Genomic DNA, 68440 nt, shown 5'->3' with positions numbered 1-68440 from the left:
TCAGGTGGCTGGCCCCCATGCCATGCTGAGTCCCCTGAACACATAGGTCCCCCAGCGGGGTGTCCCTCACTCCTGGGCTCCCCGACAGCGTCAACCCTGAAGCTGTCGGGTTTTAAGCAGCCGCTTGTACCTGGCTGCTGTTGGCCCCCAGGAGAGCCCTGAGTGGTTCATCTCAGCTGTCTTGTCTGCGGACGGTGGCTGTGTCCCCGCATGGGAGCTGACCCGGACACAGGCCAGATGGCCTTCTGGTAGCCGTGGACCAGAGTCCTGCAGCTCTGGCAGGTGTCGGCCACCCTGCCGTCTGCTGCCCGCTGGCTATGTGGGTCAGCTCTCAGTGGGCCTCTGGCTTGTATCAGCACAGGCAGGCAGCATGTTGACCTTGGGCCCTCACAGTCCTCGTTGGACCAACCTTGGGTCTCCTCCCGTCAGCCAGGGTGTGGCCAGGCCTTGGCATGTACACTGAGGGCCATGGAAAAGCTATGTCCGCCTGGTTCTGCCCACGTGAGCGCTTTGACCTGCCTGGGCCTTGGGCCTATGTACTGGTTGGGACAGGAATGGCAATTCTGGCCCAGCATGAGGCGAGACAGAGCCATACGTGTCAGAACTGCACGCGGCACCCTTGCTGTCAGGAGGGGCTGTGGAGGACCGGGATTGAGGCCCCTCTGCCTGCAGAGCCTGGAGGTTCTGCTCCGTGGAGTTGACGTGGTGACACAGTCTGGCCTGGCTGGCTCCCCAAGCAGAGTGAGAGGTCTCTCCTGTGGGGGTCAGCTCTGGGCACACCCTCCTTCCACGCAAATGCAGGGAGTGGCAGCAGCTGTCTTGTGGCTGTGAGGACCAAACCTAGAAGCAAGGAGGAGCCCTTGTCAGTCACACAAGAGCTGCTGAACCCTCCCTCACCTGGCAGGACCTTGGCAGGTGGAACCCCGTGCTCCTGTGTTCCCTGGGAGGGGGGTTCCTAAGGCACCAACCCAGGGCCATGCCCGGCACCATGGAGCCCAGAGTCGTGAGGATGTGTCGGAGCCCTGGCAGCCCCAGAGGGTGGAGAGGCTGGGGACATGCGTGTCACACGTGGGTGTGGCTGTGGTCTGGATGTTGGTGACCAGTTCTCAAATGGCCTTGGTGTGGTCAGGGGGTGTTCTGAAAATCCCAGAAGCCAAAGTGCGCCTCAGCTTGACTTGCATAATTTATTCTGAGAAACTTTGTGCTGTGTGAAAGGGCTGAGCCCCAGGGTCAGCGACCCGGCTGGGATCCTTCCCTTCCAAGACTGCCCCCACCAGGTGGCATGCGTGGCCTGAGCCTGTCCCCATGTGTCCCCTGGATTGCCGGCAGGTGGCACCTGCGAGCAGGAGATGCCTAGGATTGAAATGGGCCCAAGAATAGGATGTGGGAGGTTTGGGGGACAGTCTGCAGCGTTCAGGGCTGGGCTGTGACCTCAGGCTGCGCGTACCCCCACTGGCCACGCATGCCTAGGGACTCGGTGTCCTCACCACGCACCTCAGGGCTCCGGAAGCTGAGCACATGTGTCTTGCCTGGGCCCCAAGCCAGGCCACATGAGGCTGGAGCAGCCGAGAGGGTGCCTGCCATGGTGCCTGTGTTGGCGAGTGCACATGCGTGGAGTTACCTGTGTGCAGCATGTGCTCCACGGGATGCGGCGTATGGCCCGTGGTGGCACACGTGTCAGGGCAGACCATGCGAGGAACACGCTACCACAGCGTCCGTGAACATCTGTGTGGTATGTTTTGTCCCTGTGTCCTGCACCGTGGGGTCACTTGGGTCATGCAAAGACAGCCAGGTTGCCTTCCACAGCAGGAGCACAGGGTGGTGGGGCGGGGATCCGCCACGCTCCTCTCTGTGAGCGGCCGCTGTCTGTCTTGTTGAAAAGCTGGCATTAGGGGTCGCAGCTGGCCTCAGCCCAGGCAGCGTGATACAGCTGCCCTGCCCCTGGCCGGGTGTGAGGCCGACACCCAGTGTTCACCTAGGGTTACTGATGCTGAGGCAGGGCAGGGAGGCCCACAGAGGAGCACAGGAGAGTCAGAGGGCAGCATCTGCTCAGGGATCCCCCTTAGACAAAGCAGCCTGTTTCCCTAGCACGCACCAGGCATGCAACGGGGCACCGGAAGGCACAGCCTTCCCGCATGCTGGGGAGTGGAAGTTGTTCTGAGCCATGCCACACATGAACGGGGCCCTGCTCCTTGGGACCTGCCACACACACAGCTACAGAGAATCTGTGCTTAGAAAGGAAGGTAGCCCGGGACCCACAGTGGAATAGCACGCTAATCCTCTCCATGTGGTGCCAGCATCCCATGTGGACTGGCTGCTCCACTCTCCACCCAGCTCCCTGCTTGTGGCCCAAGAGCTTGGGCCAGTGCAACCTGGGAGAAGCTTTGGACTAATCCAGCTCTGGCCAACTGGTAGACTGCTAGATCTACCAACTGGTAGATTTTTCTGTCTCTGCTTCTTGCTCTGTAACTGACTTTTAAGTAAAAATAAATAAAAGTTAAAGATAAAAGAAAGGGAGACGACCCCACAGCCTCTTCAGCCACCAAATCCATGAGGCCATTCACATCTGCGGGACTCAGCCAGCAGGGGAGAGCTAGGGGTGGGGGGCCAGGAGAAAGGAGGTGTTAGTTATTTAAAAGAACGTAAGAGTTCGATTTCTAGGTTATAGGATATTAAGATACTTTACGCGCAGCTAATTCTCGCAACCTGGTTCTTTACCGTGAGCTGAAAACACCAGACGCAATGACATATCTTACGAAGTTTATTCCAGCGGGGCAGGAAAAGGGGAAGGGGAACGGGAAGGGGGAGAGCAAGGAAGAAGAGAGAGAGAGAGAGAGAGAGACAGAGAGAACCGAGTGGGGCAGGAACAGGGAAGGGGAGGGAAGGGAGGAAGAGCAGGGGAGAGGAACCAAGGAGAGGAAGAGAGAGAGCAAAAAAGAGGGGCGAACCGCACCTGGGGGCCTTTTTTGTCTGCCAGGTGTGGGGGGGCGGGGATTGGGAGGGATTGAGGTCAAGGCCCCAGGGGATTGGTGCCTGCAGGTGAATGCCTGGGGATGATTGGCGAGTGGGCGGGTTTGGGGAAGGGGCTGGGAGATTGGGGGTGGGATTCTCAGGTGGAATGCCAGGTTACATCTGATTGGTGGATGGCTGCACTGGCGCGAATCCCGTGAGCTGCGAGGAAGAAATGGTGCAGGGTCCAGGGTGGGATATTGGAATAAATCCTTATAGGAGGGGCGTGGGGAGGGGCTGGGGGAGGAGTGGCCAGGGGTTGTGGACCCTGGAGTTGGGAAGCAGGTGCTCCTTTGAGATGGCAGTGACTTCCGGTGGGTGTCAGTGTTTGGTCCCCACTGCAGGTCCCCGTGTAAATGTCTACACCCATGAGGGGTTGATCAGTTCCTGCGATGTATAGGGCCTGTGAGAGTGAGCAGGTGAGGAAGTGCAGGCCAGTGCCTGCTCCCTCCTGCTTCCGAGGATGTCTGTGTTCTGGGGGTCCCAGGACTGCAGAGGAGGGGGTGCCTGCCCTCCCTGGGCTCTGAGCCTGCCCTCAGTTTCCTGCCAAGACGGCCGCAGGGCAGCAGGGCTGGCCCCGGGGGACCTGGCGTGGCCTCAGCGCTGTGGCTGTAAACAGGCCCCTGTGCTCTATTGTTCTCGGCTTCCTTTTGGCTGGGACAGCTGAGGAGGGGGAGTGTCCACTCCCCCAGGGGACTTGGCCCTTACTGAGCCGCCGGAGGAGCTGCCCTCGGGGACTCTGTTGCTGGCTGCCAGCTGCCCAGTCTGGGTGCCAGGTGAGGGAAAGGCAGAGAGGCGCCCACCTGGCTGCAGCCCTCCTCCCGGGGCGGCCAATGCTCTGCCCTCTCTCCCTTCTCTGGCACCAGCAGGTGCGCTTCCAGGGCTGCCCTGTAATAAGAGTGAGGGGGAGGGGCATGTGAGAGCTCACTGGGGGGTCTGTTTGAGCACAGTGGGTGGGCCACCTGGCTGCCCCTCACTCAAGGAGCTGGAGGCAGGGGAGGGCAGCAAGCAGGGTCCCCAGGACAGGCTCCCAGGCTTGGGCGGCAGGTTCATGTGAGACAGCTCAGCGTCAGGCTGGACTGAGGCAGCAGAGTTTGAAGCCCAGGGGAAGTTTGCACTCCACAATTGAAAACCTGCAAGTACAACATTCGCTACAAACAATAAACATTGTTGCAAAGTTTGGGAACAGGTGCTCAGGACCCAGGGACAAAGACTGCTTCTTTTTGCCCTAACAGTGGGACAGTACAAGTGTGGTGCAGTCCCCATCATGGCCGCTATCAGGTTTCCTTGCCAGGAGAACATCTGAGTCTGAACCCGTCCCTGCCCTGCATCTGGACTTACAGCCCCTGCAAAGGCATCCCTGGCCCCACCCCTTCCTTTCCTAGCCACGCCCACCCCTGAGCGGGGTGGGGTGGGGTGGGGGTGTCTGTGTGTGTGTGAGGGGCACTTTGGTGAGATACTTTGCTGGGCATGTAGGCAGCAGCTTCCCCCAGGGCGACCCGCAGCCAGTCCTGGTTGTCCAGGATCTGTGGGTGCATTTCCTGTTTTCCCTGCCCTGCTGTGGCTCCTATGGTGCCTATGTGATACCCCTGGGTGCACCGAGCCCCTGAAGAGTGTGTGGGGTTCCTGGGGTGGGGGTCTGCAGCAGGGGCACTGGCGGAGCTGTCTTGCCCACCTCCTGCTGGTTCCCATTCCTCACCTCCTTCCGGGTCAGGCTCCCAGAGCGGTTGCTAAGCGTGATGGACTGTATCCAGGTGCGCCTGCACACCTGCTGGCAGGTGGGGGAGGTGCAACACACCTGCTTCCTCCTCCTTGCCAGCGAGGCCCTGGGGCTCTGGTTCTCTGGGGAGCCACTGGGCACGTCTGGGTGATGAGGATTTCAGGGGGCTGCTTTCCGTGGGGCACAGCAGTTTCCCAGAGCAAACACCTAGGTGCCCCTGCGGGTCTGCATCCTGTGCCAGCTGCTCACTGCTGCATGACCTTGGGCTTGAGCTAGGGCAAGACAAAGCTACGATGTGCCGAGTCAGGGCAGACCCAGTGCGTTCACACCACTCCTAGTGCCGAGTCAGGGCAGACCCAGTGTGTTCACACCACTCCTAGTGCTGAGTGACTGTAGACCCAGTGAGCTCACACCACTCCTAGTGCTGAGTCACTGCAGACCCAGTGAGCTCATACCACTCCTAGTGCTGAGTCAGGGCAGACCCAGTGTGTTCACACCACTCCTAGTGCCGAGTCAGGGCAGACCCAGGGTGTTCACACCACTCCTAGTGCCGAGTCACTGCAAACCCAGTGCGTTCACACCACTCCTAGTGCCAAGTCAGGGCAGACCCAGTGCGTTCACACCACTCCTAGTGCCGAGTCACTGCAGACCCAGTGTGTTCACACCACTCCTAGTGCTGAGTCAGGGCAGACCCAGTGTGTTCACACCACTCCTAGTGCTGAGTCAGGGCAGACCCAGTGCGTTCAAACGACATGGCGCCTTGGAAAGGGTGTGGGCACAGGGGCCGTTTCTGATAGTCTTAAGGCAGATACAGACTTCAGTAGACAGCACCATCTCTGCTTCTGTTGTACTAATTTCCTTCTCCTCATCCTGTGTGAGCCCTCACGTCACAAGCAGCTGAACCTTATAAAAGGCAAGGGGATGCACAGGAATGCACTCCTGGGGCAGTAGACAGATGGCTTCGGACACGCAGGTGGGCTGCAGTTGGCCTGGGAGGGGCTGGGAGGAGCAGGAGGGGTCTGAGCTGCAGCAGACACAAATCTGCCGTGTCCTCTCCAGCCATCCTGATTGGCAGGGCCCAGCTCATGCCGAGGCAGCCTGCTGCTCCCAGGGGAGCCCCTGCCTGTGCTAGGGAGCCCACTGGGGATGGGGAAGGCTTTGTCTTTTACCTCTGGTTTCCATTTTGGCCAGGGACATCGGCTCCTTCTCAAGCCCTAGGGGTGCTTCTGGGGTGAGGTGGGCAAGGAGATTGTCAGAGGTGAGAGTGGAGGGAACTGCTGTGCCAAGGATGCCTGGACCCCAGGACGCTCTCCTGGAGTGCAGGGCTGGAGGGGGGAGGCCACGGGGTCACACCTCCCTCAGTCTCTCAGAGGCAGGCAATGTCCAGCCTGCAGGCAGTTTCACAAGGTCATCACAGCCAACAGGTCCCTGTCACCTAGTGACGTCACAGCTGCCTGACCCTGACAGGTGTCTGTGTCACGTCACAAGGTGTTTCTGCCAGCTGTGTAGATGGGAATGTGTCCAGCTAGCAGTGGCACATGGTAGGCTCTGAGAGGCAGACAGTCCTGTCCTGTGGAGAGTGCAGGCTTGTGGGGCTCTGTGTATCCAAAGTCACCATAATGTGGTGCATGTGTGCCCGTGGTCACTGCAGTGTGGTGCACACGTGTGCCCGTGGTCACTGCAGTGTGGTGCACGTGTGCCCGTGGTCGCTGCAGTGTGGCGCATGTATGCCCGTGGTCACTGCAGTGTGGTGCACACGTGTGCTGTGGTCACTGCAGTGTGGTGCACGTGTGCCCGTGGTCACTGCAGTGTGGTGCACACGTGTGCCTGTGGTCACTGCAGTGTGGTGCACGTGTGCCCGTGGTTGCTGCAGTGTGGTGCACGTGTGCCCGTGGTCACTGCAGTGTGGTGCACACGTGTGTCCGTGGTCACTGCAGTGTGCTGCACACGTGTGCCTGTGGTCACTGCAGTGTGGTGCACGTGTGCCCGTGGTCGCTGCAGTGTGGTGCACACTTGTGCCCGTGGTCACTGCAGTGTGGTGCACGTGTGCCCGTGGTCACTGCAGTGTGGTGCACGTGTGCCCGTGGTCACTGCAGTGTGGTGCACGTGTGCCCGTTGTCACTGCAGTGTGGTGCACGTGTGCCCGTGGTCGCTGCAGTGTGGTGCACACGTGTGCCCGTGGTCACTGCAGTGTGGTGCACACGTGTGCCCGTGGTCGCTGCAGTGTGGTGCACACGTGTGCCCGTGGTCACTGCAGTGTGGTGCACACATGTGCCCGTGGTCGCTGCAGTGTGGTACACACGTGTGCCCGTGGTCACTGCAGTGTGGTGCACACGTGTGCCTGTGGTCACTGCAGTGTGGTGCACGTGTGCCCGTGGTCGCTGCAGTGTGGTGCACACTTGTGCCCGTGGTCACTGCAGTGTGGCGCACGTGTGCCCGTGGTCGCTGCAGTGTGGTGCACACGTGTGCCCGTGGTCACTGCAGTGTGGTGCACACGTGTGCCCGTGGTCGCTGCAGTGTGGTGCACGTGTGCCCGTGGTCACTGCAGTGTGGTGCACACGTGTGCCCGTGGTCACTGCAGTGTGGTGCACACGTGTGCCCGTGGTCGCTGCAGTGTGGTGCATGTGTGCCCGTGGTCACTGCAGTGTAGTGCACACGTGTGCCCGTGGTCACTGCAGTGTGGTGTACACGTGTGCCCGTGGTCACTGCAGTGTGGTGCACATTCCCAAACCATTTAGGGGACGGTGCTTCTTCCCTGAGAAGAGAGCTCGGGCAGGTGGCGGCTGAGTGGGTGCGTGGCCTGGACTCCATGGGCGGCAGCAGACACCCGCTGGGGGTGTGGAATAAGTGCACAGCTGGCGCCCTGCCAGCAACGGGGAGGTCGCTGTGCCTTGTGCCTGCAGCACTCCATGTTCACCTGGCTCACAGTCCCGTGTCCTTGTACAGGTGGTGGCCCCGCCCCTAGCAGGAGCCGCTGGTCCACCCTCGGCTCAACACGGACCGCTGAGGAACCCTGCTCCCCGCGGACGCACTGTCCCTGCGCGATTCCAGCGGCATGAGGCCGCGGGGAGACGGCGCGCTCCGCTGCTGCGGCCTCTGCACCTGCCCGGGGTGGGCCGGAGGTAAAGCACAGGTCAGGGGCTGCAGCCAGTGGTTCCTCGCAGCCCGCAGGGAGAGGAGACCCGGGGGCAGGTGGTGGTGCGCTCTGCCAGGTGACCGCACACGGACAACTTCCAGGCGACACGTGAGACGTCCAGGTGACCTCGGCGGCGGGCTCACCTGATTCCCAGGTGGCCTCGGTGGAGACCCACGGGCCTGGCGCGCGCCGCTTCCGCTTCCGCCGCGCGCCCCCCGCTCCCCGTCGGCGCGCCCCCTCCCGAAGATGCGGGGCCAATCCCGGGAAGGGAGGCGTGGACGCGGGCCCGGAGAAGCGCCTGCCAGAGCGCCCCTCGCCGCTGCGCCCCCTCCCCACTCCCGGCCCCACCCAGAGAGCGCCCTGGGCGCGCGGAGCGGCAGGTCCGCCCGGAGGATGAGGTTCTGGCTAAGCTGTGCAGACATGGCCCTGGAGGACCTGCGGCAGCGGCTGAGCGCCGTCTCCCGGCGCACGGGTAGGAGGGAGAGCTGCGGGCCTGGCAGGGTGCGGAGTGGCAGGGCAGCGGTGCGGCCCCGGGGTGTGCGAGCTGAGCGGCGGCCAGGGCGCGGGGCAGACGCGGGCTTGGTGCTGCCGGGTCGCAGGCTGGCGCCGCAGGGCCGCAGCCTGCACCAGCCCGCATCCCAGAGAATGCTGCTGCTGCAGCAGCGCGGGCGGCGCGCGCGTGTGGGAGTCGGGCGGGGCGGTGCAGCCGTCACGCGCCGGCTCGGATATTTCTGTGTTCTCCACCAAATATAGCTGGAACCCGAGGCAAAAGCTGGGGAAGGGCGTGAGCACGGAGCGGGATGGGGCGCGCGACCTGAGCTCGGAGCGGCCGGCTGCTCCGGGCCTGGCTGTGGGTTCCCTATGACCCGCATCTCAGTGTCCCAGCTGTGCGATCTGCCGGGGAAACTGGCGACCTTAGCTAGCGGTCCGGGAGGAGGAGGAACCCCCCACAGACCTATGAAAGTGAGTGGCCCCGGAGCGGGTTTTGTCGGGGGGCCTCCGGGTGCGGTGCTGGGAGCATGCGCCACGCTCTCTGGAAGACAGCCGGGCCTTCTGGGGTTTGGTTCGGAGGTGGCACCCTCGGGGCTCCCACGGACCTCCAGAGCGAGGTGGGCGCAGGGTGGGGTGGTCTCGTCCTGGCTCTGGAAGGCTTTTGGCTTTGAGTGACCGTGTCTTATGGATTGGGTCATGAGCAAACTGCCCATCTGTCCCTCCACGTCTGAAATGGGGGGTTGAGTTTCACTGGCCCAGGATGTGTGCGGGAGCCAGGAGCACTGCAGACCCCAGGTTCTGGGCACTGATGGCAAGGAGGGAGCCAGTAGTGACGTCACCCCCTAGGGTTCCTTGGGGGGCCTAGAATTTACCCATGCTCGGCTATATGTCCTGCTGGCTTTCCCCCCACCTTCACTTGTGGCAGAGGCTCAGAGGTGTAGGGAGAAGTTGGGGCGCAGCATGGGTGCAGCCCCAGGCCTGCTTGGCCAGGAGGCAAGCTTTCAGGCCCTGCCTGGGGCTCTGCCTGCCTCTGGGGATGGGTGGGGGAAGAAAGGGACAGGGCTCTACTCAGCCATCCGGAGGGTTGCTGGTGAGGCTGGGAGTACCTGTGATGGCAGAAGTGCTTCCGCCATCTTCATGAACAACAGGGGCAGTGGGCAGCGTCCATGGGACAGTGCTAGGCGCCTGGCTGGTATGTGCCTCGGTGAGCACTCGAGGGCCTGGCTGCAAGGTGCCCCATGGTCCTAAGGTGAATGTTGGGGTGGTACCATTGTCCTGTGGCCTGGGGGCTTGGTGCTCCTTGGTGCCTTGCTGTCGTGTCGCCAAGGCACCTGGGGACCCTGTGGAGCCAGCACGAGTCTTCTGGACAGGCCTGGTGGGAGCATTCCTGTTTGGCTGCTGGACACTTAGGCTACACAAGCCCTGTGGGGGAGCACCACAGCTCTACTGGCCCCTGCCTGGGGACCACAGCCCTGCATTGCCCGCAGCCGGTGTGTGCCTCAGCAGTCTCCGGTTCATCTGGAGGGGTCCTAAGCCACACATACATGACACCCTCCTTGTGCCTCCAGTGTCTGGGCTGCTAGAAAGCCCACGTGCATCTGTGTGCCCCAGGCACACTGGTGTGGGGGGAGGGGAAAGGGGCGGGGCGTTCCGTGCATATGCAAGTGTTGACGCTGGGCTGGCCAAAGTTGGCTGTTCTGTGGTGCCCTCTTGTGGAGTTCTACTTGCCACAGCCAGACCCCCAGGTCTGCACCCCGAAACTCAGCCTGCTTCTCTGAGTTGGAGACAATTCCGCAGGGCCAGAATAGGGCCAAGGGGAACCTAGTACTCGGTGTCTCCTGTCCTCCCTCCAGGGATGCATGCCGGGCTTAGCTCACAGTGGGCTGGAGTAAGGATGGAGTATGCGGGCGTCCAGGATGAGTGGGCCCGGATGTCACCTGAATCCATGCTCACAGAGCTGGGTGGGAGCTCTGGCGGTGGCCATGGATGCAGCCTCAGCAGCATCGGGCTCCTCTGGCGGCTCACTCCATCTCCGAGCGAACCTGCTTCCCAGCCTGCACCCCACTGGGCCCCTCTTTGATGAGGGGGCTCTCGGTGCCTCCCCAGGCATGGAGATGAAATCACACACAACACTGACTTACCTGAGAGCCTTCAGTCCAGTGGCCACAGCTTCCTGCCCTGTGCTGACCAGACTGCCAAATCTTCCCTGTGTACTGGTCATCTGGGCTTCCTGTCTACGTATCCACTCAAGTGTCTGTCCATTCATCCACACCCCTTGTATCCTTTCAACTATCTACCCAGCCAGCCAGCCCGCCAGCCATCCACCCACCCAGCCAGCCAGCCATCCACCCACCCACCCACTCACCCAGCTATCCACCCATCCAGCCATCCACCTACCCACCCACTCACCAGCCATCCACCCACCCACCCAGCTATCCACCCACCCAGCCAGCCATCCACCCACCCACCCATTCACCCAGCTATCCACCCACCCAGCCTTCCACCCACCCACCCACTCACCAGCCATCCACCCAGCCAGCCATCCACCCCTCTATCCACCCAGTCATCCAGCCACTCACCCACCCGCCCAGCTATCATCCGGTTGAAGTAAATATTGCCTGAGGATGTGATCATGTACCGTTTCTGGGTGTTCAGCTGGGACAGTTCTCCAAGACACGTGTCATGCAGCAGAAGGCATTTTCACGCCATGGTTGCCATGCCATCTCTGAAAATGCACTGGACAGGAACAGTCGATCATGTGACTCAGGACAACATGGGATTGCTGAGCAGTCATGCGTGAGGCCTGTCACCATGACAATCCACATGAGCAAACCTGACTAGAGAGGAAAGGGGGCCTAGGGCCCTTGGAAGACGTCCTGCTGTGAGGGGCCTGGGGATGGCCATGGCAAGGTGTATGGGTCGAGTGTGGGGGAGATGGGGAAAGAATAGGGCAGGCCGCCGTGCACGCTGGGAGTCAGGCAGGCTGCTGTGCATGCTGGGAGTCGGGCAGGCCGCCGTGCACGCTGGGAGTCAGGCAGGCTGCTGTGCATGCTGGGAGTCAGACAGGCCCCCATACATCTAGGAGGCTGGCAGGGTATGGCAATCGTGCACCCTGGGGGTTAGGCCGGGTGAGACTACAATGCACCCTGGGAATCAAGCCGGGTGAGTCCACAATGCACCCTGGGAGTCGGGCCGGTGAGGCCACAATGCACCCTGGGAATCGAGCCGGGTGAGTCCACAATGCACCCTGGGAGTCGGGCAGACCGGGGCCACCATGCATCCTGGGATTTGGGCAAGCCCATTCGAGCCTGGAGCATGCTAAAGAAAGCCTAGCAACCTCACTGGGTCAGGCCGAGGGGGAAAACTGGCATTGTGGCCACCAAATCCAGGACCCCATGGGAAACTCTGAGACCAGGCTGTGTGCACAGCCAGCCAAGAACCTGAGATGGGCAGCAGCAAGAGCAGATGGGGCTGAACAGTGAGCTGGAAGGCTGTGCCGGGAGCCATCCCCAGGGGCTGATGCCCTGTCCCCTGCCCAGAGATCCAGTGGGGACAAGGGGGTTAGGAGTGGAGGTGCGATGGCAAAGCTTAGCTGCACGGAGTGAGTGGGAGAGGTGTTGGGAAGGCATAGGCTAGTCACTGTGGGGTGTGGGGGAGGGCAGGCCCCTGCTTTGGGACACTGAGACCTGGCAGCTGCCCAGGCAGCGGCTACTCAGCCAGCCTCCCTTGGGGCCTCTCTTCTGGCCCTGAGTGCCCACTACTTCCCAGTGCCTTTGCCTGTTATGCCAGGCTTCCCAAGGTCGGGCTGGGTGGCATCTGGCTCTGTGCTCCCAGGTCTGACCCCCTGATGCACTGTTCCTGGGTTTGCTGACCCAGCTGAGCTCACACACTGTGACACTGAAGGCTTTTGAATGCCTGCGTTCCAACAAGAAAGTGTGTGCTGGTTGGAAGTAGGTATCTGTCGTGTGATGCCCTTCAGCAAGGATGCGAGCACAGAGTCCAGTGTGAGGCCACAGATGATGGACTGCCAGCACAGGTGTTTTCCTGTATTCTCCCGGTTAGGCTTGTCAGCAGGAGGCGTGCTGGGCCCCCAGCAGCTGACCGCCCTCATTCACCACATTCATTCATGTGCTCGCGCCTGTGGTGTGATGTGTGTGGGCTGGCACAGCCAAGGCCAGGCTGATTGGATGGGGCAGGGCTTCCAGGAGATATGGGGGTGATAGCCAGACATAAGCCCCCACCATGCACAAGACCATCGGCCACACACTTGGGCAACAATGGCTCTGCACCCACCAGGCGCCTGTTCCTGGACCAGTGAAGTTCAGCTAGGCCTCCACCCTCACCCATCTCCCGCTGGCATCACCCCTGGGCTGAGGGGTGAGTGAGCTGCCAGGTGACCAGCCTGCGCCACGCATGGGGACTCTTTGCCTCTCTCTGTCCTTTGCTGAGCCCAGGTGGGGGGGGGCAGGGCGCTGTGTGGCTGACCTGGGGCTCACAGGTGGGAGGGCTGCATGAGACGAGGTCACGCCCACACGGGACTGGGGCAGTGAGCGTCACCCAGGGAGGGGCAGAGCTGGAGGCCGTGATGCCCATATTGTCCCCCCACACTGCCTTCCTACTCTGAGCCTGTGCTACCCCTGGCTCCTCTGCCACCAGCAAAGTGGCCCAGTGTTGTTGTGGGGTTTTAATGCTGTGTGCAAACATGGCAGCCCCTTTCCCAGGGTGCCCCTTGCCCTCCAGCTCCCCTAAGAGAAGGCGGTATGTTGGCAGGAGGCGGTGCTGAGCAACGAGCCCAGCTTCCGTGGGAGCCGCCCAGGTGCCGAGGGAGGGAAGTGCAGCAGGTCCGCTGGCCCTGTGAGGATGGGAGGAGGAGGAGGGGCACGAGCTGTGTCCCAGTGGGGCTCAAAAGCCCAGTTCGTGCTGGGTGCTCTGGGTGGGGGTCCTGCTGGTGGTGCAGGCACGGGACGGAAGTGTCTGCTTCTTCATGTCCATGCTGGCAGGGGACAAGGCAGGCAGCAGGTCCCTCAGCTGCTCTCGTGACCCCAGGGCTTTGTGGCACTAATGGACCATGCATGGGTAAGGTACTGCTGGCTGGCCAGGCCTGTTGGTGGCTGCTCTCCCCCTGTGATAGTGCAGGTCGACACGAAAGCCAGTGCCTTCCCACTCTCTGAGATGGAGTCAGAAAGGGACAACCCTGATGGGGCCCAAGAGGGCGTCAGCGGGAGCCTGGGTGCCGTCCCCTGCTTCCCCTGCCGAGCACCTGGGAACCGCTGGGCTCGAGGTGGCTGGGCGCGGCTCCCGCGGAAGGTGCCAGGAGCTGCCTGCGCTGTTTCCTCTGTGCCAGAGCCCTGGGACTTCCCGCTTTGTTTCAGAAAATAAACCCCGGCCCCGCCCCTCCCTTCCTGCACGCCGGCGCCGTTTGTTTGAACTTGAGATTTCCTGAGGCTTGGAAGGTGCGTCTGTCCACAGCTCAGCTACTGGAGCTGAGGAAGGGGACGCCCCGCGCGCCCTCGGGCCCCACCCTGCCTCTGCCTTCTCCTCCCACTCTGCTGGGCTCTCACGCAGGCTTTGGGCGTGAGGACCCCCGGGTCTGGACCCTGGGAAGCCGCCATCCTTCTTGATCTGTCTGGTGACTCGGTCAGCCCCACAGCCAGCCGGGCACACACGTTAGTGCCCGGGGACCCCTGCGTGTATAGGAAAGCGTGGAAAGCCTGCGACTGTGGCACCGGGGACCCCCTCAGGATCTGAGTAGCCGGCGCTGCCCTCATCTCCCGATGGCCAGGAAGGGAGCATCTCAGGGGCCCAGCCGTTGGCTCAGGTCACGGTCCAGGTCACGGCCCAGGCAGCATCAGGTGCCAGCCAGGAGCCCACAGCCAGGTGAGGTGGGGGTGGCCTATCCTGGGGTGTCCCATCTGTGTGCATGCGAAACCCCCCACTGGATCTGGCTGGCTCCTTCGGGGTGCACTCTATGCCCTGTGTTTCTGCTCTGGTGGAGGAGGGCCCAGCAGAACTCTGCAGGTGGTGGGTATGTGCTGGAGGAGGGGTGGGCAGTGCACGGCAGTTGTGCAGTTGTGCCCTTGGGATCCCTGTCCAGGGCCCTGCCTGCAGTGCTGTGGGGTCCTGCAGGCGCCAGGCCACAGGCTGCTGCCTGGAAGGTGTCCGGGAATAGCACGACGCAGGAGACCGGGGCCTTGCCCCTCAGCGGAGTGGGAGCAGGCGGGGTTCCAACAGGCTGTCCCCATGCCGGTGTGCCCCTTGTCAGATGACAAGCCCAGGGTTATGCTGGCTGCCCACGTGGCTCTCCAGACCCCTATGGTCAGGGAGTCCCTGGAGCAGAGGAATGATGCCGGTCCTGTGATCCGGACCTTCCAGCAGGAGGCCAGCACCTGGCTTTAGCCTTGCCGGGAATGGAGGGTCCCGGACACCCAGGCTGCCATGCAGGGTCTGTCGGGTTACTGGGAGCTGCAGGCGGGCAGAGGGGCTACCATGGACAAGCCCAGGAGAGCCAGGCGGGAGGGACGGAACCCTGCAGAGCTAGGCGTGGGAGCCCCCCGGGGGGGCAGGGAGGTGAGAGCAGCAGCTTTGAGGGAAGTGCCCTGGCAAGTCCTGCCTGAGCTGAGCGCGTCCTGCGGGTCCAGCAGTGGGAGGGAGGCCATGGTCCCTGTGGGGAGAGCAGAGCCTTTAGGCACCAAGGCACCAAGCAGGGAGTTGGCTGGAGGCTCACCTGTGAGGCGGACACGGTCTCGTGGGGTGGATCGTGGGAGAAGCCCGCCCCGTATTGTCCATCCTGCATGTCCACCACACACTGTTCTTCCCATGCCATCCGCCCATGCCATCCACCACACACCATCTGCCCATGCCATCCACCACACACCATCCACCACACACCGTCCACCCCATACCATCCGCCCATGCCATCCACCGCACACCATCCACCTCGCACCATCCGCCCATGCCATCCACCACACACCATCCACCACACACCGTCCACCCCACACCATCCGCCCATGCCATCCACCGCACACCATCCACCACACACCATCCACCACACACCGTCCACCACACACCGTCCACCCCACACCATCCGCCCATGCCATCCACCGCACACCATCCGCCCATGCCATCCACCACACACCATCCACCACACACCGTCCACCCCATACCATCCGCCCATGCCATCCACCTCGCACCATCCGCCCATGCCATCCACCACACACCATCCACCACACACCGTCCACCCCACACCATCCACTGCACACTGTCCATCCTGCACCATCCGCCCATGCCATCCACCACACACCATCCACCACACACCGTCCACCCCATACCATCCGCCCATGCCATCCACCACACACCACCCACCACACACCGTCCACCCCATACCATCCGCCCATGCCATCCACCACACACCATCCACCACACACCGTCCACCCCATACCATCCGCCCATGCCATCCACCACACACCATCCACCACACACCATCCACCCCACACCATCCACTGCACACTGTCCATCCTGCACCATCCGCCCATGCCATCCACCACACACCATCCACCACACACCGTCCACCCCATACCATCCGCCCATGCCATCCACCACACACCATCCACCACACACCGTCCACCCCATACCATCCGCCCATGCCATCGACCACACACCATCCACCACACACCGTCCACCCCACACCATCCACCCATGCCATCGACCACACACCATCCACCACACACCGTCCACCCCATACCATCCGCCCATGCCATCGACCACACACCATCCACCACACACCGTCCACCCCACACCATCCACCACACACCATCGACCACACACCATCCACTGCACACTGTCCATCCTGCACCATCCACCACACACCATCCACCACACACCGTCCACCCCGCACCATCCGCCCATGCCATCGACCACACACCATCCACCTCGCACCATCCACCCCACACCATCCACCACACACTGTCCACCCCACACCATCCACTGCACACTGTCCATCCTGCACCATCCGCCCATGCCATCCACCCTGCCACAGCATCACTATGGTGTCACTCCCACACATGGAGTTCCTTGGTGGATGTCTGGACACGTCTCTGCAGTGCTGGGTCCCAGGCAGACCCCGCTGAGGCTCCAACTATGGCTGGCCTGGGATTCCCTGTGCTGGAGGCTGGGTGAGGAGGGGGAGCCCACGGCACACCCCAGCGCCTGTCCTGGGCTGCACAGGGTTGAGAGGCGAGGTCACCAAGGGTGGGTGGCCATGAGCAAGCGTCGGCAGGGCGTGGCTGGGAGTCTGCAGGTTTCCCAGAATCCACTGGGAGCAGGGAGAGCCTTTGTCTTTGCCATCCTCATCTTCAACAGCTCAGCAGGGCACGTGGGGGCAGCTGGCGCCACGTGGGGACCCGCCCTGGGGCCCTCGTTAAACCTTCCTGTGAGGTTTTGGAGTCTGGGACCCGGGATGCAGCAGTATTTCCAACTTCCTCCACTGGGGTGGCAGCTCCATTTCCCCCGCCTTGTGTGGTGTTCCTGTGTGGTGTTCCTGGGGTGTTTGGGGCAGCAGGGACTTCAGGGTATGCTGGCTGTTGGGTCCCGCAGCTGCTCCCTGCTGGGATGGGGCACCCTCAGCGTCCACCATCTGCGCCGGGCGTCCTCCTGGAGTGCCGGGGCGGGGCCCAGGCCTGGGCAGGCAATGGGGGACTCGCTTCCATCTCAGAGGGCCACCTCAGCTCTGGGATGGGTGGACACTAGGCGTGTCTGGGTCAGCCAGAGAGCCCCAACCCGCCAGCATGCCACAGCCAGGACCATCTGCCCATGCCCCTCTAGCTCGAGGGCACGCCCCTCACTCTTGTGTCAACACACAGGGTGCGGCTAGATGTTAGCCTTTGGTGGTAATTGCCTCTTAATGCTCTGTCTATCCGGGTAGAGAACTCCTCCCTCGGCTCGTGCAGACTCCCAGGGCAAAGTGCGGGCCGGGAGCCCCCGGTGAGCTGGCGGAGCATGGGGAGTGTGGGTCAGCATCTGCACCCACACCGTGGCACCCAGCCTTCCGGCTTGGTAGCTTCTGGGTTGGCAGCCGCCGGCGTGGCAGCCTGTGGACCCGTGTGGATTTCTGTGGCAGAAATGAAGAGCTTCCACCTGCTCTCATTGCGCTGCTCCTGGCTGCAGGCTGCAGCCGAAGGTGAGTCTGCCAACCCCGGGCTGTTCCTGTGTCCCAGTGTGGGGCTAGGGTGTCGTCACAGCCCATGGGGGCTGGCATGGCCAGGCGGGCCCAGTGCACCGTCCCCCTGCACATGGCATTCCACATCCAGCACGACGGCCATGTCCTTAGATGCAAGCCACGGAGGCAGGCACCGGTACCCCAACAGGGACACACGGCGAGGCCTCTCTGAGGAGCGTCCCCCTCCTCCGCTGAGTGCTGGGGGCATGGAGCAGCTTGCTGGGGCCAACCCCACCACTCTGTCCAGCCCTTGCAGAGCCGCCGGGCACCCACCTGCTCTGAGACGTGAGACCTGGGCTGAGGTAGGGGTGGGGTTCTTGCTGGCTGTGTCATCTCTCATTTGTCTGTCCGAGGTAGGGGAAACGTGTGGGGCCGCCAGGAGGTTCACCAGATGAGGAGGATCAAGTGACCTCAGCAATGTGGCTTGCTGAGGGTTGGGCTGTGGAGTGAGGCAGCACCCGGCATGAGCACATACCTGGCCACACCAACCCCTGCGAGCGACAGGGCGGACACAGGAGTCCAGGCGCGGCTGCACAGGGAGCAGAGGACGTTGCCTGTGTGTGGCTCCATGCCCCGTGCCCCAGGCAGGCTCTGCCCAGACTCCCACGGTGAGTGGGCTTTGGTTCACTCACCTGAGCAACGCTAGTGAGGGGCTTCCATCCCCGGGCTGCCGAGCTGTGCTTGCCTCGCCCCCCCTGCCCTCAGCTCCCCAAGGGGCCCTCACCTGTGAAGAGCAGTTGGGACACAGCCTCTGCTGCCTCCTTCCACACCTCCTTCAAGACTCCAGTCAGCGGGGTCCTTGCAGACAGCTGGGTGTGGGGGTGAGAACTCTGTCCAGCCTGGACCACAGTCCCGGCAGAGTGTGAGGACAGCAGGTCCTTGACAGGGACATGCAGGACCCCAGCCCCTCCTGCTGTGCTCCCAGGGTCCACGCTCCCGTAGGAGGGTGGGCAGGCCTGGAGGGACCCACCTGGCTCTCTGTGAGAGGTTAGCTCGGTCTAGGGCCTCTCCTCCCTCGTTGATGCCCAGTGTGCAAACGCTGCTCCTAGTGCATGGGGCAATGCCCACGAGGCAGCCCGGCTGCGGAGAGGTGAAAGCCCACGGCACTTGGCCAGTGAGGGGTGAGATGGCAGCCCGTGGGCACACAGTGGGTTTTGTGCAGATGGTGTACTCACATGTGCGCGTGTGTGTACTGCTGTGTCCTCATTGTGTACATGTGTGTACACGTATGTGTTCAGGGGTGTGTGTGTGAGCGAGGTCTGGCAGGAGCCTGAGGGGCTGTCGCTCATTGTCATCACCAGAGCCGACTCAGGGGGGAAGCTGATGGCACCGGGCGAGGAGGCCGAGGGTCTGTGGCCCGGCTCATCCTCACGGAGGAGTGGGGTTGGGTGTCTTGGGGTGCACGGAACGAAGCACTTGTGTCTGGGGAGATACAGGGTGGCCATGGCGTGAAGGGCAGGGCGCCTGCGTCCAGGATGTGGCTGGCGGTATGGGCACCCCAAGGTCCTGTCCCTGTTTGCCCTGTGGGCGTGGCTATTCGGTGCGTTCATGTTTATTTTCCATGTTGGCGAGGCAGCCAGCAGAGGCGTTGCCAAGTCCCCTTGGGTGCAGCCCGCCACTCTGAAAGTGTGAATCCGTGATAAGCGGATGGAGAGCGACCAGCGGCGGCTGGGCATGCAGGCACCTGCACCATGTATGGTTCGAGTCCAGGGACTCGGAGGGGGAGGACATGGCCTGCCCGTGAGGTGCTCTGGTCCCCGGGCTCAGGGTGAGCGGTGCTTGTGCTCAGAGCTGTTCCAGGCTCTGCAGAACGCTGGGGAGCGAGGGTGGGGGTGGGCAGCTGAAGTAAGAACCCCGATCCCGCAGGGCGGCAGGAGGCTCGTACATGTGGCTTGCATTGGGAAGCTGCGTCCTCAGGCCTGGGCCTTGCTCAGGACCGGCCAGGACAGTTCTGAGCCTGTCCAGCGCCGTCTACTCCCTCCTGATGCCCACAGCCACAGGGGGCTGCGCTGAGGGCCATGCTGTGTCCGTCACCCTAGGAAGTAAATGAAGCCAGGTGCCAGGTCTCCGGCTTGGGGCTGCCCCGTGAGGGTTGTGGGGCTGGTGCCTGGCCAGGGCCCTCCACTAGACAGAAGGAGCGGTGAATGCAGCCCCAGGGGAGGGAGCTTGCAACACAGAAGGGGCAGTGGATGAGTCCTGCGTGTGGCCACAGCAGCAGGAGCCAGGAGACCAGCTTGCCGGCGTATTCTGACACAGCCAGGTCACCGGCAGGCCCAGTACCTGTCTCCCAGACAGCCCAGCCCACCAGTGCCACACCCACCTGCCCAGTCCTGAGCCTACGTCAGCTGGCCAAGCTCTCCCATCATCTGAGCAAAATGGGGCCGGCTCACGGCCAAACACGGGGGTGGCATCTCGCAGCACTGTAGCGCTGGCACCTGATTCCTGGCTCATCTCCGAGACCAGCTTCCTGCCAACGCCCGTCTCCCCAGCAGACCGCTGCGGTGGCTCAGACGCTGGTCCCATCACCCACAAAGGGAACACGGCCTGAGTCACTGATCCCAGCCCCAGCTGCTACAAGATTCGGGGTTTGTACACCCCTGGGGCTCACTCGCTGCGTCTCTCCATGCCAACACTGTCCATCTCCCCGCGAAGTAATCAGAAACCTGATACGAGAAAGCCAGGTGGCCATGGGGACTTGGGGACGCCTTGACATGCCGATGCCTGCACGCACCGCTGAGCACGACCAGAGCAGATGCGGCTGTGTCCGGGGTTCCGTGCGACACATCCTAGGCACTTTCCCTGATGTAACTCTATCTGCGGGAATGGCCTCCCCGTGTGGTCCCTTCCTCGGGGCACACCTCCGGGTCTCAGGAGCAGGACAGAGCCACGGGTCTCCAGCCCTGACACCCTGGGCGCGGCTGTGTGCTGCCTGGCCCAGCCAGGCCCAACCCCACCTGGAAAGCTGCCTGCTCCCCCGTTCCACGCCTCATGAAACTGCTGCCCAAACAGACACACCTGGTGGCCGCCCCCACGCACCCAATCCCGCCTCTGGCCTCCAGGTGCACAACCTTCCCCGGGCCGCGCAGCCATGCTGTCAGACGCCTCTGAGGCAGCAGCGAGCCCTTGGCGGACCCTGAGTCGTCTTCCGGCACGCGTGTGAGGACAGCGGGCCCCTGAAGACAGGCCACAGCTGGCAGGGAGCTCAAGGCTCCCCCGGCCCCCTCCCAAGCCCTGGCCCAGCAGGTTTGTGTCGGGGAGGGGGAGGAACTTAGGATGCCTGACAGCCCACCCCTGCGGCAGTGCCTGCCAGGCCAGCCCTCCCCGAGCTCCCGATGCCCCCTGACCCCTCGGGCCGGTGTCTGTGAACCATGGTGGCCTTGCCAGATGAATGACCACACCCTCCTAATCCCTTTCCCAGGCTGCACCCGTGTGTGCTGTCGGCCGCAGGCACCTGCCCAGAGCCAGGCGGTCCTGTGCGTGAGCTGAGTGCTAGGTGGGTGGCGGTGCGGCGCCGAGTGGCTGGGGCTGGGGGGACACTTACTGTGCTGGCCGCCAGGCCCTGACCATGCAAAGAAAGCTGAAAGTGAGGCCTGCCACTGGCCTGGCTTCCAGGTAGCAAAGCCAAGAGCTGGCATCCAGGGCCTTGGGAGCAGCTGGAGCTGGGCAGGCGGGGAGCTGTGGGCATGCAGCTGGGGCGCCTGACTGCCGGGGTCAGGGCTGAGCGTTCTGGGGAGACAGGTGACTTTACTTGCCTGGCTGCTGGAGAGAAGCTGGTAGGGAGTGGCAAGGTTTATTTCTCGCTCGTGAGAGACAGAGAGCGAAGGAGAGCCTCCATGTGCTGGTTCACTCCCCAGATGGCCGCTACAGCCAGTGCCGGGCCAGGCTGAAGCCAGGAGCTTCATCTAGATCGCCCGTGGGGGTGCGGGGACCATTGCCTGCTAAGCTGTGGACTCGGACGTGAGGCCTGTCAGTCACTGGTTATCAACCAGTAATCTCGGATCAGGAGCTTACAGGGGTGGGAGCAGCCTGGGACCCTCTCAAGGAAAGTAATTAAGAGCCCTGTTGGGTTCCAGGCCTGTGGCTACTGCCCACTCAAGCCCAGGATTCCCCCAAGCTCAGCTGTGCCCTCGCTCTCCTTGTTGAGTTGCTGCAGGTCCCATGGATGTGGCCGAGTAAGATGGCGCCTGCTCATGGGTTAGAATGTTTGACTTGACAGTCACCTGAGCCAGCACACGGAAGCAGCAGATAACTTCCTTGGCCAGCTACCTACATGCACCCTGCGCAGGGCTCCATGATGGGCGCGTGGGGCTGCCCTCACTCTCTGGCCAGCCCTCGTGAAGAGAATTACCACAGGGACGGGGCCACAGCCCACCGGCGGCCAAGGAGTCAGTCGTTGCCCTCTGGGCCTGCGGCCGCCTGCCCCCAGCTCATGTCCCTCTCAGTGGAGCTGGGAACCTGCCTGCCCTCGGGCTGCTTACCTGTGGGCAGCTGGTTCCTTCAGGGCTCCTGCACCAGGAGAGGCTGACTTGGTGCTGTGTCATTGGAGGGGGATGCTAGGGAGGGGGAGTACCCCATGGTGCAGTGCCAGGCAGGGCCAGCACCCAAACCTGGGTCAGGGGTCTCCAAGGCCCCTGCCTGTGTCACCTACTGAGGTGTGCCCCGACACTTCCTGCAGCCCCACCTGCAGTCACCTCAGTCCCTGTCACCTCCCCCCCCCCAAGAAGCGCCCCCATGTGTCTGCTGAGGAGGCAGCCCAGAAAATAGGGAATGGCCGCCTGCCAGGTGGCTGCGCAGTTAGCAGCACACAGGTCCGCGCTGCCGAGGAGAAGGGGCAGTGTCAGCTTGGCTGGGTCAGAGGTGAGGTCTTTGACCTTGGTGAGTTTGGCAGTTGAAGGTGGAGAGCTTAGAGCCTCTGCCAGTAGGTGGAAGAGGTGAGTAGTTGTAGCCATGGCGGTATGCCTGGCAGTGGGCAGCTGGTGTGCCCTGCGCTATGTGGGCAGTAGGCGGGGCAGCCCCAGCACCTGTTCCTAGGTGAGCTCAGGCGTGAGTGACCAAAACCATCCATCTCAGCCACTCCCTGGGGCGTGCATCCCAGTGGACAGTGTGTGGGGAGGGGTCACCTCTCTTTAGCCCTTGAGTCTGCCAGGTGCACTGGGCATGCGAAGTCTATCATGGGATAATTTCAGGGTGACAAGGAGGGGGTTTGGGGTGCTGATGGGGACCCCCAAGCATGGCACCATCTGTATTCTAAGAGCCATCTACCCAGGCCCTCAGTGGGCAGACACCTTCTGGCGCCACTCATTTTCTCCAGGGCTTCCTGCTATCATGTGGGTGCTGGGTGCCTCCATGGCCCCTGAGGCCCCCGTGGCATGCCAGGCTGCCACCCGCCCTGAGCCTGTTTCAGGAGAGGGGTGTTTGAAATGGGACGTGCACACAGTGTTAGGGGGTCCAGGCCATGTCGAATGGGGAGGAGGACCCAGGCATGGAGTCAGCCGCCGAGCGTGGGGAGTTGGAAGCTGAGAACTGTGCCCCACTTGGGGGCCTTGAGGAGCGCGCAGGCCTGGGGGACCTTGGCGAGAGGCCAGGTGGAGGAGGGTCATTGGCCCCAGGCCCAGGTGTCCCGTGCAGAAAGCACTGAATGGAACCCAGCGCCTCAAGTCCACAGAAAGAGCGATGCAGAAATGCCCAGGTGCCGATGGGTGCGTCACCATGGCAGCTGGAGTTGCCAGGCCCTGCACGGCCCCTCCCCTGCCTCGCCATCTCGCTGTCTTGTAGACAGGAGCCGGGGCACCTACTGTGTGAAGCCACGTGCTGCGGAGCCTGGACAGCCTCAGACCCTTCCCACCCTCCCGCCATGACCCTCTTGGGGAGCCCGAGGAAGGAGGCAGAGGTCTTCCCATGCAAGCCGGAGGACCTAGATGGACAAGCTGGTGTCTGACCACAGAAGCCAAGTCCACATGGCCCAGACCCAGCAGCAGGACAGGTGGCAGTGTGGAAAAGAGAGTGTGTGTGTGTGTGTGTGTGTGTGTGTGTGTGTGTGAGCGAGCGTTGGTGGAGAGGAACTGGGCAGGGGGAGAGCTGTTTCCTCAGAGAGGCTGGGGACATAGAGGGGCAAGGATCAGATGACAGGAAGTGGGAGGCAGAGGGCACTTGGTCTGGGGTCAGGGGCTCAGGGGTTCAAGGGCAGGAAACAGGGGGGCAGGGGACAGGAGCTCAGCTAGAGGCCAGGGGAATGAGGGGTAGACAGGCTGGAGGATGGGGGAAGGCGGAGCCAGAGATCAGACGGCCCCACAGGAGCCTGGAGAGCCTGACACTGGGGCAGACCCTCACAGGGACCTTCAAGGGTGGGCATCCTCGGCCTCTTTGGCTTCACTGCTCCCTCTGGCCGATGAGGGACCGTGGGGGACCGAATCGCGGCGGAGAGCCCCAGCTGCCACTTCCTGCTCCTGCACGTGACCGTGGGAAGCCCCACCCTGGACAGGCAGGTTCCCCTCCTGGCCCCCAGCCAATGCTGCCCTGGTCTGTTGGCTGTGTCCCCAGCGCCGCCAGGGTGTTCTGTAGGTGGCCCCTGAGGCCACTGGGAGGCAGGCAGGTGGACAGAGCAGGTGCAGCTACCACCCTCTACCACCATGGCTCTTCCCTGTCCCCCACTGCCCCTGCGCTGGGTGTGGGGCTGGGCGGGGGTCCTGACCCCACACTGGGCCCATTCTCCCGGTGTCTAGGGCTGGACTGGGCGAGTGAATGGGACCTAGGGCTGCGACTCAGGTCTTACGTCCCCCGCGGCCAGCTCCTGATGGCTGAGCGCGCGCGGGGACCCTGCAGGGAGAGATCCGAAGGGCGACGCGGGGAGTTGGAGCTGGCGGCCGGCAAGGGCTAAGCCGCCACCGGGATCGCAGCAGTTAAACTGCCGGCAGCAGGATAAGCAAGGTCCTTAATCGGGGACATCTAATTGAGACTGAGGGCAGGGTGGTGGCAGCAGCCCCTCGAGGCCGGCACACAGACAGCACGCGCGGCAGCCCGGGAAGGTGTGGGGTCCCCGCACACAGCCCAAGATGGAGCTGTGCCTTCTTCCTTTGTGTGCGTGTGGCCAGCGTTCTGGGAAGCAGGTCGCTGGCCCCTGACCGGCTCTGGCAAAGGCAGCATGACCTTAAGCCTGGTGTCCCTGCTGTCCCAGGACCTCACGGCCCTCTGGCTGCTCCTCAAGACCAGCACAGGTGCGTCCGGCACGTGGGGTCAGGCAGGCAGATGGCTGCAACGTCATGGGGGGTGAGCAGGGCCAGGTGGGGCGCCCAGGGGAGCCGGGCGCTGGAACTGCACAGGGTGTGGGGCATGCTGGCTGTCCTGTGCCCTGCCTTGCTGTCCCGTTGGGCAGCACAGACGTGTGCACAGGTGACGGGGCCACTGTCCCCGAGAGGCTGGGGTGATTTCTCTTCTCGAGCTCCTTTGTTCAGGATCCCCACAGCCTCGCTCAGCTAAGGGGTTGCAGCGCCCTGCCTAGGGACACCCGCCTGGCTCTGTTCCTGGGCTGGCCTGTGACCCTGCGGCAGGGTCAGGGAGGTGAGGGCTGGCTGTGTCACAGGTGCCTTCGGCATGGACATTAGAGAGGAGGGCCTGGGCCTCCGGGGTCACAGCCGAAAATTGCGAGTGGTGATTTTGAAGTCACTGGTCATAATGCCACTTTTCCCATTTCTGGTTGCTAAATATCGAGGAATGTGGCATAAAATAAGGATTGTTGCGAATTTCAATTCTTCAAACAGTAGTTTTAACTGACAGCAGGTAAATATCTACAGTGTCTCCTATTTCCTTAAGGGATTCATGTGTTTGAGAGACAGAGTGACAAAAGAGTAAGACGTAGAACAAGAGAAGAAATGGTCTGATGTCTGAGCAGTCGGGCCAGGCTGAGACCAGGCCTTCCGGGAGCCGCCCACCCGAGACCAAAGTCCACTTCCTTCCCCGCACAGCAAGCAGGCGAGAGAACAGCCAGGCCTCCGGTCAAACATGCGTGATGCCAGCATTGCAGGCAGAGCTTAGCCCACCGAGCCACAGGCTCAGCCCTCAGTGGTGATGTGATGGAGACTGGTATGGTGAGGAAACTCAGTGTGTGAGAAGATGAGGTGAGGAGACTCAGTGTGTGAGGAAGTAAGGAGACTCAATGTGTGAGGAGGTGAGGAGACTCAGTGTGTGAGGAGGTGAAAAGACTCAGTGTGTGAGGAGGTGAGGAGACACAGTGTGTGAGGAGGTGAGGAGACTCAGTGTGTGAGGAGGTGAGGAGACACAGTGTGTGAGGAGGTGAGGAAACTCAGTGTGTGAGAAGATGAGCTGAGGAGACTCAGTATGTGAGGAGGTGAGGTGAGGAGACACAGTGTGTGAGGAGGTGAGGTGAGGAGACTCTGTATGAGGAGGTGAAGTGAGGAGACTCAATGTGTGAGGAGGTGAGGAGACTCAGTGTGTGAGGAGGTGAGGTGAGGAGAATCAGTGTGTGAGGAGGTGAGGTGAGGAGACTCAGTGTGTGAGGAGGTGAGGTGAGGAGACTGGGTGTGTGAGGAGGTGAGGAGACTCAGTGTGTGAGGAGGTGAGGAGACTCAGTGTGTGAGGAGGTGAGGTGAGGAGACTGAGTGTGTGAGGAGGTGAGGTGAGGAGACTGAGTGTGTGAGGAGGTGAGGAGACTCAGTGTGTGAGGAGGTGAGGAGACTCAGTGTGTGAGGAGGTGAGGTGAGGAGACTCGGTGTGTGAGGAGGTGAGGAGACTCAGTGTGTGAGGAGGTGAGGTGAGGAGAATCAGTGTGTGAGGAGGTGAGGTGAGGAGACTCAGTGTGTGAGGAGGTGAGGTGAGGAGACTCGGTGTGTGGTGGAGCCTGTGCGTGACAGCGGCTGATGTGGCAGTTCCCCCAGCAGTTCAGTTCTGTTGCCTTCGGTGCACACGCAGCCACGACACTGCCGTGGATCTCTGAGCACGGGAGCCCAGTGCCTGGAAAGGCAAGTGTTTTATTTCATATCTCAAGTCAGTGTTTTGAGGCCCTCGTGTGATCTCATGAGGGAAGCTGAGAGGTGGTGTGTGTGTGTGTGTGTGTGAACAACGCCACAGTTGTATTCTTTGGTGGGGGAGCTTTGCCAAGACCACCCCATGCCTTCCTGCAGGCCTGGAGCTTCAGATGGCAAGGCAGCCTAGGTGTGCCAGGGTTTTGTGGCTCCTGGGCAGTTGCCACAATGTTTAAGTCGGCCACAGACTCGCCAGCAGCACACGTAGGACAGCATGCTCTAATCATTTATTTACCGCTTGGGAATTGTTCCTTTTTGAAATTTTCATATGAAATCTCTTTAGGCCACACCTCCCACGGGTCGACAGAACATTAGGCTGCAGAACCGCGGCTGCGTGGGACACACCGCGCTCTCTGGCCTGCGAGTTTGGGGACGCACATGGCTGCTCTGTGATGCCTTCTGCCTCTCTGACCACCTGCCTTTGATCCTGGTGGCCCTGCAGAACTGCTGCACGATGAGTGCTCCGAGCGGGGTGCTGGTCCTAACCCCTTTAACTTGCCCCTTGCAAGCACCCAGCTTTCCCCGCGCGTTCCCTGCGGGACTGCTGAGACACGCAGGCATTTGCTGCTGTCGGGAGAGTTCTCCGCTCTGGCAGCCCCTGCGGCCTTCCTGCCCCAAAGACGTGATCTGTGAGTTAGGGAGACACAAGTGACCAGCGTAACACCCGGGCCTGAGCTCTCAGAAATACCCCTCTTACTTCTGACTGTGTGAGGGGGTGCCGTGAGTCTGTGTCACTGTACGTGTGTGGGTGTCCGTGTCTGAACGGAGTGAGGGTGCAACATGCATGGGTGGGACATATGTGTGAGAGTATCTTTGAATGACATGTGTTGTGTGTGCAGGTGTACATGTGAATACATATTTGTACATGTGACATAGATGCTCACGTGATGTCTGTGTGTGAAGTGGTGTGTGTATGCATGTCAGTATGGATGTGTGTGCCTGTGACCCCCGCAGGCGTGTCAGGGTGTGTGTGACTTCAGTGAACAGGTTAGCAGTGGGAGCATGTGGAATGGGCCTGCTGTGGTTGTACCTGACCTGAGTAGGCCAGCTGAGGCTGATGCTGCAGACCGCCCACATTGCAGGACCCCTGGCTCAGGCGAGGCCTTTGGCAAGGCCGCCTCATAACGCACCAGGAGGTTCCACGCAGAAGCCGTTGTGAGTGGAGCAGTGAGGACGGAGGTCCATCCCTGCTGGGCACCTACTTCCTGTCCAGGCATAGCGCCTCCTGCACGCCCTGGGGTGGGGCTGCAGCCCCCGGGAGACCCCATGCCCTGTGGGGAAAAACCAGACACACTGTGGAGTGATGAGGGGCATCGGGGGAGATCCACCCATGGGCATGACTTGGCAGAGGGTCTGACTTTGGTCTGGAGACCTGGTCCTTCCCTGGTAATCCCTGACCTTGGGACCCACCTTGGCTTCCCTCCCGGGCCTGGCTTTGCTGCTGGGCTTTCTCCTGAAGGACAAGCTTGGCCCAGGGGAGGCAGACCATGCTTGGGGGCCTCTGGGTGGGAATGCCTCGTCTGCACCCAACAGTAGAAGTGTCTTCTGTCCAGTGATGGAATGCACACATTGACCCTGCTGTTCCGACTAGGAGGTGGGCTCTGTGGGCATAGCCCGCCTTGTCCTGTTGACAAGCAGCATCCGTGGCTCTGTGGGGTGGGGAGGAGGCCCAGGAAGGGCAGGCCAGCTGCCCCGGTTACACAGTGGAGCAGGGCTGCCGTGGGATGCAGGCCTGGCAGCCGGCTCACATGACAGTTCGGCAAGGTCCCTGCTCGGCAGGGTGAGGCCAGGTGGCCTGGTTGACTGTGAGTGCTGAGTGGCGTGGAGGGGGCAGGCCACAGCCCTCATTTCAGGGCTCTGGTCCGTTGTCTCCAGGAGGCCGCCTACCTGGCCGAGACCGTCGCCCATCACCGGTGTGCAGTAGGGCTCCTTGGAAGTGTTTGCTGTGCCCTGCCCATCCAAGTGTCCCCCACAAGCCACCCCTGCCCCCTGTAGCACGTGACCCCCTGGACCTTGGAATGTCAACGGCTGATGGCAAACACTGGCATGCCAGGGGAGAAGCGATTATCTGCAGGCATGGCAAGGCTGGCCACTGCTCCCCCTGGCCATGTGTGATGCCAGCCAGGCCCACTGGCCCCAGACTGCCCCAGCAGCTGTGCACCATGCCAGCACCCAGGGCCCAGGAAGTCAGCCCCATTGCCCTGGGGCAGCCAGTGCCTTGGGGCAGGCAGGAATGCTGGGGCCTCCAAAAGGGGCAGCTGGGGTGTCCCACACATAGAAGGACCTGAGTTCAGCTCCCAGCTTTGGCAGCAGTGTCCCAGTCAGCTGTGTGTCCAGCATGAAGTTGAGGGAGAGAAAATATCAGGTACACTGGAAGACTTGCCAACTGTCCAGCATGGGGTGCCAGGTGTCTAGGGACGCTCCCCAGCCTGCATTATGGCTCCCCTGGGACTGTCCTCATATCCACCGACCTGCCCTGGTCTCACAGTCTAGGCAGCTCAGAAGTGACTACTCCTTGGCTGGACCTGCCTCCTTCTGCTGGCTGGTTTGGGGGAGTCAGCCCATGTGGGGCCTTTGTCCCAGCCTGATCCCTCCACAAGCAGCGCTAAAAATACCTGAGATTGCATTCGGGGGGGGGTGGGGCAAGCAGAGGATGAGCCGGGCACCCTGCCTCTCCCTCTAAGCCCCTCCTGAGGCCTGGAGATGCCCAGGCCTCCGCTCCCCACCCGGTGGACTCCCTCTTCCCACTTCCTTCTCCACAGCGCCTGTGATGGCGCCCGGTCCACCCAGCCGGACCTGGAGAAATGAAGCTCTTTGGTCGCTTGGCTCCATACCAGGTGGAGATAACCACTAAACAGCCTGCCGTGGCCCATATCCTTCATGGAGGGCCTTGGTGGATGGCCTTGGTGGACGGCCTTGGTGGAGAGCCTTGGTAGATGGCCTTGGAGGAGGGCCTTGGTGGAGGGCCTTGGTGGAGGGCCTTGGTGGAGAGCCTTGGAGGAGGGCCTTGGTGGAGGGCCTTGGTGGAAAGCCTTGGTAGATGGCCTTGGAGGAGGGCCTTGGTGGAAGGCCTTGGAGGAGGGCCTTGGTGGACGGCCTTGGTGGGGAGCCTTGGTGGAGGGCCTTGGTGGACAGCCTAGGAGGACGGCCTTGGTGGAAGGCCTAGGAGGACGGCCTTGGTGGAGGGCCTTGGTAGAGAGCCTTGGTAGAGGGCCTTGGTGGACAGCCTTGGTGCGGAGCTTTGGTGGAGGGCCTTGGTGGAGGGCCTTGGTGGACAGCCTAGGAGGACGGCCTTGGTGGAGGGCCTAGGAGGATGGCCTTGGTGGAGGGCCTTGGTGGAGGGCCTTGGTAGAGGGCCTTGGTGGAGGGCCTTGGTGGACAGCCTAGGAGGACGGCCTTGGTGGAAGGCCTAGGAGGACGGCCTTGGTGGAGGGCCTTGGTAGAGAGCCTTGGTAGAGGGCCTTGGTGGACAGCCTTGGTGCGGAGCTTTGGTGGAGGGCCTTGGTGGAGGGCAGCCTTGGTGGACAGCCTAGGAGGACGGCCTTGGTGGAGGGCCTAGGAGGACGGCCTTGGTGGAGGGCCTTGGTGGAGGGCCTTGGTGGAGGGCCTTGGTAGAGAGCCTTGGTGGAGGGCCTTGGTGCGGAGCTTTGGTGGAGGGCCTAGGAGGATGGCCTTGGTGGAGGGCCTTGGTAGAGGACCTACGTGGACAGCCTTGTTGAAGGGCCTTGGTGGAGGACCTTGTTTTCCACTGTCCCTGAGGGGTGGGGCCGTTCGGGTCACCAGCAGCGCCTGCTTTGCAGAAAGTTCCAGGTTCCCTCTCATCTGCCAGGAACAGGCGTGGGTGCCCTACCTTACTTCTGGCACCTTCTCTCGGTTGCTGGGAGTCAGGTAGAAGTCAGCCAGCCCCACTGGTGGCTGGGAGCATACAAGGTGCTGCCCCGGACATCCTTACTGACTTCTGGGATGAAATTGTTCTAAATTAAAGCAAGGCTCCCAGCCAGTTAGCAAAGGAAGGGACTTTAGTCTGAACGGAAAGACCACAGGGACCGCACCCGCCTGCCCTGAGGCATGGCCAGGGTTCTGGAATGAAGCAGCGTCCAGGTGGGCGGTGCTATGACCTTAGAGTCAAGCATGCCCCCCACCCCACCCCGGCCCCTTCCACACAAGAGCCTCCTTCTCTTTGCCTTGTGCACATCTGGCCCTTGATGGAGGATCTGCGGGCACCAGGCTGTATTTGGGTGACCTTGGAGACTTGAGGTCAGCTCGCTTCCTGTCCCAGGCGACTGACAGGTCACTTTCGGAGACCTCTGCATCTCAGTAGTGCCACTGCTCTGAGCTTTTCTCAGTCTCCAGTCCAACAAGTTTGCTGAATTGGGGGAGGGACAGATTGAGGAAACTGGGGAGGAAGAGGAGGGTACCCCAGGCCCCAGGTGTCTGTAAAGGGCCGTGTGGATTCCTGGTCAACTGGCTGAAAGAGCCCCCAGCCACTCTTGGTCATGAGCATAGCCCGTGATGACCCAAGACATCTGTGATGTGGTGTGAACCCATCTGAATAGGTCACTTGGAGGCTCAGCATTTAGAATCAGTGCTGGCTCAGGGTCCCTGCAAGCATGGGGATGGGCAGTGGGCCTAGGCTATGGTTCCTGCAGCCTTGCGCCAGGGACACCCACAACAGGGCTGGGCACTGGGCACTGCTTTGGCTGCATGCCACCTGTAGGTTGCAGAGGAATCTAGCCTCGTGTTGGAGTGAGGGAAACCTGGACATCCCTCCCTGGTCTACGTCATGGTCCCTGAAGCCATGAGCCAGGGACAGCCACATCAGGGGTGGGGAGGTGTATGGGTAACCGAGGGGCTGAGGAGCAGGCACCAGGGTCAGAGGAGGGACCGTGGGCAAAGCCAGCCTGCCCCTGTCCCAAGCAAGGGCCTCTGGCCCCAGGCAGCCAGGCTCTAGCTGTCCAGGGCTATAGACGTGTGTCCAGGGCAAAGGCCACTTTCCTGCAGAAAACCACTGTTCACCACGGTCAGGATAGAGTCTGTGGGATTGTCCATGTCGGTCTCACACACACGTGGTCTTCCAGCGTGGGCGCTGCCATCCACGAGTCCTGGGAGGGGCGGGGCTAGCACCTCAGAACAGCTGTTCTTGGGACCTAGACAAGGCGGCCGCAGCCTCTCCCAGGGTGTGAGCTTCACACCTGCCAATGGGAATCGTTGCCATGGGAGCCGTTGCCATGACGTCAGGTGGCGCATCAGCGAGCATCCGTGTTTGCCTCCGCCCCAGCCCTTCAAGAGCCATTGCCCGTGGCGGCTCCCTGTCCCAAAGGCGCTGGCAGCTGTGGCGCGCAGGTGTTTGAAGAGCTGCCATGTTTACCTGCACTGCTGTGCAGGACCAGACAGGCAGGATGTGAGACGGAGCCGGGGTGTAACGGCAGGGCTGGACCTAGCGGGAGTCTTGTGTCAGACCCAGGTGTCTGTGGTCTGGGTCTCCGAGCTGTGAGAAGGCGGTGTTGAGGGGCTTGGTGACAGAGCGCAGGGATGGCCCTTTGGGGAAAGCATGATGTCTGGAGCTGCAGCTGCTGCTGGCGGGCCCTGGCACAGGCCTGAACTACTCAGAATGCCCAACACTGACCCACCCCCCACCACGCAGATGAGAGCAGGTGGGGCCCCAAGGCCCAGCACCATCTGGCCACTCCCTCCTGCCAAGCCCCCCTCCCCCGCCCTGCTCTCACTGCAACGGGAGACGCTCCCTGTGTCGCCCAGACCCCTGTCTAGCCTTTGGGCTCATCAGAGTCACTGAGGCCTGGGCTCCACCTGTGACTGCCGACTTAACCATGCTGAGCAGATGCGCGTGGGCCTGAGGTGGGCATAGACCAGGCTCCCTGCTGTGGGTTTCGGGCCTGGCACAGGGTGGGTTCCCTGTTGGCCAACAGGTCCTTCTGTAGGCAGCAGGTGAGGGCCCGGTGCTGCCTGGACCACCTCCAAGGAGTGGGTGTGAACAGAGACCAGGGTGTCTGTTTAACTTGTGAGTCAGATCCCTGCCCACCCCAGGGCACCCCCAGGCCAACACAATTGTCTCTAGTTCTCTGTCCTCTATAAACCTTATGTCCACACTTTCAAACTGACGGCAAATCACTCAACACACAGCCTTGTGTACCTTGTGTTGGCAGTGACCCGTCCCTGGGGGTTGTGGGAGGGCGGGGCACAGGCAGGGCGTGGGCGGAGCCACCTCTGAGTGACAGTGCCGTCTGCTCTTCCTCAGATGAAATCATGCACCAGGACGTGGTGCCCCTGTGCGCCGCCGACATCCACGAGCAGCTGAAGAAGCGCTTTGCTTACCTGTCAGGTGAGTCCCCCAGCCGGGCTGCGCCTGGGCACTGTGAGCTGCCCCCAGCTGGCTCTGGTAGTCACTGCGATGAGGTGGCTGTGAGGTCCCCATGAATCACGCAGCTTGGTACTGGCGGGCGGCCATCAGAAACAGGTGGGCAGAGGCAGGTTGCCAGGAACCTGTGGGGGACTCTGGGTGTGGGGGGTCATCACGACGCAAGTGGGGCAATAAAGGCCACCCTGGGCATCTCCAGCTACAGAGAGAAGTGGCCAGTACTGTGACTCACTTGTGGTCAGTGCTGGCTTTCTGTGCTCTGCCAGCTCCTCCACTGCCCCCATCCTCTTCCCAGACCTGACCTTGGCCCGGCCCCCACCCCAGGCTCCCAGCCTGCCCAGCGTGCACCCTTCCTCAGTTCTCACCCAGCCAGCACCTGTCCAGACGAAAGCCCCAAGTGAACAAGCGTCCGTGGCGGGCCTGCGCTGACCAGTGGGACCCCCGGGAGGTTCGGTGAGCGACCCAATCTCCCTGACCACGGACAGGCCTCCTGCTGTGCTGTGCGGCCAGCCAGGTCAAGGCCAGGAGCCGGACTCCACACCTAGGGCAGCCAGGCCCGGGAGGCTGTGAGCTGATAACACCCGGGGAAGTGGGAGAACTTGCGTGCCTGAACCCATGCTGCTCTCTGCCCACTGGGTCTCCATCCACATTCTTGGGAGCACCTTATGTCCAGGCTGTTCAAGAGAAATCCTGTGGGGTCCCCCCACTCGCGTAGCCCCCTCAGGACAGCTGCCCTGCTGGGGCTGGTCCTACACTGGCGCCTTTGGCTCAGCCCCGTTGTGATGTGACTGAATCCCAACCACCCCACTGGGCTTCAGGTCACCTCATGAAACACCTTTAGGTGAGTCAGAAATTTGCTCCCTGCCTTCGTCGGTAACATGGTGCCTGGCAGACTGCACGCTCAGTCCCGGGACGCCACCTTCCCTGCACCCTGTAGCTTCTGCTCAGGCCATGAGGGGAGTGGCAGCCCCTTTCATCAGCAAATGGAACTGTACACAGCTTCTCAAATCAGGCCCCGTGTTAGCAGATGACTGAAGCATCTTAAGGTTAATCCAAGAAGTTTCCAGAAGACTGGAGCTGTGGCTTCCAGGAGCTCTCTGTATCCAGCAGCTGGTCCTAGAGGACTCTGATTCACACCACTCCTGAGGTGGCTCCTCAGCCCTACTTCCTGTGTCTTTTGAGAGAAGCTTCAGTGGCCCTCCCCTCCCAGCGTGGAGATGTGTGCAGACTGTCTCAGGCGGTGGGGAAGGGCCCTCATGTGCAGGACGGGCCTGCATGTGAGAACCTGGGCTGGGAGGAATGGCAAGGCCCACCCTGTAGGCTGCCTCCTGCAGGCCTTTCGAGTGGCAGGTGTGCCTGCTGCTGAGCCAGTGCCTGGCGCGTATCCTGCCACAGGAACCTTCCTAGCCAAGTTCACTTCTGCCACGTACATGTGGGCTCACCCTCACTGTGGGGCTGAGTGACCCAAGTCCTGAGTGTGTGGGGCTTCCCTGAAGTGGCTGTGTCCTTCTTCCAGGGCACCCAGGTCCACTCTGAGGTGTCCGAGGGCTCACTTGCTACAGCGGGGACAGGACAGTGTGTGGCTGAGCAACTGGTGAACCTCAGAACAGCACGGCTGCCGCATGCCCCGGTGACCCCTGCGGAGCCATGGCTGGCCCCAGCTGGGAAGCAGCGTCTTGGCCAGGCATTGTGGGAGGAGGCTGCTGCAGCCTGTGCCTCTGGAGACCTCAACGGAGGGAGAACCCGAGATGCTTGCTGGGTGGGAGTCGGCCTAGGGAGCCAGCCTGGCAAATGACTGCGCTCTGAAGGGAGACCACCTAGGGACCCCACCCTCCCAAACATCAGTCTTGGTTTCCGGATGTGGAGCCAAGCTCTGTCCTGACTCGGAGAATGCTGGGCAACTCATGAGAGACGGAGCAGTTTCCAGGGTGAGGGTGGAGCCCCTGTGCCCCCAGGCCTGCGACCCTGTGGCTGTGAGAGTTCTGGCCATAGGCCCTGGGAACAAGAGGGACGGATGTTGTGGGGTGCTGTGCACTCATGTGGTCCTACTGCAGACACGCCGAGTCCCCGGTGTGCTGGGGACAGACCTGGCGGAGGGGACACCGTGTGTCCGTTCCATGTCGTGCGTGTGCCTGGGTGGATGAAGTGCACGGATCCTGTGGGTTCACTTTGTCACAGGGAAGGGCTGCTACTGTGGACACACCAACTGCAACATCTCCCCGACTCACTGTAGCCAAAGCTGCTGCGACTGCTCAGACTCCGACCTCCCCAGGACACCTCTGGAGCATCAGCTCAAGTGTCAGGCATTTCGCCAACACAGAGAGGCACATTTCCAAGAATAAAATCAAGCCCCCCCAAAGAAAGTTCCAGAAGAGATATCAGGTGTGTGTAAATACCAACTTAGAAACACAGGTACCTTGAGTAAGGAAGGCAGTAGGCAGTGTGGCTCCCCAGAGGAGCGCAAGGATGCAGTAATTATTGGTCGGTGAAGAGGAGATTGACAAAATGCCTAAAAAAGATCAAAGAATAATTGTAAGATCGGTCAAGAATACAGAGAACGTCAAGTGAGGCCAGGAAATGCATACTTGCTCTTTGATGAGGAATTCTGCACTTTGAGACACTGAAGAAAAATCAGACAGAAATGTTAGACATCAAGTATCCAATAAGTTCAGACAAATAGGTCTTCTGGTTTATCTTAGGGAACGGGGAGGATGGAGAGATTGGGAAGAGCAGGACAAGGTCTAGGACCGTGGGACGCCATCAGGCGACCAGGAACACGCGTCTGGAGCCCCTGAAGGTGTGGACGAAAGGATTGGCTTAGAAAGCTTACTCGGCGAAAAAATATCAGAAAGATATAGAATCCAGATACAGGAAGCACGTGACCCTCAATGAGCGTGAACAGGAACAGTTTTCACCGTGACACGTGGTGTCAAGCTTTCAGAGGGAACACCATAGAGTGTGCAGGGGAGAAACGCCAGGATGCCCTTGAGGGATCCCCCAGAAGATGGAGAGACACGGGCCAGGTCAGGAAGTGTGACAGCATCCAAGAGCTCAAAGGAAAAGCTGGCCGTTCAGAACACATCACCCAATGAAGCTCCCACACCTGAACGGAAGTAAAAACCTTTCAAGATGAGCGAAAGTGGAACGGCAGCCTTGCAAATATCCCTTACGGATGTGCTACACGCAGAAACAGACACCTTCCACTTGATGGAGGAATGTGACGGCCAAGCACCTCGCAGGGACAGAGCGGGCAAGGTGCAGAATGGCCAGCAGGACCATCGGCGGGAAAGTCACCACTTCCCAGCAGTAATCGGGAACCAGAAGATAGAGGCTTGTGGAGTGGAAGGGTCAGTCCCTTCCTCATGCTGCCTGCAGAAATCCAGTGAGCACTGAGCATAAGCCCTGGCTAGATACTCCACGCAAATGGGAAGCAGACACCTTAGTGGTAGCCGTTCTTACATCAGAACGATGGTCTTTGTGCCGAGGCAGTTACAAGAGGCAAAGAAGGTCGTTGTGTAATGATGAAGGAGTCAGTTCAACAAGATGTGACAGTCAGAAGAGTGGATGTGCCCGTGCTAGGGCACCCTGTTCTGAGAAGCAAGTGTGCTGGCCTAGAGGAGACACCAGGAATACATCGATAAGAGGAGTGTGGCTGCCTAGAGGAGACCCGAGCAGTGCACGGATAGCGGCGGCTGCAACACTGGTGTCTGACCGACAAGTGGGGAAGGGCAGAGCCGACTGTACTGCGGCCACACGGACCTGCTCCTTCCCCTCTGGATGCCCTGGCACACGCGTCTCAGCAGTGCTTGCAACTTTCTTTAGGGTGTGTCTTCTCCTGCGTATGTCTTATGGGTCTGCCAGGCATAAGACAAATATCAACAAATCATTAAAAACAAAACCTTGAAATTATTATTATATAGCTTTTCTGACTACTGTGAAATGAAGCTGGAAATGACCATCAAATCACTCCTAGAAAATTTAGAAGCACTTGGTCATGAATGAACAGAGGGTTAAAGGAAGAATCAGATGGGGTGTTGGGACCCTGCACCCATGTGGGAGACATGGGAGAAGCTCCTGGCTCCTGGCTTCCAGTCAGCCACGTGGGGAGTGAGCCAGCAAATGGAAGGTCTTTGTGTTCCTTGCTGCCCAAGTCCACCAAACCTTGAAGGAGACGATAAACCAGTTTCTCCTGAGTGGGAGTCCTTCCGCACTCAGTCCGCGGTCCAGCACTATCTGAGGCAGAGCGTGATCCAGCCAAAGAGAAGTCCTTGACATTGACCATGGGGAGTCCAGGGCAGAATCCTCCCCAAACAGCAGCCCATCATGGGAGCGTCCAGCCTGCCCCTGTGGTGTTTGTCCCTGCCGTGCAGGCAGCAGGGTGACGCAGCGCGTCCACTAATGACCCTAGGCTCATCCCCCACACATGTGGAGTGTGTTCTGTAAAATGCACTATCCCTTCATGATAAGAAAAGAAACCTTGAGGGCCCAGCGCAATAGCATAGCAGCTAATGTCCTCACCTTGAACACTCCGGGATTCCATATGGGCACCGGTTCTAATCTCGGCAGCTCCTCTTCCCATCTAGCTTCCTGCTTGTGGCCTGGGAAAGCAGTGGAGGACGGCCCAACGCCTTGGGACCCTGCACCCGTGTGGGAGACCTGGAAGAGGCTCCTGGCTTCGGATTGGCTCAGCTCCGGCCATTGCGGCCGCTTGGGGAGTGAACCATCGAATGGAAGATCTTCCTTTTTTTCTCTCCTCCTTTCTGATAAAAAAAAGAAGAAAGAAGAAAGAAAAGAAAGACACCTTGAAGCATGAGTACTGAAACAACACATCTTAGCAGAATCCAGGCGGTCTGACAACCCACGGCCGGCACTGTCGCCAAGCGGGGCTAGCGGCATGTCCACTGAGGCACAGGCGAAGGGGCCCACTTGCGGCATGTCCACTGAGGCACAGGCGAAGGGGCCCACTCACGGCATGTCCACTGAGGCGGCAGGCGATGGGGCCCTCTCATGGCATGGCCACTGAGGCACAGGCGAAGGGGCCCACTTGTGGCATGTCCACTGAGGCACAGGCGAAGGGGCCCACTCATGACATGCCCACTGAGGCACGGGTTAGGGGCCCACTCACCACTACTGTTCAGGAGTGATGGACGTCCTGGCCAGAGCCAAGAAGCCAGAAGAAGAAGGGAACAGAAGTCCGACTCCCACGCGGACACAGCTGCGCTCACGGAGCGCTCAGTGAAGGGGGAAGACACGGAATCCAAGCACAGTTTCAACCTTGGGATAAGTTTAACTGAATTTGTAAGAGATTTCTGTGGTTAGAATTACAGAACATTAAAGAGAGAAATACAAGATCCAAGTAAGTGAGAATGACCTCCGTGTTTGTGGGTTTGTTTCCTTATACAATTAACAAATTTAATGTGTCCTTGACCAGAATACCAAGGACATTCCCCACAGATCTTGGGGAGAAAATCCTAAAATTAATTTCTCAGGTTTATTTATTGGAAGAACCGAGTTGCACAGAAAGAGTGAGAGATCAAGATTAGAAGAGGTCCTCCAGCTGCTGGCTCACATCCACATGGCTACGATGGTGGGGCTGGGCCAGGCTGCAGCAGGGCCCTGGAGCTCCCTCGGGGTCTCCCAGGAACGCGTGGAGCTGGGCCAGTGATGGCACAGCTGGCGCTCTCACTGTTGCCCCTATGAGGAGCTAGCGTTGCGGGCAGCAGGTTAACCAGCTACTGCCACAAAGCTGGTGCCAATGCCTAAATTGTTACAGAAACACAAAGACTGCAAATAGCTAAAAGCAATCTTCAACAATAAAAAATAAAGCTAGAAGCATCACAGTACCAAGCATCAAGCCGTTCTACAGCTGTTATAATCAAAACCGCCTGTACTGATGCAAAAATAGATGTGTTGACTGAGGGAAAAAATAGAAACCCCAGAAATTACCGCACACATCTGCAAGCAGCTCGTCTCTGATAAGTGAACAAGTGAGCAGCCTCCTCCACGACCAGTGAGGGCAACGCGGGTTTTCTCCAGTTTGAAACAGGACCCTTACAGCCCCTGCAAACATCAGCTCCCGGGGGCTCGGGTCCTGCCCCATGCCTGAAACAATGAAATCAGTAGAAGGAAGAGGGGGGCATGTGGGCTGTCTTCAGGCCCCGTGCCCCGTTCCCCATGCCCTCCCACCCAGGGAGGCACCCCCACAGCCTGAGGTGGCCTCCCAGCCAGGGTTGCTCCCACGGGCAGGACCCCGGGCTGGGAGGTATCCTCCCGCTCGTGGCTGCTGGAGGAGCACCTGCAGCGTGGCTCTCATGACCGTGGCCACCGGGCATACCATGCAGATTCACTTGCGCCTGACCCTTCTGCCCCCAGGCGGCCTGCCCTTCCCCGCCTCCCCTGGTGCCAGCTGCTCCTCTCTGTCCCACCCTGGCGAACACAAGGTTGCAGGACAGGGGAGATCTGAGGAGCTTCTGGGCATCCCTGTAGCCGTGTCCTGTGGTCCTACGCACAGCCTGGGCGGTACTGAGGGAAGAAGGGGCCTTGTGGTACCCTGGGGCGGGGGGTGAGGCAGGGAACCGACCCACGAGATGGCATCATGTGTGTTCTCACGGAGTGTCGGGGACAGACCTGTTCCCAGAGTGGGCTGTGGGAGACACCTCGGGAGGCTGAGACATGGGCCGCACAGCCTGTCCGCCTACATGCCATTTCTTCCTGTGGGTCAATGCCCCGCGTCCTGGTGAGGCTCTGCTGCCATGGTGGCCCTCACACTCACAGCTGCCCGGCTCTCCGCAGGCGGGCGGGGCCAGGACGGGAGCCCAGTCATCACTTTCCCCGACTACCCAGCCTTCAGCGAGATTCCGGACCAGGAGTTCCACAATGTCATGACCTATCTCACTGGTATCCCCAGGTAGGTTGGTGTGGCTCTGGCTGTGGCTGAGGTGCTGAGGCGGGTGCCCACTGGGATCCCAGGCAGGGCATCCGGGGTGGTCAGGGCTCGGGCGGGCCAACACCATTGTCAGGTTTCCTGTAGAACCCGCTTGGACACAGAGGCCCCTAGGGGTTTGGGGGCCTGCTGGGTCCAACCTGCCCCACCATCCTACCCTCCCGACTCCTGCCACGTCCTCCTGTCTGCCTGGGCTGGGCGTCCAGCAGGCAGGTCTGTGTGAGCCCAGGAGGCACTCTGTCCCTCCTGTGGGTCACAGCCTTCTGACTGTTCCTTGCGGGGGTGGCGAGCTGCCTCTGGTGCAGGTGGAAGCCACAGGCTGTGAGCTGCTGGCTCCGTCAGTGCTGAGAGCACCATCCATCCTGAGACAGCCTCGCCACCCCAGTGGATGGCTGGTCCCAGACTGGACACAGGATTCGGCGGAACCAAGTTCCCATGGGCTGTGGTTTCCTCCTTGGCTGTGAGCTGAGCCCGAGTCACAGTAGGAAACTTGTGGAGCCATCCACCTGTGCCAGGAGCAGAGGGGCCAGGCCTTAGCATAACTATCGTCCACCTGCTCTTCAAAGCCAGTGTTGGCACAGTCAGCCCCCCGACAGGGAGCTGCAAGCTGAACGTGGGCAGACCCCATGTGTGTAGATGGGGTTTCCCTGCTCACACACCGTGCATAAAAGCAAGAATGTGTGTGTATGTTGGGTGTAGAGGTGTGCCCATGTGTGTTGTGTGCATGTGTGTGTTGTATAGGGGAGCATGTTGGGCGTGTCTGTCAGAGGTCTGCGTGTCTTGTGCGTTGATTGTTCTGGGTGTCTGCTTGTGTGTGTCCCACATGTACATGTGTGTGCTGTGTGTCCCAGTGTACATGTGTGTGCTGTGTGTCTTGTGTGTGCTGTGTGTCACGTGTGTACCTGTGTGTCCTGAATGTTCATACTAAGTGTGTATGAGTTAGAGCTAAAAGCCTATGTGTGCCTGTTGGCTTTGTGTGTATGTATGTTGTGCTGGGTGTGTGTGGTTGTATAATGTGTTTATTTGTGTAGTGTGTGTTGCGTTGGGTATGTGGTTATATGTGTGTGTTGGGGAACATGCACTTCCCTCTATGAGGTCCCTGCCCTGTCAGACCCTTTTCATATGGGACTGCTCTCCTGAGTGCTGAGCCCAGTCCTTCCCTGCACGCTGGCTACCGGGAAGGACAGTGGAGGACAGGGGCTCGCCCAGGCGCCTCACGCAGAACAGGTGCCCCCCAGCCTGCAGCTTCCTGGGTGTGGGCCCGTGGGGTTGGGGGGCCATGCTGGGAGAGGCACGTCCTCACTGAAGCTGTAGAGAAAACACAAGTGCAATTTCTGTCAGGGCACACCGAGCCACTGTTTCTGGAAAGTTCATGGCGAGTCCACAAGTGTGTGGGACAGTTACTGTGTGGGAGGCGAGGCGCAGGTGGAGTGTGGGAACCACTCAGGACTGGGGACTGAAGAGTGACAGCTAGTCAGTTCTGGTCAGCCAGCCCCAGTGTGTGTGCAGGTGCACGCATGTGCACAAGGTGTGCGTGTTGCACGTGTGTGCATTTATGCATGCTGTGTTGTGTATGTGTGTGTGTTGGATGGACAGGAAGTGCCTGTTTAAGGGAGAGTGCCCCCCCTGGTGGACACATGAGCCCTGCACCAGTCCTCTCCTTGAGGGCCGTGAGGCAGCCCCCCACACTGGCATTCCGGAACTACGAGGCTCTCTCAGCTGCAGCTTCAGGCAGGAAGCCTGAGGTGTCGGTGCCGACAGCCTGGCCTTCGGCGTCCCGAGGCCACCCAAGGGAGGGCAGCAATGTCCCTGTCCAGCCATATGTATCTGAACGCCCGGATCCTGATGTTAGCTCACTCTGGGCTATGGCGAAGAACAGGAGGCCTGGAGAGCCACACTGCCCTACAGCTGCTGCCACATCCATGTCCTGGATGGACACAGACAGGTGTCTCCAGCCCTTGGGAACAACCCACCACCCACAGAATGGGTGCCAGGACCTGGGAATCAGATCCTTTAGGGTTCATCCGTGTTAACTCCAAAGTCTCCACGGCCCTCAGAAACTGCAATGAGCTGCAGGTACCTGTGTGTGTGTGATGGCCTGAGGACACCTGTGTGTGTCTGTGCCCTCCTGAGGACACCTGTGTGTGTGAGATGGCCTGAGGGCATCTGTGTGTGAGATGGCCTGAGGACACCTGTGTGTGTGTGAGATGGCCTGAGGGCATCTGTATGTGAGATGGCCTGAGGACACCTGTGTGTGTGTGAGATGGCCTGAGGACACCTGTGTGTGTGTGAGATGGCCTGAGGGCATCTGTGTGTGAGATGGCCTGAGGACACCTGTGTGTGTGTGTGAGATGGCCTGAGGACACCTGTGTGTGTGTGAGAGATGGCCTGAGGACACCTGTGTGTGTGAGATGGCCTGAGGACACCTGTGTGTGTGAGATGGCCTGAGGACACCTGTGTGTGTGTGTGAGATGGCCTGAGGACACCTGTGTGTGTGTGAGATGGCCTGAGGACACCTGTGTGTGTGAGATGGCCTGAGGGCATCTGTGTGTGTGAGATGGCCTGAGGACACCTGTGTGTGTGAGATGGCCTGAGGGCATCTGTGTGTGAGATGGCCTGAGGACACCTGTGTGTGTGTGAGATGGCCTGAGGACACCTGTGTGTGTGTGAGATGGCCTGAGGGCATCTGTGTGTGAGATGGCCTGAGGACACCTGTGTGTGTGTGTGAGATGGCCTGAGGACACCTGTGTGTGTGTGAGAGATGGCCTGAGGACACCTGTGTGTGTGAGATGGCCTGAGGACACCTGTGTGTGTGTGAGAGATGGCCTGAGGACACCTGTGTGTGTGTGAGATGGCCTGAGGACACCTGTGTGTGTGTGAGATGGCCTGAGGACACCTGTGTGTGTGAGATGGCCTGAGGGCATCTGTGTGTGAGATGGCCTGAGGACACCTGTGTGTGTGTGTGAGATGGCCTGAGGACACCTGTGTGTGTGTGAGAGATGGCCTGAGGACACCTGTGTGTGTGAGATGGCCTGAGGACACCTGTGTGTGTGAGATGGCCTGAGGACACCTGTGTGTGTGTGAGATGGCCTGAGGACACCTGTGTGTGTGAGATGGCCTGAGGACACCTGTGTGTGTGAGATGGCCTGAGGACACCTGTGTGTGTGAGATGGCCTGAGGACACCTGTGTGTGTGTGAGATGGCCTGAGGACACCTGTGTGTGTGTGTGATGGCCTGAGGGTATCTGTGTGCGCCTGTGATGGCCTGAGGACACCTGTGTGTGTGAGAGATGGCCTGAGGACACCTGTGTGTGTATATGATGGCCTGAGGACACCTGTGTGTGTGTGAGATGGCCTGAGGACACCTGTGTGTGTGTGAGATGGCCTGAGGACACCTGTGTGTGTGTGAGATGGCCTGAGGACACCTGTGTGTGTGAGATGGCCTGAGGACACCTGTGTGTGTGTGTGAGATGGCCTGAGGACACCTGTGTGTGTGTGTGAGATGGCCTGAGGACACCTGTGTGTGTGTGAGATGGCCTGAGGACACCTGTGTGTGTGAGATGGCCTGAGGACACCTGTGTGTGTGAGATGGCCTGAGGACACCTGTGTGTGTGTGTGATGGCCTGAGGGTATCTGTGTGCGCCTGTGATGGCCTGAGGACACCTGTGTGTGTGTGTGAGATGGCCTGAGGACACCTGTGTGTGTGAGATGGCCTGAGGACACCTGTGTGTGTGAGATGGCCTGAGGACACCTGTGTGTGTGAGATGGCCTGAGGACACCTGTGTGTGTGTGAGATGGCCTGAGGACACCTGTGTGTGTGTGAGATGGCCTGAGGACACCTGTGTGTGTGAGATGGCCTGAGGACACCTGTGTGTGTGTGTGAGATGGCCTGAGGACACCTGTGTGTGTGTGTGAGATGGCCTGAGGACACCTGTGTGTGTGTGTGAGATGGCCTGAGGACACCTGTGTGTGTGAGATGGCCTGAGGACACCTGTGTGTGTGAGATGGCCTGAGGACACCTGTGTGTGTGTGTGATGGCCTGAGGGTATCTGTGTGCGCCTGTGATGGCCTGAGGACACCTGTGTGTGTGTGTGAGATGGCCTGAGGACACCTGTGTGTGTGAGATGGCCTGAGGACACCTGTGTGTGTGAGATGGCCTGAGGACACCTGTGTGTGTGAGATGGCCTGAGGACACCTGTGTGTGTGAGATGGCCTGAGGACACCTGTGTGTGTGAGATGGCCTGAGGACACCTGTGTGTGTATATGATGGCCTGAGGACACCTGTGTGTGTGTGAGATGGCCTGAGGACACCTGTGTGTGTGAGATGGCCTGAGGACACCTGTGTGTGTGTGTGAGATGGCCTGAGGACACCTGTGTGTGTGTGTGAGATGGCCTGAGGACACCTGTGTGTGTGTGAGATGGCCTGAGGACACCTGTGTGTGTGAGATGGCCTGAGGACACCTGTGTGTGTGAGATGGCCTGAGGACACCTGTGTGTGTGTGTGATGGCCTGAGGGTATCTGTGTGCGCCTGTGATGGCCTGAGGACACCTGTGTGTGTGTGTGAGATGGCCTGAGGACACCTGTGTGTGTGTGTGAGATGGCCTGAGGACACCTGTGTGTGTGAGATGGCCTGAGGACACCTGTGTGTGTGAGATGGCCTGAGGACACCTGTGTGTGTGAGATGGCCTGAGGACACCTGTGTGTGTGAGATGGCCTGAGGACACCTGTGTGTGTGAGATGGCCTGAGGACACCTGTGTGTGTGAGATGGCCTGAGGACACCTGTGTGTGTATATGATGGCCTGAGGACACCTGTGTGTGTGTGAGATGGCCTGAGGACACCTGTGTGTGTGTGTGATGGCCTGAGGGTATCTGTGTGCGCCTGTGATGGCCTGAGGTGACCTGTGGTACCAGTCCTGAATTCCCAAGACCAAGCACCAAGGGTGAAAACACGTCTCCTTTGGCCTCCCACTCTTGTGGCTCCAGGGAGAGCCATCTGGGCTCAGCTCAGGGAAGGCTCCTCTGCCTGTAGCATGGTGGAGATAAAGAGCCTGTAGGTGAGCTGTGGTGGCCCTGCCAGGGGTGACCTGTCTCTTCAGGGGTAGTCACAGTCAAGCACCTGCTGGTGGCCCCACCCTGGGTGAGGTGGCCAAGGCTGAACTGGACATCTGCCTCTTCACCATGCTGGTGTTGGCTGGTAGCAGCGGGTGCTGGCAGAGCCCGTGGCTGGGGGAGCCCCACACTGCCTGCCAGTCCTGTGCCAGGCCACACTAGGCCTTGCTGCACAGTGGGGCGGGTGGCTGGCAGAGGACCCCCTGCAGCACACAGGAGGTCGCTTGCCCCACTGTGCGCCTACGCAGCTGACAACTGTCTCCTGCTTGCAGCCTGCAGGATGCCGGCATCGGGTTTATCCTGGTCATAGACCGGCGGCAGGACAAATGGACCTCGGTCAAGGCGTCCATCCTGCGCATTGCGGTGAGTCAGGCTGGGGCTGCTGGCCGTGTGCGTTCGTGACGTGAGCTGGCTGCCCTGGCCAGGGTGCATGTGGCAGCCTCCCTATGCCAGGCTGGTCCTCATGGCCTCCCTCCCTGGCTGCCTGGGCTCCCGCAGCCTCCTGACCCAGACGCTGACAGCACCTTGCAGAGTCTTCCAGGTCCGCACCCCCCTAGCTTGGGGCCTTGCCTGCCTCAGCCCATATCTAAAGGGAACCGCCACTTCAGATGTGGATAAACTCGCAGGAGGTACCAGTTGGGCAGCTGTGAGAGCTCAGGTCCAGCCTGGTGCTCCACCCATGGGCTCCAGGCCCCAGAGGCCTCTCTTTGCCTCTCTTTGCTTCACCTTTGCACAACCACATAGCCACCTGCCACCCCACACAGCTGCCACTTACCCTCCCGCACAGAGGGCACGCCTGGAGAAGCCATGAGGCCTCATGGGGCCAGGCTCCACCTGAACTGGTCACACCAGCCCCTGCAGCCTGTCCCAAGCACCAGAAGTGAGAATCGGGCCCTGGAACAGCAGGTGGCATGTGGAAGGGCAACCGGCCTAGACCCCCGGGCCAGGCCTCTTTGTTGTTCTGGGATCCCTGTGTGTGAGGGCTCCAGGCCCACCAGTGGATCTGGTGTGGACGAGAAGACAGGACCCTCGCTGTGGTTCACAGGTCGCCGGGAAGTGCCAGTGGGAGGCCAAGGGAGCAGGGGCCACAGACCCAAGGAGGCCAGGCTCAGCCGCCCTCCACTGGCACCTGGAGACACCAAATACAGCAGCCACAGCTATGGGTGGAGAGTGGGCCTCGCCGTGGGCACCAGGCCGCACCGGAGTCTTGCCTCAATGCTTTGTGGTGACCTGACGGGGAATGTGGGCAGGGCAACCGGGCTGCACCTGGATTGCAGGCTGCACAGGCCAGCATGTCCACCTCCATACTGGGAGCTTCAGGAAAACTCAGAATATTGGGTGCAGTCAGCCAGAGCCCTGGGGACAGTTCTCTGGGCTGCCAGGGTCATGGCAGCCAGTCCCCAGGGAGAATGGCTCTTGTGGAAGGCCCTGGCATTCTGGGGTGTTCTTAGCCTCCACCTGTGCTGAGCATCCCCCATTTTGGAGACCAGCACCTGCCTGGAATGAAGATAGGAGCTGGGCGAGCCCAGTGCCAGCTGCTCCAAGTCAGCTCCTGTGCACCACCCGAGGCAGCATGGGCTCTGGTGTATCAGATGGGAGGGGATCTACCTGCCACAGCATCGGGCTCCTGGGCAGTGAGGAAAGAGGGACAGGAGCCGGGGCCAGGACTGGCTGGCTTACCACCCTCATGCTCAGCTCGGAGTCTGCACTCTCCTGGGTCTAATGCTTCTCCAGGAACCCACCTCAGCGCAGCCTGTCCTGTGCCCAGCACCTCAGCGCAGCCTGTCCTGTGCCCAGCACCTCCGCGCAGCCTGTCCTGTGCCCGGCAGTGGGGGTGTCAGAGCGAGCGTGTGTGAGTGTGACAGGAACCCACCTCCACGCAGCCTATCCTGTGCCCGGCAGTGGGGGTATCAGAGCGAGCGTGTGTGAGTGTGACAGGAACCGCCTAGACCCAGCCTGTCCTGTGCCTGGCAGTGGGTGTGTCAGAGCGGATGAGTGTACATGTGTGTTTGTGCATGTACACGTGTTACGTGTGTCTTTGGGGTTCTGTGCTGCCCAGCTGAGCGTCCTAGAAGATGCAGTTCCAATTCTCCCGTGAAATCTGCCGCTTGGGCCTGCGCTGTGAGGCCAGAGTCTGTGTGTGTAGGAGAGGCACACACAATCCACGTGAGGGGCCTGGGGGCTTCTCGGCAGAGGTGACCTGCAGAATGCTGTGGAGGAAGGTTCGTGCTGTCCAGGCAGGGGTGGAGGGGTCCCGGAGAAGCCGAGGGTCGGGGTCACAAATGCAGCAGGACCCTCAGGAGGGGCATAGCGCCCATGGCTTTGCTGGTCCCAGGAGGAGGGGCTGAGAGGTTGCCTTGCATCTTGCCAGCAGTTAGACTCCCCCGTGCACCTGCTGCCAGCTTGGAGACCACAGCCCTCGGCCTCCCAGCCCTCTTGGTCACTGAGAAGCAAAAACAGAGAGGCAGAAAAGTCTTCCATCTGCTGGCTGACTCCCCACGATCCTGAGGCAGCCATGGCTGGGTGGAACTGAAGCTAGAACCCAGCCAGGACCTCCCATGTGCACAGCTAGGGCTGGGGTCAGGCTCCCCTGAGGGGCACAGGGCACTGGGGTCAGGCTCCCAAGAGGGGCACAGGGCGCTGGGGTCACCTCCACCTGAGGGGGCACAGGGCGCTGGGGTCAGCCCACCTGAGGGGCACAGGGCGCTGGGGTCAGGCAGGAGTGGCTGGCCTCCCCTGGTGATATGGTTGCCCCCCTGAGGACCCTTCCCCCCTCTCACCATCTCCTACCCCCGCAGGCATCCTTCCCTGCAAACCTGCAGCTCGTGCTGGTTCTGCGGCCCACGGGCTTCCTCCAGCGGACACTCTCTGACATAGCCTTCAAGTTCAACCGAGATGACTTTAAGATGAAGGTGCCGGTGAGTCGCCGATCCCATGAGGGCACCCTGGGGGCTCCTGCAAAGCTAGCCCCGCTGTTGTTGGGACTGGTAGCACCCCCTGCCCCCTGAGTTTCAGAGGTCAGCCTGGCATGTCCCCACCTCGTCCTGAAGGATTTCCCAGAGTCACAAAGAGAATCCCCCGGTGCAGTGTGGGAGTTGTGGGCTGTGTCCTTTGCCTGGGGCCCCAGACATTGACCGAGATGGAGACCCCAAGGCCCTGGGCTCCCTGCCAGGCCTGGCTCACCCTGCCAGCATCAGTTCTCTGGGCAGGTGTGACTGGCTCCGTGGGAGGCCCGAGGGGACTGAGTCATCTATAGCCCACGCAGTTTTGGTTGGAATTCAGAATCTCATGATTGTCTAATCAGGATTTGTTTGTCTGAAGGGGTGTCGGAGAGGAGAGGTTCCACCTGCTGCCTTATTCCCCACCTGCCCCAACAGCTAGAGCTGAGCCAAAGCCAGGGGTCTACTCTGGGTCTCGGGGGTAGGTGCGGGGTCCCAAGGCTTGGGCCGTTGTCCTCTGCTTTCCCAGGCCACAGCAGGGAGCTGGATGGAAAGTAGAACAGCCAGGATTCAAACCAGCGCCCCTATGGGATGCCAGTTTCACCTTGGAATCTCATATTTTAAGCATGCACCATGTCCCAGGGCACTCAGCATCCACCTGGAGGGACAGCGTGGACTGTGTCCCTTGGTTTCAGGTTGTCCACAGCTTGCCGTCATTTGAACAGGTGCCCAGAACTGTCCATATCCCTGGGGCCAGGATCGCACTCTCTGAGCCCTGCTGTAGGATATAGGGCGTCGAGTCCTGTGGATATGGTCCTTGGGGCTGTGTCCCTGCCTCCCTCAAAGCCCCCACGGTGAATGCAGCTGGAGTGACCCCAAGAGGAGCCCACCAGCCCAGCAAGCCGGGCACGCAGTAGGGAGGCAGCCCCCTCAGCTGCTCCAGCCAAGGCACCCCCTGCAGGAGAACTTTCAGGGAGTGGTCCATCACAGCTTCCTGCACGATACCCTGGCGTCCCCGTGCCATGATGATTCTAACAGCCTTGTCCGGCCTCGACCCTCTGAGGAGCTCCTGTCTCCCAACCCTGCAGGTCATAATGCTGAGCTCGGTGCCGGAATTGCAGGGCTACATCGACAAGTCACAGCTGACTGAGGACCTTGGGGGTACCCTGGACTACTGCCACTCCCGGTGGCTGTGCCACCGCACGGTGAGCCTGCATGCCCTGACAGTGCTGCAATGGCCTTTGCTGGAGTCCCTGCCCAGGCTGCCCCCCAAATACCATGTCTGCTTCCAGAAGCCAGAAGTCCTTGCGTGCACACAGCACTGTGACACACGTGCCCTCCCACCCAGGCGATCGAGAGCTTCGCCCTCATGGTGAAGCAGACAGCTCAGATGCTGCAAGCCTTTGGCACAGAGCTGGCCGAGACGGAGCTGCCCAACGATGTCCAGTCAACAAGCTCGGTGCTGCGTGCACACACGGAGAAGAAAGACAGAGCGAAGGTGTGGGCAACAGTGCCGGCGCCACGACAGGGCTGGGGGTCCTTCTGTCCTGTGTGCACACCAGGGAGGGGAGAGGCGGCCAGGCTGGGAACCCAGGCGGAGTCCTTGGTCAGCCCGGAGAAGCAGGAGAGGTCAGCATTGTCCATGCCCACCTCCGGGCAGTGGGGTGCTGGCTGGCCCAGGTGCTGCAGGCGGCTGCGTGCAGCTGTACCTATGATTACCAAGGAAGAGGTGTGGCCCAGCCCACCTGGCGAGGGTGGTGACTGCAATGGCTCAGGCTGAGCCCAGAGGACCAGCCGCTCCGAGAGGGGCCTCTCCACGCTCAGGGCAGAGGCCTGGAGAAGGCCTGGTCTCCAGTTACTTCTCCCCCATCTCCCGGCGCCACTGAGGGTCCTGTAACCCCAGCCCTGCCCCAGTGCCGACCTCCCACGGGGCCGCGTCCCCAGGCACTGCCTGCTCCGGTAGTCGCCCGGCCCTCTCCGAGTCCCAGCCACTGTGTCTGCAGGGAGACCTGCAGCTGGCGCTGAAGGAAGGACACGACATCCTGGAAAGCCTCCGGGAGCCGCTGGCCGAGGCCACGGCGCGTGGCGTGAACCAGGACCAGCTGGACAACCAGGCCACCGTGCAGAGGTGAGCGGGCCTGCCCTGGGCTGTCGCCACTGCCTCCCCAGGGTGCACGTCAGCGGGGAGCTGGAGTCAGGCTCTGATTGGGGGCTTCCCACACACCCCACACCCACCCCTTGTGCTGGTGACCTGCTTTTGCGTGCTGCGGCCAAGAGTAGGTGCTGTCCCCAGTGCCACACCTCATCACAGGGCATCTGCCTGGTGGGCTGACAGCCAGGGCCGCACACTCCTCCCTCCACAACCCTGTTAGCACCATGCACAGACTGGCACGCATGAGGACACGTGGGTGGAGGCCAGGCTTTGTGGGCTATCCATGTGAGCCAGGCCGGGGGGCACCCACGGTCAGGGCCGCCTTGAGGGGGGAAGTGGGTGACCTCCAGGTGGGCCCCCGAGAAGAGCTCAGCATGGGGTTGAGTGAGGCACAGGACCCAGTGTCCAGCACAGCCTCCCAGGCTGTCACCCAGCACCCTGGACGCTGGGGAAGCGCATGTGGGTGCAGGCACACGGCCCCGCACACGTGCCCTGTGATGGCGCGCTTCCTCCCAGGCTCCTGGCACAGCTGAACGAGACAGAGGCTGCCTTTGACGAATTCTGGGCGAGGCACCAGCAGAAGCTTCAGCAGTGCCTGCAGCTCCGGCACTTTGAGCAGGGTTTCCGCGAGGTGAGTCAGGGCAGAGGGGCCAGGTGCTGACACAGGCTGCATGCCACATCCACACACAGCCCATCCCCAGAGCCACCCCTGCTGTCCTGCGCTGGTCGCCGCCTGCACCTCTCAGCCTGCCCTGTCCCGTCCCCACTCCTCTCGGCCCTGCCCATTCACCTTCCTGTGCCCGGTGAAGGTTTGTGGGGGCAGCACGGGGCAGGGCTGCTTCTCCGTCTGCACTGCCATGCTCTGCTGTTCGAGTGACATGTTAAACCGTTCACATTTCAGTTGCGTTTGGCAGGTTGCAGTTCAGTGCTGCCTGTCATTTCCTCTGTGTGCGCACGTGTGTGTGATGTCTGGACCCACCACACTGCATAGCTTTGTTAGCAGTCAGGGGTTCAAGACAGCCAGCAGTCCTGTCCCCTCGGCTGCCTGAGCTGTGACCCTGCCCTCCTGCCAGGTCACAGCTACCTTGGACACTGTGACCCAGAAGATGGCATCTTTCACGGACGTGGGCAACAGCCTGGCGCACGTGGAGCACCTGCTGAAGGACCTGGCCAGCTTTGAGGACAAGTCTCGGGTACGACCAGGCCACGGAGCGGGGGGCGGCGCCTCATCGGGGCACAGGCAGGTAGCCCCTCCCAGCCGGAGGGCCACTCTGGCTGGCTCGAGGCACCTCCGTGTCCACAGTGCTGTGTGAGCCGCAGCTGCTGTGCAGCACGGAGAGCCTTCCAGCCTCCCCAACCATGAGAGGACATGGAAGGACACTGCCCGGCACCCCTGTGACCACCATGTCCCCTAGGCGGCCGTGGACCGTGCCCGAGCCCTGGCACTGGAGGGCGAGCGGCTCATGGAAAACAAGCACTACGCGGTGGACTCCATCCTCCCCAAGTGCCAGGAGCTACATCACCTGTGCAACCACTTCGCCTCCGAGGTCTCCAGAAGGAGGGGGCAGTTGAGCAAGTCCCTAGAGCTGCACGGCCTCCTGGAAGAGGTGTGGCGCCCAGCCCACGGTAACCCCGCCCCCACCTGCAACGGCCCTGCCGCACCCATGATGGTTCCACCCCTGGTCCCTGGCAGCCCCACCTCTAGTAGCTCTGCCTGCAGCCACAGTGGTCCTGCCCCTGCCTGCAGAGGCTCCACCCACCCACTGTACTCTGCTGGCACAGGGCCTGATGCTACCCTTGGGGGCTCCCCAGAACTCACCAACCCACCCACCAATGTCCAGGGACTAGAATGACAGCACTGAGAACGTTAAGCTAGCTTTCGGGGGACCCCAAGGCAGAGCTGTCCAGAGAACATGGCCGATGCCTAAAGCACCCTTCCCCCCACTTCCTGCCGGCAGACTATGAAGTGGTGTGACGAGGGCATCTACCTGCTGGCCTCGCAGCCCGTGGACAAGTGCCAGTCGCAGGATGGGGCCCAGGCGGCCCTGCAAGAGATCGAGAAGTTCCTGGAGACAGGGGCTGGGCGCAAGCTCGGGGAGCCTGGCTTCTTGTACCAGGAGTATGCGAGCATCCTCACCCAGGACCTGCGGGTACCAATGGGGCCCGGGCTGAGGGCTGGAGGCCGGGACTTCATGGGGGAAGGGACAGAGGACATGGGGGTGGTAATGGAAGGATGTGAAGGTGACAGAGGAGCAATGTGGGAGGCCTGAGGGTGAGGAGGTGAGGGGGACATGTGAGTGATGGAGGTTTGGGGGTAAACAGGGAGACATGGGAATGGGGGTACAATGAGGTAACTCTGTGGGGGAGACAGAAGGACATGGGGTGATAGAGGAACATGGAGGGGAGCCAGTCCCAGGGGTAGCAGTGACGTCCCGTATCATACCCCCCCAAAGGATCACGTGCAGAGGGTCTTCCAGAAACAAGAGAGCACCCAGGAAATGTTCCAGCGGCGGGAGGCCAGCCTCCGGAAGCTGGCAGCCAAGCAGACACGGCCTGTGCAGCCAGTGGCCCCCCGACCCGAAGCGCTGACAAAGGCCCCTGACACAGCCCCAGGTGTGTCCTCCCTCCCCAGGTGTGTCCTCTCCCAGGTGTGTCCTCCCTCCCCAGGTGTATCCTCCCTCCCCAGGTGTGTCCTCCCTCCCCAGGTGTGTCCTCTCCCAGGTGTGTCCTCCCTCCCCAGGTATGTCCTCCTTCCTCCCCAGGTGTGTCCTCCCTCCCCAGGTGTGTCCTCTCCCAGGTGTGTCCTCTCCCAGGTGTGTCCTCCCTCCCCAGGTGTGTCCTCCCTCCTCCCCAGGTGTGTCCTCCCTCCCCAGGTGTGTCCTCCCTCCTCCCCAGGTGTGTCCTCCCTCCTCAGGTGTCCTCCCTCCTCCCCAGGTGTGTCCTCCCTCCCCAGGTGTGTCCTCTCCCAGGTGTGTCCTCCCTCCCCAGGTGTGTCCTCCTTCCCCAGGTGTGTCCTCTCCCAGGTGTGTCCTCTCCCAGGTGTGTCCTCCCTCCCCAGGTGTGTCCTCCCTCCTCCCCAGGTGTGTCCTCTCCCAAGTGTGTCCTCCCTCCCCAGGTGTGTCCTCCCTCCCCAGGTGTGTCCTCCCTCCTCCCCAGGTGTGTCCTCCCTCCTCCCCAGGTGTGTCCTCCCTCCCCAGGTGTGTCCTCCCTCCCCAGGTGTGTCCTCCCTCCCCAGGTGTGTCCTCCCTCCCCAGTTGTGTCCTCTCCCAGGTGTGTCCTCCCTCCCCAGGTGTGTCCTCCCTCCCCAGGTGTGTCCTCCCTCCCCAGGTGTGTCCTCTCCCAGGTGTGTCCTCCCTCCCCAGGTGTGTCCTCTCCCCAGGTGTGTCATCCCTCCCCAGGTGTGTCCTCTCCCAGGTGTGTCCTCCCTCCCCAGGTGTGTCCTCCCTCCTCCCCAGGTGTGTCCTCCCTCCCAGGTGTGTCCTCCCTCCTCAGGTGTGTCCTCTCCCAGGTGTGTCCTCCCTCCCCAGGTGTGTCCTTCTTCCCCAAGAATGTCTTCCTTTCCCAAGTGCATCTTCTCCCAGGTGTGTCGCCCCAGGTGTGTCCTCCCTCCCCAGGTATGTCCTCCCTCCCCAGGTGTGTCCTCTCCCAGGTGTGTCCTCCCTCTTCCCCAGGTGTGTCCTCCCTCCCCAGGTGTGTCCTCCCTCCCCAGGTGTGTCCTCTCCCAGGTGTGTCCTCCCTCCCCAGGTGTGTCCTCTCCCCAGGTGTGTCCTCTCCCAGGTGTGTCCTCCCTCCCCAGGTGTGTCCTCTCCCAGGTGTGTCCTCCCTCCCCAGGTATGTCCTCCTTCCTCCCCAGGTGTGTCATCCCTCCCCAGGTGTGTCCTCTCCCAGGTGTGTCCTCTCCCAGGTGTGTCCTCCCTCCTCAGGTGTGTCCTCCCTCCTCCCCAGGTGTGTCCTCGCTCCCCAGGTGTGTCCTCCCTCCTCCCCAGGTGTGTCCTCCCTCCTCAGGTGTCCTCCCTCCTCCCCAGGTGTGTCCTCCCTCTTCCCCAGGTGTGTCCTCCCTCCCCAGGTGTGTCCTCCCTCCCCAGGTGTGTCCTCTCCCAGGTGTGTCCTCCCTCCCCAGGTGTATCCTCCCTCCCCAGGTGTGTCCTCCCTCCCCAGGTGTGTCCTCTCCCAGGTGTGTCCTCCCTCCCCAGGTATGTCCTCCTTCCTCCCCAGGTGTGTCATCCCTCCCCAGGTGTGTCCTCTCCCAGGTGTGTCCTCTCCCAGGTGTGTCCTCCCTCCTCAGGTGTGTCCTCCCTCCTCCCCAGGTGTGTCCTCCCTCCCCAGGTGTGTCCTCCCTCCTCCCCAGGTGTGTCCTCCCTCCTCAGGTGTCCTCCCTCCTCCCCAGGTGTGTCCTCCCTCCCCAGGTGTGTCCTCTCCCAGGTGTGTCCTCCCTCCCCAGGTGTGTCCTCCCTCCCCAGGTGTGTCCTCTCCCAGGTGTGTCCTCTCCCAGGTGTGTCCTCCCTCCCCAGGTGTGTCCTCCCTCCTCCCCAGGTGTGTCCTCTCCCAAGTGTGTCCTCCCTCCCCAGGTGTGTCCTCCCTCCCCAGGTGTGTCCTCCCTCCTCCCCAGGTGTGTCCTCCCTCCTCCCCAGGTGTGTCCTCCCTCCCCAGGTGTGTCCTCCCTCCCCAGGTGTGTCCTCCCTCCCCAGGTGTGTCCTCTCCCAGGTGTGTCCTCCCTCCCCAGGTGTGTCCTCTCCCAGGTGTGTCCTCCCTCCTCAGGTGTGTCCTCCCTCCTCCCCAGGTGTGTCCTCCCTCCCCAGGTGTGTCCTCCCTCCTCCCCAGGTGTGTCCTCCCTCCTCAGGTGTCCTCCCTCCTCCCCAGGTGTGTCCTCCCTCTTCCCCAGGTGTGTCCTCCCTCCCCAGGTGTGTCCTCCCTCCCCAGGTGTGTCCTCTCCCAGGTGTGTCCTCCCTCCCCAGGTGTATCCTCCCTCCCCAGGTGTGTCCTCCCTCCCCAGGTGTGTCCTCTCCCAGGTGTGTCCTCCCTCCCCAGGTATGTCCTCCTTCCTCCCCAGGTGTGTCATCCCTCCCCAGGTGTGTCCTCTCCCAGGTGTGTCCTCTCCCAGGTGTGTCCTCCCTCCTCAGGTGTGTCCTCCCTCCTCCCCAGGTGTGTCCTCCCTCCCCAGGTGTGTCCTCCCTCCTCCCCAGGTGTGTCCTCCCTCCTCAGGTGTCCTCCCTCCTCCCCAGGTGTGTCCTCCCTCCCCAGGTGTGTCCTCTCCCAGGTGTGTCCTCCCTCCCCAGGTGTGTCCTCCCTCCCCAGGTGTGTCCTCTCCCAGGTGTGTCCTCTCCCAGGTGTGTCCTCCCTCCCCAGGTGTGTCCTCCCTCCTCCCCAGGTGTGTCCTCTCCCAAGTGTGTCCTCCCTCCCCAGGTGTGTCCTCCCTCCCCAGGTGTGTCCTCCTCCTCCCCAGGTGTGTCCTCCCTCCTCCCAGGTGTGTCCTCCCTCCCCAGGTGTGTCCTCCCTCCCCAGGTGTGTCCTCCCTCCCCAGGTGTGTCCTCTCCCAGGTGTGTCCTCCCTCCCCAGGTGTGTCCTCTCCCAGGTGTGTCCTCCCTCCCCAGGTGTGTCCTCCCTCCCCAGGTGTGTCCTCCCTCCCCAGGTGTGTCCTCTCCCAGGTGTGTCCTCCCTCCCCAGGTGTGTCCTCCCTCCCCAGGTGTGTCCTCCCTCCCCAGGTGTGTCCTCTCCCAGGTGTGTCCTCCCTCCCCAGGTGTGTCCTCCCTCCTCCCCAGGTGTGTCCTCCCTCCCAGGTGTGTCCTCTCCCAGGTGTGTCCTCTCCCAGGTGTGTCCTCCCTCCCCAGGTGTGTCCTCTCCCAGGTGTGTCCTCCCTCCCCAGGTGTGTCCTCCCTCCCCAGGTGTGTCCTCCCTCCCCAGGTGTGTCCTCTCCCAGGTGTGTCCTCCCTCCCCAGGTGTGTCCTCTCCCAGGTGTGTCCTCCCTCCCCAGGTGTGTCCTCCCTCCCCAGGTGTGTCCTCCCTCCCCAGGTGTGTCCTCTCCCAGGTGTGTCCTCCCTCCCCAGGTGTGTCCTCCCTCCTCCCCAGGTGTGTCCTCCCTCCCAGGTGTGTCCTCTCCCAGGTGTGTCCTCTCCCAGGTGTGTCCTCCCTCCCCAGGTGTGTCCTCCCTCCTCCCCAGGTGTGTCCTCCCTCCCAGGTGTGTCCTCTCCCAGGTGTGTCCTCTCCCAGGTGTGTCCTCCCTCCCCAGGTGTGTCCTCCCTCCTCCCCAGGTGTGTCCTCCCTCCCAGGTGTGTCCTCCCTCCCCAGGTGTGTCCTCTCCCAGGTGTGTCCTCCCTCCCCAGGTGTGTCCTTCTTCCCCAAGAATGTCTTCCTTTCCCAAGTGCATCTTCTCCCAGGTGTGTCGCCCCAGGTGTGTCCTCCCTCCCCAGGTGTGTCCTCTCCCAGGTGTGTCCTCCCTCCCCAGGTGTGTCCTCTCCCAGGTGTGTCCTCCCTCCCCAGGTGTGTCCTTCTTCCCCAGGAATGTCTTCCTTTCCCAGGTGCATCTTCTCCCAGGTGTGTCCCCCCAGGTGTGTCCTCTCCCAGGTGTGTCACTACACCCCCATCCTGGGCTCAGAGCCTCTAGGAAAGACACACAATGTCTGTGGGTGCAGCCCCTCCACCAGCCAGGACACTGACGGGCTCCCCTACTCTGTCCCTCACTCACAGCAGCATGCTCCCACATATTCTCTGCCTCCACACCACTCCGGGGTCTGCGCACCTCACCTCAGCCTGTCCTAGGTGTGTCCTGCCGTCTGTCACCTCCCTGCCTGGCTCTGGCTACCTGCGTCTTCCAGGACGTGCTGGGCCGTGGGGGCCACAAGCTTTGTGTGGGGGCTTCCTGGGCTGCCATCTCCAATGGTCTTCATCCCCACCCTGTGGGCGCAGCTCACGCCTTCCTCTCGTCTTCCCCGCCCAGGCATCCGACGAGGCTCTGAGATCAGCAGCTCCGACGGCAGAGCCCAGCGGCGGGGGCCCTACCGGAGGGCTAAGGTGAGTGTGGTGCCCCTCCTGGCTTCCCTGCCTCCCTCATGGTCCTTTGGGACCCATTCCGCCCCTGCAGGAGTCAGGGAACTGCCCTGGGCACCCCTGACCCAGCATCCTCCTCCTCAGAGTGAAATGAACGAGAACCGCCAGGGCCGGGGCGGCTCAGCTGGGGACGAGGAGGAGAGCCTGGCCGTGCTGCGCAGGTGAGTCCTGGGCACCCCAGGCCACGCCACAGAGGGGACACAGTGGGCACCTCGGCACACTTGGGGAGGGGCTGTGCGCCAGCCAGGTAGGTGACACAGGTACCCTCAGCATCCCTAAGTCTTCTCACCTCCTTCTGCTGCTGACTGTGCGGGGTCTGCTTCCACAGGACCTCCCGCAGTTCACTGCCCACTGCCTTTACACCCCCAATCTGCTCACAGGACACCCCCAATCTGCTCACAGGACACCCCCAGCCGAGAGCCTGCCTGCCCCCCGGCTTTCCTGAAGTCCTCAGCAGATGGCTGCTGGGACTCAGCTGGCCCAGGCGGGTGCAGGCAGCTGGGCGAGGCCCCGAGTGGGGGTCTCTGTGTGCTGGGGAGCAGGGCAGAGGGGACACCTGCCCCCTTTGTCCACTGCGAGGACCATCTGCTCTCACGCTTCCCAGACACGTGATGAATGAACTGCTGGACACGGAGCGCGCCTATGTGGACGAGTTGCTCTGTGTGCTGGAGGTGAGGCTGGATGCCGGAGGTTCCACGCTGGACGGGGCCTCAGCCGGCCATCCCCGAGTGCCCCTGTGTAGGGGGCGCTCAGGACAAGGGCAACAGCCCTGACTGAGGACTCAGAGCCCCACATGGGCATCACAGAGCAGGCAGCCTGGGGCAGGGCGAGTGGGGTCACAGACCTCATGGGGCAGGGTATGAAGTGGGTGCCCTTCAAGAGCCTTGGCTGTCTGGTGTGCGCATGCGTTTGGGCTGCGGTAAGTGCCACCAGACGTGGGGTCTGCCTGCTGACCCCTGCCTCCCCCACAGGGCTATGCCGCTGAGATGGACAATCCTCTGATGGCACACCTCCTGTCCCCTGGCCTTGCCAACAAGAAGGGAATCTTGTTTGGGAACATGGAGGAAATCTACCACTTCCACCACAGGTGGGGCCTGGCTGGGTGCTGCCAGCCTCCCGCACCGTGTGGGAGCAGGGAGTGCAGCCCACCCCAGGTCTGCCCCTGGGGAGATGTGGGCCCAGGGTTGACAGAAGCACGGCAGGCAAAGCCCAGGCCAGGAACTGGGTGCTGCCTGGATCCCAGGGCCAGCCCAGACTTGACAGGGCCCCATATACCAGGATCTTCCTGCGGGAGCTGGAGAACTACGCCGACTGCCCGGAGCTGGTGGGCAGGTGCTTCCTGGAGAGGGTGAGTGTTTCCCTGCCCATTGTGGCCACTGCCGCTCTGACCACCTGTCCCACCCCTACCCAGTGTGGCCAGACAGGACCAGAAGCACAGCCTTTCCTCAGGCCAACTGAGGGGAGAAAGTAGAGGGACAACAAGCCCCAGCTCCTCGGGGTTCAGGACCCTTCCAGCCCCAGCTCCTCGGGGTTCAGGACCCTTCCAGCCCCAGCTCCTCGGGGTTCAGGACCCTTCCAGCCCCAGCTCCTCGGGGTTCAGGACCCTTCCAGCCCCAGCTCCTCGGGGTTCAAGACCCTTCCAGCCCCAGCTCCTCGGGGTTCAGGACCCTTCCAGCCCCAGCTCCTCGGGGTTCAGGACCCTTCCAGCCCCAGCTCCTCGGGGTTCAAGACCCTTCCAGCCCCAGCTCCTCGGGGTTCAGGACCCTTCCAGTGCCCAAGTTTCTTGGGGTTCAGGACCCTTCCAGCCCCAGCTCCTCGGGGTACAGGCCCTTCCAGCCCCAGCTCCTCGGGGTACAGGCCCTTCCAGCCCGTATTTCTGGGTGCCAGTGAAAGGACTTGCTTCACGCTTGTGCATGTGATGTGCATGTACATGAGTGTATGTGTGTGCTGTGTATACCTTGTGCATATGTATGTCTGTTGTTGTGTGTATGTATGTGCCTGGTGTGTGTATGTGCTGTTGTATGTATGTGTGTGTGTCTGGTGTATGTGTGTGTTGTTGTATGTATGTGGGTGTGTGCCTGGTGTATGTATGTGTATATATGCATGTGCTGTTGTGTGTATGCATGTGTGTGCCTGGTGTATGTGTGTATGTCTGCATACCTGGTGTCGTGTGTGTGTCATGTGTTGTGTGTGTTCCTGGCTGGTCTCACCCAGCTTTGGCAGCCCTCCCTTGCTAACTACACTGGCCTGCCTGAGTTCTCCCTAAGTGGGTGGAGGGACTGCGACCACAGGAGGCCAGTGCCAGAGTTGTGGGGGCAGAAAGGGCAGGGTGTGGGGCCAGCCCTCCCTCGGGCTTGTTATAGCAGTTTAGTGAGGCAGGTAAGGTGCCTTCGGACAGCAGGAGTGGAGTTCAGCAGGTGCCAGGCTGAGGCCTGGGCATCAGGGACTATGGGGCAGGCACTGTCCACGAGGCCCCTCAGCCCAGGAAGGCCAGGCCCCCCCTGTAGGGCCTTCTGGGAGAGCCAGCAGGGGACAGGGGTTGTAGGCATCCCTGGCTATAAGGGGCTACACCCCCCTGCAGATGGAGGAGTTCCAGGTCTACGAGAAATACTGCCAGAACAAGCCGCGCTCTGAGAGCCTGTGGCGCCAGTGCTCTGACTGCCCCTTCTTCCAGGTGGGTCCTGCCACGCCCATGAGCCCCTACCACACACAGGCCCAGCAGGGCTGACCACCACTGTCCCCGCAGGAGTGCCAGAAGAAGCTGGACCACAAGCTGAGCCTGGACTCCTACCTGCTGAAGCCCGTGCAGAGGGTCACCAAGTACCAGCTGCTGCTGAAGGTGGGTCGTCCGGCTGCCTGCCCGCCGTCCAGTCCACTGCCCTGGCCCCTTTCCCAGCCTCAGGGACCTCCCTAGAACCACGGACTCACACACACAAAGGGAGGGGCAGGGTGTCCAGGGAACAGATGGGCCCCTCCCTGGCCGGCCAGTGGAGCCCATGTGCTCTTCGTGTCCTCCGGCCTTGGCTGCCAGCCTTAGCCAGGAGTAAAGCAGCAGGCAGAAGGCTAAGGGGTAGTAAGGGGGGCTGGTGCTGGACAGCTGCTGGAGCGTGCTCGGCCTCTGCCCCCCACCCCCCAGGAAATGCTGAAATATAGCAAGAACTGCGAGGGTGCCGAGGACCTGCAGGAGGCGCTCAGCTCCATCCTTGGCATCCTCAAGGCCGTCAATGACTCCATGCACCTCATCGCCATCACGGGCTATGATGTAAGATCCTGGGTGGCAAGCAGGCTGGGGCGTGAGGCAGGGCCATCCACCCTCCTGGTTCTGCTCAGCTCTGCCTGCCTGGTGAGCTCGGCAGCCTGTGCTGAGTTCAGGCTGACTGTGTTGGGGCTCTGCACTTGGGCCACCTGCCACTCCAACCCTTGCCATGGACCTGGGGCTGCCAGCGGGGAAGGGGAACAGTTTGCAGGGGCAGCTCCTCCTCCTCTTCAAGGGCCTCCGGGCTGCCTAGCCACCATTTGCTCCGTTTATCCTTCAACACTCCACTTCAGTTCTCTTGCAGTCAGTCAATTCCAGGGTGATTAATGACTGAGCTCACCTGGCCCCCTTACACCTGCCTTAGCACCTCTGCTCACGGCCGGGTGTTTGCTGAAATCACCACTGCCCTGGTCGACTCTCAGCAGCATGTGGCAGCCTGCTTCAGCCCGGGATGCCCTGTGCTCACCTGCTGCCCTGTGCCCATGCCTGGGAGGCCCGCTCAGCCACGTCCTGGGAGATCCCCTCTCAGCTATGACCCAGGAGGAGCCCTGCCTAACCACGTCCTGGGAGATCCCCTCTCAGCTATGACCAGGAGGGGCCCTGCCTGGCCACGTCCTGGGAGACCCCCACTCGGCTATGACCAGGAGGGGCCCTGCCTGGCCACATCCTAGGAGACCCCCACTCGGCTATGACCCAGGAGGGGCCCTGCCTGGCCACATCCTAGGAGACCCCCACTCGGCTATGACCAGGAGGGGCCCTGCCTGGCCACATCCTAGGAGACCCCCACTCGGCTATGACCAGGAGGGGCCCTGCCTGGCCACGTCCTGGGAGACCCTGGAGCCGCCCAACCTCAGCCATGGCCACGTTCGTTCCAGGGAAACCTCAGCGATCTGGGACGGCTACTGATGCAAGGCTCCTTCAGCGTGTGGACTGACCACAAGAAGGGCCACACCAAGGTCAAGGAGCTGGCCAGGTTCAAGCCCATGCAACGCCACCTGTTCTTGCACGAGAAGGCGGTGCTATTCTGTAAGAAGCGGGAGGAGAACGGCGAGGGCTACGAGAAGGCCCCCTCCTACAGCTACAAGCAGTCTCTCAATGTGAGCGCCAGCCAGGGTTCCATGCACCCACCCCAGGGCGGGCCAGGGTGCCCTGCCCAGCTGTGTGCCCGTCATGGTAACCATGCCCCACCCACCAGATGACCGCCGTGGGCATCACTGAGAATGTCAAGGGTGACAGCAAGAAGTTCGAGATCTGGTATAACGCACGGGAAGAGGTGTACATAGTGCAGGTAGGCTGGGGTCTGGGTCGGCGCCCCTGGGCCCTGGAGGGCACAGTCCAGGAGAGGTGCAGCGTACACTGGGGCAGCGTCCTGTCCATGCGCCCATGGCCAGTCCCTCAGGGCCTCACCCGGCTGGGCCTGAATGCCGAACATCCGGCCCCTCCTTGGGGCTGCTGCCCAGCTGTGACCTCCGTCTGGCCATGGGGAGGCACTCCCTGGCCTGGGAGCTCAGTCACCCTTATGCTGGTCACTTAGAATGAGGTCCAATGGCCATGAGGCAGCTCGTGCCCAGAGCCTGCCCAGGGACTCTGTGGAATGCTGGTGGCACTGCAGGGCCCTTGGGTACCCACCACCGGCACACATGGCCCTTCCCATGTGCCCTGGGCAATCGCAGAGCCAGGGACCCCATCCCGTCCCTGCTGGTTCCACACACAGCTTAGAGGATGAGGGCGGCTGCCTGGGTGGGGGTCGGGTGCTCATCCCCTGACATTGCGTTTGGGTCCAGGCGCCGACCCCTGAGATCAAGGCGGCTTGGGTGAACGAAATCCGGAAGGTGCTGACAAGCCAGCTGCAGGCGTGCAGAGGTGGGTGGGCCCGGCCCCGCCCTGCTTTCCTTCTGGATTGACTCCCTGCGGGCTTCCCAGCTGAGCTCTGCCCTCTGGGTCCCTCACAGAAGCCAGCCAGCACCGGGCACTGGAGCAGTCCCACAGCCTGCCCTTGCCGGCGCCCGCCAGCACAAGGTGAGCTCAGCCCAGCCTTGGGTGACCCCCAGGGCCCTCCATGTCCCTGACATCTGTGCGGGCCTCCTCCTGGGCTCGCTTGGCTGACTCCCGGGCTGGCCCCCTCTCACATCTGGGTGGGCCTCCTGGGCACCTGGCCCTGAGCCCTGCCTTGTTCCCTGTGGTCACCAGTCCCTCGCGGGGCAGCGCAAGGAACAACAGGAGGCCGGAGGAGCGGAAAGCTGACCCCCTGGGCCTGGAGGGCTACACGGGCTCGGCGTTACTGCCCAAGCCCCCTGAGAGGGGCCCAGGTGAGTGTGGACCGCGCAGAGGCACGCGGCAGCTATCCTCAGTCCAGGCACCGCCGTCCACACCTCAGGACCGGCTCTCTCTCCCCTAGAGGACACAGTGCCCAGCTCCGCCTCTGAGAGCTCCATGCTGTCAGGAAAGCACTGCGCCCCGCCGGGCTGTGCCGGACTCCAGGGCCCGAGAGGTGAGAGTGTGCACTGTCTGTCAGTCCTCCTGAACCCCATCCCACCCGTGGCTGGCCATCCGTCCCAGCCACCCCCACCGTCAGCTGTGGCGGGCACCAGCCATGGGTCCTATCACCCCTCCCACCGCTGACCATGGAGGGCATCAGCTATGGGTCCCAGCCACCCCCACCGCTGCCCATGCATGCTTCCCCCTCCCCACCCGTGGTGGACGCCGTCCATACATCTTTCCCCTCTCCCCACCAAACCCAGCCAGTGGCCAGGACCCCAGCTGGATGCTCAAAGCCATCTCAGGGATCCCCTTGTCTCAGACACTTGCAGGCCGGGCTGTCTCTGACATGGACAGGGCCCCCTCCTCCCTGTCCTCTCTCTGCTGGGCCTTTGGTATTGGGCAGGGTGGTGACACTTCCCAGAGTTCCTGGCAAGAATCAGGCTGAGAGAAACCCCAAGAAAAACCCAGAACCCCGAAGCTCAGCTGCCTCCCTCAGCTGGAGTGTCTGGGGCCCTGATCGAGGCTGCAGCTGGGGACACAAAGGACATGGCTGGAGACAGCCCCCGACAGAAGGACGGCCCGGACAGCTCCTGCCAGCCCTGCTCGTGACACCCCCTCAGCCACTGTCGTCTGCTCACTCAAGCTGCTTCTCCCGGTGGAGGGCAGACCGCCACACCCGACCCTGTTGCCTGTCACTCGCCTGCCACACCTGGCCCTGTCGCCTGTCACTCGCCCGCCACACCCGGCCCTGTTGCCTGTCACTCACCTACCACCTGCTCTCACACTGTCCTCCTCTCCCTTCCTCTCTCTGTCTCTCCCTCCTGCAGCTTCTCCTTCCAGTCCTGACAAAAAAGCTAAGAGACACGAAGTCAGGAGCGACCCAACTCCCTTTGGTCTGCGAGGTAGAGTGACTCGGCCACCTGCTGGCCGTGGCCGCTGCTAGCCCTGCCCCTGTCACCACCACCCTCCCCATGCCCCAGTGAGGAACCGCTCTCCACCAGCATTGCCACCGCCTCTCCCTCGTCAGTGGGCAGTGAGGGGCTGCCTGTGGCTCTAGGGACCCCCGGGCTCCCTGTCCAGTACGCCCTGGCACACCAGGAGCCTGGGGATTGCAGAAAGCATGCCACATCCCTGTCCCTGCACACAGGCCAGCCAGTGTGACACAGGGCAGGACTGGCTGCTTGGCCTAGGTCAAGTACAGAGATGTCAGCCCACAAGGAGAAGTGCCCTTGACCAGCCTCGGGCCCCAGGGGCATCTGGAAATGCCTGGACACGGCCACCCCCTGGTCTGGCAGCAGTGGGGGGCAGGCACACCTGCACACCTCTCGTCTGTAACTGCCACCATCCACCATGCTGGAGGTGTCCCAGCTGGAAGGTGGGGAGCCACAAGCCAGATTCCCTGGTGTGCTGCTGTGGGGTGTGTGTGTGTGGTGTGTTGTATGTGTGCTGTGGTGCATGTGTTGCATATGCTTTACATGTGTGTGGTGTGTTAAGTGGTGTGTGGTGTGTTATGTGGTGTGCGATGTATGTTTGTGGTGTGTTGTGTGTGGTGTGACGTGGATGTATAAGTAGTGTGAGGTGTGTGTGGTCTGTGCAGCCCCATGGGGATTGAGCTGTGTGTGGTGTGAGGTGTGTGTGGTATGAGGTGTGTATGGTGTGAGGTGTGTGTGGTGTGAGGTGTGTGTGGTGTGAGCTGTGCGTGGTGTGAGGTGTATGAGGTGTGTGTGGTGTGACGTGTGCGTGGTGTGAGGTGTGTGGTGTGAGGTGTGTTGTGTGTGCATGGTGTGTGGTGTGAGGTGTGTTGTGTGTGCGTGGTGTGAGGTGTGTGTGGTGTGTGTGGTGTGTGTGGTGTGAGGTGTGTGTGGTGTGAGGTGTGTGTGGTGTGAGGTGTGTGGTGTGAGGTGTGTGAGGTGTGAGCTGTGTGTGGTGTGAGCTGTGTGTGGTGTGAGGTGTGCGTGGTGTGAGGTGTGTGTGGTGTGAGCTGTGTGTGGTGTGAGCTGTGTGTGGTGTGAGGTGTGTGTGGTGTGAGGTGTGCATGGTGTGAGGTGTGTGTGGTGTGTGTGGTGTGAGGAGTGTGTGGTATAAGGTGTGTGTGGTGTGAGCTGTGTGAGGTGTGAGGTATGTGGTGTGAGGTGTGTGGTGTGAGGTGTGTGCGTGGTGTTTGGTGTGAGCTGTGTGTGGTGTGAGGTGTGTGAGGTGTGTGTGGTGTGAGCTGTGTGTGGTGTGAGGTGTGTGAGCTGTGTGTGGTGTGAGCTGTGTGCAGCCCCATGGGGATTGAGCTGCCGCCAGTCCCTGTCACCGATGTGGATGTGGTTTGCTCAGCCCCAGGGTCCATGTCTTCCAAGGGTGCCAGGTCAGTGACACCAGGCAGCCCTGCCTGGACCTGATGGCCCTGCCTGGACGCGGTGGCCCTGCCTGGACGCGGTGGCCCTGCCTGGATGTGGTGGCTCTGCAGGTGGCCCGTCCTCACAGTGTGCACTCCGTCCCAGGCTGGAGTACAACGCCACACTCACCGGAGGCCCCGGAGGACGATGGCAGCTGGTCCAGCGCAGAGGAACTCGGCAACTCGTCTGACGTGGAAGAAGAAGGAGGCACTGGGAAGCTGGTAACCTGGTCTCCCTAGGGCAGGGGCGGAGGGGGCACGGCTGCGGGGAGCTCCCTGGCCCAGGGCCACCCTCGGCCTCTGTCAGGGGCCGTGCCTACTGGGGACAGTCCATGTCACTGACCTGATCTTCCCAGGTGTTTGGAGGGGGGAGGGGCCCTGGGCAAGGGGTCTCTCCAGGCAGCCGCCCTGGGGGAGGGGAGTGTGGGCAGGGACCAGGCCTGGGAAGTGTCTGGGTCCTGTGTGTGTGCAAGTACAGACTTGGGAGGACGGCTCTGGCTTCTGGGAGAACGGGGGAACGCGTGAGCATGGGGGGCGAAGCCGCTGGGCACCCTCAGCCATCAGTCCCAGGCACAGGGGGCACAGGGCAAGGAGGCCGGCATTGCCAGGGACCCCGCCATGACACTGTCCATGCTGGGCTGCCAGGCTCCTAGCGCGGATGTCCGACAGCTGGGTGGACTGGCTGGCCACCCGCCTGGGCCTGCCAACACCGAGGGGGCGTGCCCCCACCCTGGCCCTTACCCGGAGCCCCGCAGGTCCCCGGGAAATACACGGCCACCGCAGACCTCGAGAAGACGGGCCCCGCCGCTCTGGCGGTGAGGAGCGGCGACGTGCTGGAGGTGGTGGAGGAGAGGGCCGAGGGCCTCTGGTAAGACCCGCGCCCACCCGGCTGCCCCGCCGCCCCGGCCCGCCACGCCACTGGAGCCGCTGCCCGCCTCTTGCAGGTACGTGCGGGACCTGAGCAGCGGCACCGAGGGCTGGGTCCCCGCGGGCAGCCTGCGCGTGCTGCTGGGCCGGCCGGCCTCGGCCCGCGCTCCCAGCAGCTCAGGTAGGCGCCGTGCCCCCGCACGCTGCCCCACGCACCCCGCAGCCTCCTGCATGCTACCCCACACACCCTGCACTCCGTTGCCGCCTGCACCCCACCCGGTGCCCCGCACGCTGCTCCACGCACCCCGCTGCTGTCCCAGACCCGCCTGCTCTCCCCGCAGAGTCTAGCCCGGGCTCGGCCGCCCTGAGCAACTCGTCCAGCTGCAGCGAGGGCGGCCCCGCAGCCTTCTCGGACCTGCAGGGCTAGGGGCGAAGGCGATGCCCTGAGGACCCCACGCGCATGACCCGCAGCCTCGGGAGGTCCGGGCGGGAGACGCATCGCCCCGCAGAGGCGCGTCCCGGACTCAGGAGAACAGCACGGGAACCGGGCTGGCCCCGCGGCCGTGAGCCCGCACACCCATCACTGTGTTTACACGACTCACGTTTGATAGCCGATTTTTTTGTTCCCGGTTTACACGGAAACGCGGAGCAACAGGGGAGCGGCTGGCAGGGGATGGCTGCGGCCTGGGGAGAGCGGATGTACCCCCAGACCTTGCCACCGTGTGCGTGCCCCAGGTCTCTGCCTGCAGCCTTCTTTTCTACAAAAAGGACCCACACCACTTGGGTTTTTTTTTTAAGCTTTGTTTAATTCGGACAGTTCTGTTGTTTTCCAAGACCGCGCCACGCTCCCCCTACCCCCCAGCCAAGGGTGCCCCATCACCCTTAGAGCCTGCGCCAACCAGCGGTGGGTGACCCCAGCTCCTGCCACTCTGCGGGCCTCAGGCTGTTCTTTTGAAATCTCTTCTGCAAAGCAGCGGGTGCACGTGGCCAGCTGGTGTGTGTGTCCATGTGTGTTACATGTATGTTCGTGTGTCTTTCGTGCTGTCTTGTGACCTCATCTCCTTCCTGCGGAGCAGCACTCCTGGGCACCCGCCACATCTCGCCTGCCCTGGGCCCTGCAGCCCCTGGCCATCCACAACATCCAGCCCCGGGGAGACCCCGGGTGTGGGGCCGCATGCCCACCCTGCTCCCCCATGACCTCGTCCTCAGAAACACACTTTAACAGGTTCCATTCCGGTTTTTGTTCCTTTTTTTACTGCTGATGTAAAAGCAGTTGGAAACCCAGAGTCTATGGGCTGGATGAAGTTTGAGTGAATTCTGGCAAGGGTGCAATTGTCTGCCCCTCTGTCTCAGGCCCTGCCTCCAGAGCCCAAGCGCACCATGGGGCAAGCGTAGGGCGTGGCAGGAGGCACGGCCCCGCCTGCCTGGTGGGGTGGGTCACTCGGCACAAGAATCAGGGACAGCAAGGGAGGGCTGTTCCTGCTGGGCAGAGCTGGGTTAGGACCAGCAACGGCTTGGGCCAGCACTGGGCTGTCCTGTGTCCCATCAAAGTTGGGGGTGGGGGAGATGAGTCCCGGCTGCTCCACTTCTGATCCCGCTCCTTGTTAATGCACCTGGACCGCAGCAGAGGGTGACCCAGGTCCTTGGGTCCCTCAGCCACGTGGGAGACTTCCAACCTGTCTACTCTGGCCTTTGGGACCATGTGGGGAGTGAACCAGTCGGCGGATCGCTATCTGTACAAACTCTGTCTTTCAAACCAATAAATCTTTTTTAAAACTGAAGTAAGGCTGGCATCCCTCCTGGAAAGCCTGAAGAAGGAATTAGCTCAACAGAATGGGGCATGACCCACGGGGCTGATGGTGCACGCCAACAGAAACCCTGGGGCCAGCACAGCAGTGCGAACTGCCATTTGAGAACGTCTGCCAACACCCGAAAACAGGGCAAGTTGGGAATTTCTTTAGCATTTTTTTTTAATTAAACAAAACAAAAGCCAAGTACTTGGGCTGGTGATTAGCAGTCATGCCAAAGTTCATCTGTGCGTGGCCCAGCACCTGCACGGATCCTCTTGGTGTGGGGAGGTGGGGCAACCTTACAGATGAAGAGCGGTCCCCAACCTGGCACTGTGTCAGAAAAACCAACGGCCACAATGCCACTCGCCCAGCGAGACCCGCGCGTGATAAACACATGTGTCCCGAGGGAAGTGAGCAGCGCAGCAGAGCCCAGCAGAAGAGCAGAGTGCAGCTGCTCCGCTTCCCACCCAGCTCCCCACTGAGGAGCCCA

General features: G+C 61.6%; 1 protein-coding gene across 3 annotated transcripts; it reads left to right on the top strand.

The window, feature by feature from the left end:
* Positions 1–24712: 24712 nt before the first annotated feature.
* On the top strand, positions 24713–67757 carry MCF2L (MCF.2 cell line derived transforming sequence like). 3 transcript variants are annotated; one of them, XM_040991002.1, is made up of 31 exons: positions 24713–24785; positions 32866–32949; positions 39778–39892; positions 45311–45401; positions 47837–47956; positions 49066–49182; positions 49326–49475; positions 49981–50105; positions 50646–50760; positions 51203–51322; positions 51545–51736; positions 52088–52279; positions 52583–52742; positions 57064–57137; positions 57258–57334; positions 57778–57844; positions 58145–58260; positions 58452–58521; positions 59755–59847; positions 59920–60012; positions 60310–60435; positions 61305–61526; positions 61625–61717; positions 62214–62292; positions 62382–62448; positions 62620–62738; positions 63738–63812; positions 65400–65515; positions 66049–66161; positions 66238–66341; positions 66502–67757. In XM_040991002.1, the coding sequence occupies exons 1-31, from the start codon at positions 24713–24715 to the stop codon at positions 66585–66587; spliced, it is 3444 nt and encodes a 1147-aa protein (XP_040846936.1). In that variant the 3' UTR covers positions 66588–67757. The 3 variants fall into 3 exon arrangements, with proteins under 3 accessions (XP_040846936.1, XP_040846938.1, XP_040846939.1); XM_040991005.1 differs by lacking the exon at positions 24713–24785 and adding an exon at positions 62828–62911 and having other exon boundaries at positions 32865–32949; XM_040991004.1 differs by lacking the exon at positions 63738–63812.
* The last annotated feature ends 683 nt before the right edge of the window (positions 67758–68440 follow it).

This window comes from Ochotona curzoniae, unplaced genomic scaffold, assembly GCF_017591425.1.
Source record: "Ochotona curzoniae isolate NIBS_2020 unplaced genomic scaffold, NIBS_Ocur_1.0 contig_64, whole genome shotgun sequence".
NCBI lineage: Eukaryota > Metazoa > Chordata > Mammalia > Lagomorpha > Ochotonidae > Ochotona > Ochotona curzoniae.
This window is presented reverse-complemented; position numbering and strand designations above follow the sequence as displayed.

What these genes read in the sequence shown, in the direction of transcription:
- MCF2L (XM_040991005.1), top strand. Translation starts at nt 32,874, where the DNA reads ATGCACCAGGACGTGGTGCCCCTGTGCGCCGCCGACATCCACGAGCAG. An exon ending in ACTTTAAGATGAAGGTGCCG is followed by an intron (nt 47,957 to 49,065) that starts GTGAGTCGCCGA and finishes CCAACCCTGCAG; the next exon opens with GTCATAATGCTGAGCTCGGT. An exon ending in AGAAGAAAGACAGAGCGAAG is followed by an intron (nt 49,476 to 49,980) that starts GTGTGGGCAACA and finishes CTGTGTCTGCAG; the next exon opens with GGAGACCTGCAGCTGGCGCT.